Source organism: Crassostrea angulata, chromosome 8, assembly GCF_025612915.1.
Source record: "Crassostrea angulata isolate pt1a10 chromosome 8, ASM2561291v2, whole genome shotgun sequence".
Classification (NCBI taxonomy): Eukaryota; Metazoa; Mollusca; class Bivalvia; order Ostreida; family Ostreidae; genus Magallana; species Magallana angulata.
In genome coordinates, this window is record NC_069118.1 from 14,357,887 (window position 1) to 14,429,975 (window position 72,089).

At 34.4% G+C, this 72,089-nt stretch overlaps 3 protein-coding genes and 1 pseudogene across 3 annotated transcripts; 3 read left to right on the top strand and 1 right to left on the bottom strand.

Moving 5' to 3' along the window:
• The first annotated feature begins 21,544 nt into the window (after positions 1-21,544).
• LOC128160692 (putative ankyrin repeat protein RF_0381) lies at positions 21,545-23,069 on the top strand (annotated as a pseudogene).
• A 3,945-nt stretch (positions 23,070-27,014) lies between these two features.
• On the top strand, positions 27,015-32,033 carry LOC128160693 (uncharacterized). The gene is made up of 6 exons (XM_052824053.1): positions 27,015-27,036; positions 28,025-28,098; positions 28,301-28,484; positions 30,634-30,741; positions 31,727-31,780; positions 31,927-32,033. The coding sequence occupies exons 1-6, from the start codon at positions 27,015-27,017 to the stop codon at positions 32,031-32,033; spliced, it is 549 nt and encodes a 182-aa protein (XP_052680013.1).
• Positions 32,034-39,454: 7,421 nt separating this feature from the next.
• On the bottom strand, positions 39,455-41,903 carry LOC128160694 (uncharacterized). The gene is made up of 2 exons (XM_052824054.1): positions 41,454-41,903; positions 39,455-39,517 (listed from the first exon to the last, which is right to left on the bottom strand). Exons 1-2 carry the CDS (start codon positions 41,901-41,903, stop codon positions 39,455-39,457), a joined length of 513 nt encoding a protein of 170 aa, XP_052680014.1.
• Positions 41,904-47,248: 5,345 nt separating this feature from the next.
• On the top strand, positions 47,249-52,648 carry LOC128160695 (uncharacterized). Its single transcript, XM_052824055.1, has 2 exons — positions 47,249-47,698; positions 52,586-52,648. Exons 1-2 carry the CDS (start codon positions 47,249-47,251, stop codon positions 52,646-52,648), a joined length of 513 nt encoding a protein of 170 aa, XP_052680015.1.
• The last annotated feature ends 19,441 nt before the right edge of the window (positions 52,649-72,089 follow it).

Consider the following 72,089-nt stretch of genomic DNA (forward strand, 5'->3'; position numbering starts at 1 on the left):
ACAAGTCCGAAGGGCATCTATTTGAATTCAAAGAACCCCAGAGGTAAATGCGGTGCGCTGCTTGTGTTCCTCGAATATCTCAATCTGGTGATATCCAGATTTCATGTCTAGCACCGTGAAGTAGCGATTACCGAACAGTGAATCTAAAATCTCATCTATCCGTGGCAAAGCATAGTTATCTCTGATTGTACGAGAGTTCAACTGCCGGTAATCTACACACATTCGCAGGGACCCATCGTGTTTCCGGACCAATACAACTTTGGAGGAAAAGGGAGAATGAGATGTCCTAATTACTTCACTAGCAACTAGTTCCTTGACATGGGTCCTCACTTCCTCGATCATGGATGATGGTATCCGCCGGTATCTCTGCTTTAATGGTGTTGGGTCAGATAATTGGATATGATGCTGGACCTTATCTGTTGTTCCGATGTCGGTTGCCCCTGTGGACAAAATATCTTGGTACTTACCTATAAGACTTCTACGTCTGTCTGTCTCTTCATCTGTAAGTAGATCACCGATATTGATCCAAGATATTTTCTAGCTTGCTGGGTACTGAATCAGTAAATGGTAACTCTGCCAGACAAACTGGCTGCATCTCACAAATCAATGCTTTGGGAGGGACTGATACAGTCCTAGTAGTCACATTGGTTATCTCTACAGATAAAGATGATGCACCATCATAGTCATAATAATGTAGAGATGGTGTCACATCTAGATCGGGAGGAATGCAGGAGTTGGATGTAGACTGCAACATGGACAGAACTTTATGATAGGGAAGCTTCTTGTCCATGTATGCATCAAGCACAACTCTACTGTTTGGTGGAATCAAGATTCAAGTTGCTTCAGCTAGCTTTAGCACTGCTGAACGATTCCCATTCCTCTGTAACTGTCTCTCCCTTAATGTTAAACATCTGAAAGCCAAATAAAATGGAGCATGCACTTCAGCATCTTGTAGGAATCTAGATCCATATTCGTCTCTTAAAATGTCTAATAGTCGATTCAAAATGTTTGTGCCAATTAAAATTGGAACTCTTGTATTATAATCACTGTCTGGAACAATCAAAAAGAGGCAGTCTCGTAAAACATCAGTGGAAGGTAAACCACAAGTGGCAAAATTAACTGACACATATCCAAGATAGGGCAAAGCTTGGCCATCAGCACACTCTACTTCCAACTGTTCTCCTATAGGAGAGAGCTGAGTAGTGTGGGCCAAGTAGCAGTCATAAAATGACTTTGATATAGTGGACACAGAAGCACCAGTATCCAATAATGCTAAACATTCTGTGTCGGTAATTGCCACGAGAACCTCATTTGATGTTCCAACTAATTCTTGGTAAATGGGACTTTTGTACCTTTGGTCAGATCCTTGTCCCTGGGATTTGACTACCTGGCGTTTAAATGATCCAATCTGACTCGACAACCAAGAGCAATATGCCCCTCTTGTCCACATTTGTAGCAAATGACTGGATCTGATTAATGCTTCCATTGTGGATTCGTGGGTCTGGGAGCACTGGGACCAATAGGATGTGCAGGCATTCTGTAAGTATATCCTGGCTGTCCCCTGCTACTAGGATGTCCTCTACGTCCTCACTGGTAAGCTGGTCGTTGCCTGTTGCCTTGAAAAGGAGGTCTATAGTATTGCTGCTAGCTCTGAAGTTGATTGATCTGCGCCTGCAGTTCCTCGAACTTTTCATCGACCGATGTGTCAGTCTTGGAAACTGTACCTCCCTTAGCTAAGGCCTGCTTGGGTTTGTCTGCAGTGGTCTTTGCTGGGTATTCCATCTCTATCTTCCTCACCTCAACTCTAAATAAATCAAAGTCATGGATGGAATGGTACAAGTATCCACAAAGACCCTTAAGTTTTCGTCTCATTCCTTAGTAGAACATGGTTTTCAGCATCTTGTTGGTGTTACGAGGAAGTACTTTTCCCAACTTCACAGCAGTATTCAGAATTTCTTCCAAGCGGTAACTCCAAGCTGAACAAGATTCATCGTCCTTCTGTCTCGCAGTATAAAATTCAGCTAACACATCTTCCTTTTCCAAGACATTTCCATATATACTATCCATTTTATGGAGAACCTCATCAATGGGTGCACTTACTCCTAGTCTCATGATCACATTCGCTGCTTCACCTCTGACAGAACGGCGAATGGTCTTAAGTACTGTCTCTTCACTCTTAGATTCCTTCATCAGACAGGTTACTTCATATTCCCACAAATCATATGAGACATCAGATTTCCTGTCTCCTGAGAATATGGAAATCCGGTGTTGAGGTTTGAGGTATCCAGCTTCAGAGTCTGACTTCTGCTTTGTTCCAGTCTGTGGTTCAGGTTTTAGACCAGTACTGGAATTTGAAGCTGCCCAAGCTAAGACATTCTCTGGTCTTATCTTCATCTTCTTCAATGCATTCCATAATTGAGTCATGTCATCTGGAGTCATTTCCTCACCACCTGATTCCTGTTGCTTTGCTGTCCTTTCTCCGCTAGTCTCTTGTTTAGCCATCCCTGAAGGATTACCTGATTCACTATCTGATTCTTCACCTTTGATGTTCGGCATATTTGATAAACACAAAAAAAATAAGAGGTATACACCTAAAACAATTTATCAGGAGGGTAGTTCGTTTAGAACTAAATAAACACTGGGCTAAATAATTTAGGACTAAATAATTTAAGGGAAAGTCTATATTTCACCTATTGAATACACACCTATTAGGGATATTGTAATTCAAACAGGAGGGTAGCTCTTAAATAGAACTGTCAATACTGTTGGGCAACAAAAGAAGTTTGTTTTCTTTTCAAAAATGAAAATAGAAATGCACTTCCGGTCTATTATGCACTTCCGGATGCAATACACAAAAGGCTATGTGAATATTGTCAATATAAATAACCTTGTAAATAAATAAACTATGTATATCAATAATCAAGTACCTGTGGTGATGATGAATAAACAAAACACTCTTACCTGATAAACATTATTTGGTTTTCAAATAATCCTAAACTACATTAAATCAGAATCATAATTATTTATCTCTGAACAAAACACAAAAAATCAGCTGTTCATCTATGATATTTAGAGACTCTTGGACTTCAACGAATTTATTATAATGGACTGCGTCTGAAAAAGAATGCTATCTTTTACCTGTTTGATAATTCAAAGAACAAATGCAAACCAAAAACCTTGAATAACTATTGAAATAATTATAGGTAAACTAAATCGTAATTTTCGTTGCTTTCTTTAACTCGCTTCCGGTGTAAAACGGATAATACGGATATCGAGCTCGATCGGATTGCGCAATCACGGAAACGATCCCGAGCTAAAAAAAATATTGAACCGGATGCTAAATCTACAGCTAATGTAATTAAATAGCAAATTAACTATAACTTAAATTAAGTAAATTTTACAGGTAAAATAAAAAAAATTGTTACTGAACCTCTTTTTTTCTAGTAGAACACCTCACTGACTTTAAAATTAACTGATGTAAATCCTCCAAATAAGGACCAAACAACCAACTCTATTCGATCAATGCCAATATATAACTGATCACAATTTACTTCAATATAGTAACTGTAAACGTCGTGTCAATAAGTCAACGTTAATCAGTCAAAGAAATAGAAGTTATATCTCTATACTATACTCAGGTGAATTAGGCAATTATTAATAATGGGATATCTGGATCTTGGAATGGTGCTGCGCGATATGATACCTTACATACCAAGTTCTTGCACACACTTATGGAATAATTCTGAGTAAATTCAAAAAAAGTTGACAATTATGAATACCTCAACTGAATTATCTGTATGGAATTTCTAACTAATTAACTATGTTTACTTAACTAAATCCCCAAAATACTGCAGCTGAATAATACACCGATTGCAATCTATATAGTCAATAGAAATACCGGCACAATTATTTTAAACACAAACAATATAAATTGCTAACATTTTGCATGACATATGGAATGAAACTGGCCAAAAATAGAAAAATGTGGTACCATTCAAACACTCACCGATCGGTTGATCAGTACAGATTGTAGTCACGTGACGTATACAAACACAAATACACAATCACATCACAGATGAATGAACACACACAGAGACATTGAAAGCACAGATACAATGCATACAGAATATGAATTCACAGGTGATTCACAAAATCATCCATCAGGAGCCGTGTGTAACACTTAGATCATTTAACTGTCGCAACTTGATCGTTGTATTATACGTATATAAGGTCTACTGGTAATCGGGGAGGCAAGCTGTTCTGCGCGCGGAACACTTCCAGATGTGCATGGGTACATGTATGCGTGACACTATGAGCACTTCTACGTAGGGTTGTTCGAGTGGGAATATCTGTATCACAATAAGGGATGTCCCAACGTGGGCGCCAATGAAACAGTGCTGATTCTATACTTAATATATAACACTGTATAAAGTTCTGGACATCCCTTTATTATTGCGATTACAGATATAACTAGACACGATCTCGTTGCGAGCAACGAGGAGGTCTTCCGTCCGATTTTTAGAATACGGAAAAACCTTACTCTTGATCTTCGTCAACGAATTGTACCTGGAAATGGAGGCAGGATCTAAGAGTAATGGTTGAAAGACTATCTACCCCTTTGGTGTCCCTTATTTGAGGGATTAGCTCTTTTTCAATCATTTTAGTTAAACGGTATTTTTGTGTACCGCTTATAAGTGTTTAGAGATTCTGTACCGTTCTCGAAATATCTGGGAAAAATCGATATCGTTTTGATATCCGGTCCTAAAATTCCTTTTAGGGTCCAGATAACAAACAATATCTGGTTGTACATTGTAAAGCTCCTTAATTTAAGCATCTTTTGTTAAATACTGCTTTCCAGAATTTTCCTCTATTTTGAGATATTGAGGATCAAAGTGTTGGACTTCTTGCCCCTTAAAATCCCTAATTATGAAACTTAGGAGTAAATGATTGCCAGGTATAGGTAAATAACATTAGAATGAACATATTGCTTCTATAACGTATCACAAAATATTTCACTGTAAAAAGTTATCATTAAAAGACTTTAGGGCTCCCTCAGCCCCTTATTTAAAGATTTTCATGATTTCAAATGTCAATTTAGCCCCTTATTTGAAGGACCAGCCCCTTTGTCTTGGTGCCATAAGAATATCTTTGTCATTTCGAACACATTTTGTTCAACAAGTGTTTACAAATTTTGTACCGTTCTTGGGATATCTTGAGAGGGTCGTTTTAGGGGCCGACCCTGTAACTCCGTTTAAGGACCGCATAACAAAGAAATTATGGTTGCAGAGTGTTAAGCTCAATATTTTGAGCATCTTTTGTTCAATATTGCTTATCAAAATTTTCCTCCATTTTGAGATATTGAGCATCACAGTTTCTGACTTCTGGCCCCTTAAAATCCCTAATTACGTAACATAGGAGTAAATGATTGCCATGTGTAGGTGAATACCGTTAAAATGAACATAATTGCTTTTATAACGAATCATAACATATTTCAGAGTAAAAAGTTATCATTAAAAGACTTTAAAGCCCCTTCAGCCCCTTATTTGAAGGGTGAGCCCCTTTTTCTTGATGTAACTTGAAAGCTTTTGACTTTTTGAAGATTTTTTGTTCTACATATTATGACAAAATACTATCAAGGAAAGAGATATTGAAAGAAAACCACGAAAAATCACGACGCTTTTTTAACTGTAATTTTCGAGCTCGGGCGAGCTTCGGCGCTTTTGGTCACAGAAAAATATATATACCACATGTCAGTTCTACAACCTTTCGTCTACAATCCCTGAAAATTTGAACTCAATATCTTAAATCATTTAGGAGTCTACATCTGGACAAGCCGTCCCTCTGAAAATCGTTAAATTGTGAATAACTCAAAACCGGAAATTACGTCATCATTAAAAAAATTTCCAAGAAGGTTCAGATCATAATCTATCAGACCTAAAAGTTTCATGTAAATCGGTCGAGTAGTTTTAGAGAAATCGCGTACACAAAATTGGTTGGAAAAAAATAAAAATAACTAGATACGATCTCGTTACGAGTAACGAGGAGGTCTTCCGTTCAATTTTTTAAACAATACCATTAAAATATCATTGAAATTTCAGAATTTCCACTCAACCCCTCCCTTTCAGATAATTTATACGATTTTCGATAACCTTTAAAATGCTTAACAAAGAGTTGTGCTTTTTCATATACAGCGCATTAAAGATTTAAGATTTTAGTCCCCTAAAATCTCTAATTACGACATCCATGGCTGGGCAATGAGTTTTACAAACTGATGTTGTTACGATCAACAACTTTGCTTCTATAATGCATTACAAAATCTTGATCGTTTTTAAGTTATTTGTAATAGACCTTACGAGTGGCTTGGTCCCTAATTTAAGGGCCCAGCCCCTTTTTCATGATATCTGTGAAGAGGTCTTAAGAATACTAACATTTTTTATTCTTACACCCATCTAAAATTGTTGTTTATTTTTTAGATACAAATAATTGAATATTTTGGGGGCCAGCCCTTAAGATCCTTAATGGGGACAGACATTAGTGTGTTGATTAATTAAATCGCTAAGAATCATCAATCCAAACATTTTATCTTCTACAGTGCTTTACAAAATATGTCTCCTTTTTAGATATATTGCGTCAAAGTTTAAGTACTTTGGCCCCTAAAAATCCCTATTTACGTAATAAATGGGCGTGGCAATGATTTATGCGGATGGATATTGTTACGATCAACAACTTTGCTTCTTTAATGCATTACAAAATCTTGATCGTTTTCAAGTTATCTGTAATAGAGTTTACGACTGTCTTAATTTGAGGGGCCAGCCCCTTTTTCTTGAGTTTAATCCAAAGGTCTCAAAAATACTAACATTTTTTGTTCTTACACATATCTAAAATTGCTGATCATTTTTGAGATAAAATTAATTGAAAATTTTAGGGGCCAACCCTCTAGATCCTTAATGGGGACAGAAATTGGTGTTTTGATTAATGGAATCGACTAGAATCATCAATACAGACATTTTCTCTTTTACAATGCTTTACAAAAAATGTCTCCTTCTCTAGATATATTGCGTAAAAGTTTAAGTACTTTGGCCCCTAAAAATCCCTTATTACGTAATAAATGGACGTGGCAATATTTTTTTCTGATAGATATTGGTACGATCAACAACTTTGTTTCTATAATGCATTACAAAATCTTTATCGTTTTTAAGTTATCTGTAATAGAGTTTACGAGTGTCTTGGCCCCTAAAAAAAGGCCCAGCCCCTTGTTGTTGATTTCGTTGGAAAGAACTTTTGATTCTCTACCACTTTTGTTTTATATTTTTTAACAAATTATCAACTGATAAAAAGATACAGATCAAAACGTTTGAAAATTTTGAATGAAAATTCGTACCCAATTTTCGTGCCTAGGCGAGCTCGAAGAAATGGCGCCACTGGCAACATAATAGTGCACAACTTCAAACTATATGCTACCTATCCTAAAAGTTCCATAGTCATATCTCTGATAGTTTCTGAGATCAACTCTGCATAAAATAGGTCGTAAAAATGTACAAAATGGCAGATAAATCGGTACCGGAATTGACGACACAAAAAATGAAAAAAAATGTATTAAAATTAGATCACATCCAATAATCTGTGAAAAAATGATTGATATCGGTCAAACAATTTTCAAGAAATCGCGTGCACAAAATTTGGAAAAAAAAGAAACAGTGCGAAAACTATAAGGTCTTCCGCTGGAAACGGAAGATCTTAATAACTAGATCTCGTTACGAGTAGGTCTTCCTTCCTATTTTTTTTTTCATATGATACGATGAAATATCGATATTCTGTGCCAAATCTGCGATCTTGGTGTATTTAGATTTTATGTCTCGAGACCGGAAACGGACGAACAAAAGAGGTTTATGAAAATAAGAGCTGTTTTGTTTTTATACATTTGTTTAGTGTACACCACTGTTAATCATGGAAGATGAAACACAAAAGATAATCAGTTAAACTTGTTAAAAAAATGAATTGTTTGAACTCTTCTAGTGAGTAACGGAAGTGACGGTTGACAAAAGAAAACCCGTTAAACATATCTTCAATCGATTGTCTATCATTTATAAAAGTTCGTGGCTCAATCACTTACAGTGACTAAAATCTCGCTGGTATCAATTTTGTAAAAATGCTAGGTACCTACATGTAAGATATTTGATATAACTGACCAGAAATAGAATATCTTTGCTTATTTAACATATATAAGATCGTGTAATAATATACTGGTATTCAGTCCATGTAAAAAAAAAAATAGAGGAAAAATATTTTAAGTACTTCCGGTGACGACCGGAAGTGACGACAATTCAAAGAAAAATTGTAAACGGGGATACAGACTTAGGGCTATCATCCCACAAAGTTTGGTTGTTCAAGTCATCACCGTTTTTAAAATCTTGTGGAGTCATTGTTTTTGGTTTTTTTGTGTCTCTTGACAGGAAACGGACAAACGGAAATGCTCAGTGAAAATAAAAAGTATTTATATTACATTAGACACTTGTACTTTATTGTTTATCAATTTTACTAAAATTGTCAAAGAAAAACAGTGAAACTTTCAAAGAGCTTGATTTGTTTGAACCCTTCCAGTTAGAAACGGAAGTGACAGTTGACAAAAAGAAAACGATTAAACGCATTTTCTCTCGAATATCTATTATCTATATTAGTTTCGTGTAACGATCACTTGACTTTCTGAGATCTCGTGGGTAAAACATTTATCAAAAAAACGCTCTCATAGATATTTGAGATATCTCACCGGAAGTAGACTTTTTTGCTTCCATTTACATGTATCTGACTGATATCTATCTGATATTCATGTACTTATCTAATTTTTGCACATTTGATTAAACGGCCATGACAACTACGCCAAACAAACAAAAGTCTATTTAGTGTTGTATATACATCAGGGTTAATATCTGAATCATAATTGTCTGTTGTTTTGATTTTGGTATTAGCTAGAAACATGAAAAGCATATTTATTTGGGCAAAGGTCATGAAATAACTTGAATTTAAAAAGAAATACACGAGAACAAAATTAACATCGATTAGCCATGTACATTAAGTACAGCTATTTGTAAGAACCAGGCAGAAACATAGATGACTGATTCATGATAGTTAATTTGGTTGTAAAAATTGGTACAAACACATTGAAATACATCTATATAAATATTTTTTCTTAAGGTATTCAATGTATAATGGGGGATATTGAACAATTTTGAATCATTTTTTACTAGTTAAATATTTATTGCTAGATAACTATCAAAGTGAAATGAACCAAATTCACATGACAGACAACATATACGGAGCCGGTCATTTTGCACCTAAATATTTTCAAAGAGTTATCTCCCCTTGATGAAAAAAAAGGAAATTTTAACTTCGTCAAAATATCTGCGGTAAATGATTCATTTTATTTCATATTTTAATAAAGAGAAAGTTTATGCATGTATTAACTGAGATAGTTTTGCGAATTTTAAGTTACTTTTTACAATATCTTAAGAAAACATACTTTGCCCATCAAAATCAAAATTTTGAAAATTACTTTGGTGGAGTATTTTTATTTGATAATACCTTCAAAATGATATCATGATTAGGAATATCGGACCATTCATTTTAAATATAATTTGATTCTGTGCATTCATTTGGTTTAAAAAAAATGAACTCAAAGAAAACCATAGTTACTGATTCAGTCTACAGTCTCTATTGTATAGTGGTTACACATTTAAGGTTTGTTTCTAAAAATCCTACATTTTCCAGGTATATGAAAAACAGAATTTTGTTTGATTGATTATGCAGAATTTATATCAACTGAAAATTCGATGGGTTATTCAAACTTTGAATATATATTACGGTTAGAAATTATGCAATTTCATCAAAATATATCTCCCTTTGTCGCTCTTCAGTGTTGATTCAGAGTTGAAAAGGGTACAGTTATGCTCTTCCGTGTGTAGAATGTCATGGCAATGTAGTGACCTATAAGTCTGCGAGCTCAGCTACAGGCCAATACAGGGGCTCGGGAACCACGAGGGATCAATAAGCCAGTATCCGGTTGCAAACTCATTTATTGTTAGATCGTACCAAGTTGTTTCGTACCACACTCCTTCCCCTCATAATTTTTAAGAGATGTACAGTGCGTATTATATTTATGAAATAGTCAGCTGGGCAAGAAAAATCCAGCCACTTTGACTATATGCAAGTAAACATCATCAGAAGGGAATAAAAGTTCATTTGGAACACATCCTGGAAGAAAAAGCATAATTATACAAATATAAAAAAACCCATAAGAATTCTACTTGATGACATACTGAAAGAGCCTCCTCCAAAATTTCCACATATCCTGCTGGTTTTTGTCCTGGTATCTTCCTTCCTAACATTATATCTAAAGGTTGAGAGACTTCTCTCCCCAGCATCATTCTGTTTGGTGTGAATCCCGTTTGTCGATTGACAGTGGCACGGATTGCCCCAGCTATTTGTTGGAGGTGTAGGTCCCAATCTTTCTGCTGTGAGATGTTTTCCATATAACATCGGATGGCTTGGAGAACAAGACGATTGTATCTTTTGACCTGTCCATTCGAGCAGGGCCTGTACGGGGTGGTTCTCGTCTTTGTTATCTGGAGTAGTTTACACACTTCCAGAAATAAGCGGCTCTCGAAATTTCTACCCTGGTCAGAGTGAACCTGGAGAGGGCACCCCAATCAAGATAGAAAACCTTCCACAAATGATGTTGCTACTGTCTCCGCTTGTTGATCAGGCAGTGCATAACACTCTAACCACTTGGTGAATTGGTCGACTATCATTAAAATGTACTTGTTCCCTTTGCCGGACTCCACAAATGGACCCATCAGGCCAATATGCACTCTTTCTAAGGGTGCTCCAGCATGGTATTGGCCAAGGCTTGCTTTGGCATGAATATTGGCTTTCTTGTTGACATTACATACTGGGAACGTTCGGACATAAGACTCGCAATCTGAACTCATTCCAAACCAGATATACTTTGATTTCACCTTCTGTAGGGTTTTCTGCTGTCCCATATGGCCTGCTAATTTGTTGTCATGAGATCCTTCCAGAACACAGTTTTGTAGTGACTTTGGGACCACAAGCAATAGTCGGGACATAGGGCCATCTAACCACTCATAGAAAAGGATACCATTCAAAATTCGTAGTTGCGTTTCAATTCGTAGCAGTTCCAAAAGTATTTGACAGCTCTACTGGAAAGGGACAGGTCCAGTTCAGTTGGAACATAGTTTTCTGTCTTCCATTTCATTAGGGTCCTTGTGTTTAAATCTTGCATTTGTGCATCTCTGATTTCTTTATCTGGTAAGGCAGAAGCCCAGTTACATGCATCCTTGTCTATGGTGTTAGGTGTTTTCTTTGGTTTATCAGTTTCTTGAAGGGTCCTAACTGCTAGGGGGATTACATCATCAACATCCTCCTGGAAGCGTTCCCATTGAGCATGCATCCGTCGACAGTAACTGCAGCTCCCACAAAGTCTACTGACATCACAACCAGCATTGTAATAGTCACAGGACAGGTCATTTGTTGACATTCTGGAGAGGCCATCAACGTTTTGGTGTTTCTTTCCACTTCGGTGCTGGATGGTAACATCATATTGTGATAACTCTTCTAGCCAGCGAGCTAGTTGCCCCTCAATGTTTTTGAACCCAATTAACCATGTCAGACTATTGTGGTCTGTCCGCAAAATGAAAGGTCTGCCCAGTAGATAGTATCGGTAGTGACGAGTAAATGCTACAACAGCTAGCAACTCCCTCCTAGTAACGCAGTACTTCCGTTGAGTAAATGTAAAGGTCTTGCTGTTAAACTGATTAAGACTTCCTTACCACACTGAATTTGGGACAGTTCTGCTCCAATAGCCATGTCAGAAGCATCCGTGTCCAATATGAACACGCCATCATCAGTGGGATATCCCAGAACTGCAGGGTTAGTCATTGCCTATTAAAGGGAAATAAATGCTGTGTCCTTCTCTTTATTCCAGATAAACTTTGTCTTTGGCCCTGTGAGAGTGTACAGAGGTGCTGCTATCTCCGCAAAACTCTTTATATGCTCTATGGTAGTTAACATACCCAAGAAATGCTTCAAGGTCCTTCTTGCATTTGGGTGTAGGCCATTCTGCCATACATTTCACACTCTCGGTAGTGATGCTGACCCCTTTTTCTGTAACCAAGCGATCAAGGAACTGAAGCTCCTTCCTGAAGAGATGACATTTTTTTGGTTTTAGTTTGAGGTTATGGGTCCTAAATCTTTCAAATACCGCTCTTAGATTTATTAAATGTTCCTCAAAATTCTGACCCAAGACTATGACATCGTCTAGGTAAGCAAGGCATTCTTTCCAGTTAAGACCTTGTAAAACTAACTGTATCACCCGTTGAAAGGTTGCAGGGCTATTGCAGGTTCCAAATGGCATTCGTACAAATTCAAATAGGCCATACCTTGTGATGAATGCCAACTTGTGTCTATCATCAGGGTCTACCTCTATCTGATAATATCCCTATGCACTGTCAAGCGTGCTCATAAAGTGGTTTTTCCAAGAGTGTCTAGACATTCCTCCATGTTCGGGAGTGGGAAAGCATCTTTCTTGATGACTTTATTAACTCCCCTAAAATCAATACAATACCTAACAGTCCCATCTTTTTTCCGCACCAGGACCGGTGCTGACGACCACTCAGAAACTGATGGAACGATGATACCTTTGTCCAGCATCCTTTCAGATACTCCTCTTCCTCTGATTGGAATCCTAGTGGTGTGCGCCTCAATTTGGATTTCACCGAGTGGGCATTGCCGGTGTTTATCTTGTGTTGGATCTTTTGAACAGTTCAAAGTCAAAGTCTCCTTTAGAAAAAAATGTCTTGGAATTCCAGAAGAAGGTGTTGAACACTTTGACTTTGCTCGGAGGTTAGATCTCTTGTTGATCTATCTGCTAGGTCTATCAAGTGGATTTGTCTTGTTGTAGTCTTGTAGTTTTCCACCATTGGCGACTTGGTCTACCTCAGAAACAGTCCCAATCACTACATTTTTCTGAAGTTTAACTGGTCTTGTTGACAAGTTGCGCAAGAGGACTGGCACTTGATCGCTGTTATCAACTAAAGCATGTGGTGAAAGCAATCCCTTAACATTATGACATGGTTTGAAAACCAAGGTACCAGCTATGTATTGGTCCAAATGGCCAAGAACCTGCACTGATGAAAATGGTTCAACTCTCACTTTTTGACTTAATTTCACTTTAGCTATTTGAACTTGTTTACCTCCTGCATCTAGTAGAGTTGCATTCATCCGTTTGCCACCAAGGACTATCTGTATTTCATTAAGGTCAATGGTAGCGTTTTGTGCCGTTAGAAAATCCAGACCTAAGATGACAGGATCAGATATGTCAGATATGACAGCTATAAGAGCAGTCCAGGTGATGGGGTCTTCTTGTGTGTTCCCGATACAAATCTGAATATTTTTACAGTAGTTACACTCAATAAAGTAAGAATTTACTGCACCCTTCATGGTTACTTTTTCTCCACGAACTGATAACTGTTATCTGAGCTGCCGTGTCAACGATTGCTTGACCAGGTTTTCCGTTAATAGAGATCCCTAGCATCAAGTTGTATGGATGTGTTTGACTGTTGTCATACATTCGTATGTCGTAACTGGTTGGACTAGTCCTGGTTTCCCTCCTCGGTGATCTAGGGGATGGGGAACGGGACCTGTGTGGCCTTTGGCATTCTCTAGCAAAGTGACCTGGTTGTCCACAGTTGAAACACTGTGCTGCTTTAAGTGGTGAAGAGTTGGAAACAGAACTAGAAGTACTGTCTGTTTTCCGTGGTGGAGATTGTGACCTTGTGGAAAGTTGTTTATTCATTAGGGTGATGATTTTATCCACTTTAGCGTTGGTCGCCTCCAGCCCACTTTTGAGTTCAGCTATTTCTTCTGAAAGTTTGTCTACTCTGCTTTGGGGTCGTATTGGTCTAACTTCAAATTCATTCAACAAGCCCAAGTCACTATCGAGGTCATCCTCTTCAAAACGAACCTTCCTCACCTCCGGCTTCCTAGCGCCTAAGATTAATCTCTGATTATTGAGTGCAGCCTTAACCAATTGTAAGTGCTGCTCTTTTATTTTCGAGGAAAGTGTCAGTAGCTATCGTTTCTTTTACACAGTCTGGAGCCTGTGGGTAACCTTCACTTAATTCATCAACAGATTGGTCACCTTGCTTGATATCCTGGAGATTCCTCCCAACTGTGTGAGGGAGATCTCGCTGGCCAAATCTTGTTTTCATCTTTGCACAAAGTGATGAGAAACTGCTCTGTACTTGGGCTGAACATGTACAGTAATACTTTAATGCTTTGTCACGCAAAAATTAAACTAGGCGTTCCAGTCGTTGGTCATTGGTCCAGTTATATCTTGTCGCTATCATGTTGAACTGCACAATGTATGGATTCCATTCCGATTTTCCATCGAAGGTAGCCATCTTTGGTGGGGGAGGACCCATAGTTTGATCATGAAATTGGGTTTCTGTCCACTTTTCACTTTTTGTGAATTTCCATCTGTGGTTACCCTAGCAGCAGTGTTCCCACTGGGCGGGCCAGACAAAAGCCAGTCACAATTAGCAGTAGCACTGTCACTAGGTAACGAGGTGTTTTCCTTTTTAATGTCCATTTTAGGTTTCATTCATGGATTACCACCACCATAAACACCATTTGGAGCCAAATTACCGACAGCATTTACATTTATTTTCAGTAACTTTTCTTCATATGTTTTTCTCAGGTTTTCCTCAAACTGTGTCTGCATGAGTTCGTAGTGTTCTTGCGAAGCCTTCATTTGCTCCTTAAAATCGCTCGACATTTTTTCCATTCGGTCATCCCATTCCTTTTTAAGTGCCTGGAGTAAATGGGTGGTGTGTCTAGAGAAAATTTTTCTTCATCCAATAGAGTTCTTATGGTACAATAGGTGCCCTGTAGGAATTGGCGTAAGTCATCCTCTGTTATAAAGCCCTTTTCCTCCCGTACTTTAAGAATAGCTGTAGCTCTGTGCTGACCAATTCCTTCGAGTTCAATTAGGTCCTCATAAGACGCAGTATTCAAATTTATAGCAGGCATTATGCTATTGATTTTAAATCCTCCTTAGATACATGTATGTCCAAAATGTCTTCTGGTAAAACTCTGAAACAACTTCTGTTAATGTCCCCAGTCAACCTTCTGCTCCAGATCAAGGCCAATTCTGTACCTGGATGGATGCCGTCGTTAAAAACAGAAAATTTGTAAGAAATCCTTACACCGTTGTTCTTCTCTTGCAATTGTCTGTGTCCTGGCGTCTGCGTGTGATGTCCTTATTAAGTAGATTGTCCAATTTCTGAATTTATTGCACGAATATTTGCATTTAAAGCATCCACTTGCCTGCAAATTTCAATGTCTTGGTTTTTGAATAAGTCTGGATTGGAATGACCTTTGTGCCGATTATATGCCACAATTGAGTAGCACGGTATTTCAATGAATTTCACTTTGATATCTTGGAACTTGGATACAATTGTTATGGCTCTTCGGTATTCTGCCGTAATGGTATCTACGATGGTATTGTCCCAGCAGCAAACTTGAGTAATTTTTCCCCTCTTTTCTGGTAATGTCACAAGTCCCAAGCCAAATATAAATCAGTGCTGAACCAACGTCTCTGGATTCCAATCTATGTTCAAGTTGATCTATGGCCTTTTCAGTTTGCAGGCCACTTTGGCACCAAAACTCGATCAATCTCAGTGGGGTCTTATTTTTAAGAGCAAAACCTTTGCTGTCTGACAGCATTCCATTATCTCTTATAGTATAAATTCCCATGATGATGAAATTGAAATTAATTATTACTTAATCTAAATGAAATCCATCAAGAGGAAGTATAGTAACGTCCACCAATGACCGGTTCAGATACCAACGTACGGTATAATGCCTATCTTTGTACTTCGACCTACTGGTAGAATGAAATATTCTCTTAAGAGAGGTGAACAGACAAAACCATCCATGTCTTCATGTCTTTATATGTCCACTTCTCTGGATAATTCAATGTACATGTATCAGCGGTGCTCTCCTGGAACCATGCACTTCAATGTCGCGTAGCATCAAAAGGGGGGGGGGGGAGACTCAGTACCCCCTCCCACTTCTTCTCGCAGCAATTTACATTCATGTATACAACTTTTATAAAGGTGAATAAACATGAAATTACCACCCCAGCCACGTTTTGGTGAGCATGTAAAAAATTGAAGTGAATCTGTGAAAGGAAGGAAATGAATAGTGAAATTGAAGTTATGATTAAAGGTACACAGTACAGTCTCTCCCCCCCCCCTCCCCAACACACACACACACACACACACACACACACACACACACACACACACACACACACACACACGGATTAGGATTTTCATGATTTTGAGAAGTTATTTTCCTTTTATTTTGCTTGTCAAGATCTTTTGGATGAGGTCCCCACTTTCAAAAACGATGCTACGTGCCTGATTGGTACAATTAATCGCGCTCGTCAAATCTCCTTACTGTTTTTGTAGTATCACAGCATCCTTTAATTGCACAACTGTCTATTTACATTGACAATTTACATCAATAACCGAATAATCAGGTCAAAAAATGTTTATTTGAACCATTTGTTTATACTACTTACATAGCGCTATACCTGCTTTAATGGATAGATTACTCGTGTTACGAACGATAACTCCATGTTATGAAAATCCCGAATAATAATGAAAATTTGCTATAAAAAGCCGAGTAAAATTTACAGACGTATGCAACGCGTCTTTCCTGCTTGCCAAGATTTTTTTTTCAATAAAAAAACACAGAATTTTAAAGTAGCATGCATTTAGTCAATGATGAAAAAAAGGACACCTTAAATCACCCGCCCTCCTGTGTTGGGGAAAGTGGATAAAGCCAACACATGTTTTTTTTTTCGTTAATAAAATATTACTTTTTAAGTTTTATTTTACAGCTTCATCCTATTTCTTATTTTCTGGGAATTGCATTTATGTATATCGCATCATCTTGGGCATCAGCGAAATTTGAGACGATAAAACAGGTACGTGGCATATTTTCAAGCATGGTTTCATCTTCAAAAGTCTACAACTAAAAGAGGGTTGATAAAAATATTCACATAATTTTTGAAATACTTATGGTGGCATATCTCTGCCCCTTGTGTGCAAGTTTTTTTTCTATTAATTATGTCGACATGCAAGATAAAGATGTTTACATGCAAGATAGTTATGTCAACATGCAACATAACTATGTTGACATGCAAGAAAACTGCAATCAAATAAGAGTTATAAAAAATATCAAATGTCGCCAACATGTGACATCCAAGATGTTAGATACGCTACCTTTTGATGTCAACATGCAACTTATTTATGTTAACATGCAACTTCTTTATGTCGATATGCAACTTATTTATGTCGACATGCAGCCTAGTTATGTTAACATGCAGGATAAATATGTTGACATGCAACATATTCATGTCGACATGCAACTTTGTTTTGTTGACATACCACTTATAAGTTGCATGTCAACATATTTATCTCGCATGTTTACATAACTAAGTTGCATGTCAGCATATTTATCTTGCATGTTAACATAAATAAGTTGCATGTTAACATAAGTAAGTTGCATGTTAACATAAATAAGTTGCATGTCGACATGAAAAGGTAGCATCTAGCATCCTAAATGTCAAAGATGGGGGATATTTGAGATTTTTTGAGATTTTGTATAATTCTTATCTGATTGCAATTTTCTTGCATGTCAACATAGTTATGTTGCATGTTAACATATTTGTCTTGCATGCCAACATATTTATTTTGCAAGTCGACATATTTGATAGAAAAATAACTTGCACACAAAGGGCAGAGATATGCCACCATAAATACTAGATTACTGATATAGAAATTTTAATTTTATCGAGAAATTCGACAAATACAACTATAACTTGGATGTTAAACCGGTTGACCGGTGTCCAATGAACAAGATAGAATGGCAAGCTGCTGCAGCCAGAACCGGATGTAATGAAACTCATGTTTACCACTGTGCTCCGGACAAATTCTAGATATCGCTCATTGAGTTCTGCTACTACAAAACACTTAATCTTGTAGAAAAAGGTATTGATGAAAGGGTTTTTTCGTGGTGAATTACAGGTATTTTCCGATTTTGATAATACAATTATTGTACAAATAAAGTATACCATTAAAGTAGTCAGCAAGATTCCAGTTCTCCAAGAGCAATCTCTTTCCCAATACTAACTTTTCCTTTAATTGGTAAGCAGAAAATATTTAGTGTTCCGAATAGATATGTGTCGGTTCATCGAGCTGATGTACATTTTGCAAGGAATAAGTCTGTTTGTGGTGTCAGTTAAATACATTGAATTACTCTTTTATAGTAAAATATAGGCAGCAGTATAATATATATTCTTAAGAGTCCTTCCTGTTAACCATTGTCCAATAAACATGTTAGACTGACAGACAAGCTGCTGCAGCCAGAACTAATTAGTCCCAGACAACTTCTATTCATCACTCATTTAATTATACTTTAAAAAAGATCTAGGTGGATATACTGGTCCATACATGAACATGTATGAGGTTATTTCGTCATTTTTGTCCTGTCATGTATATGCATCAGAGCTCTGTGATGAAAATTCTACCGAATATTTTTTCCTCTAAATCTTAAAAATAACCCGATTGTGATTCACAGCCCTATAGAAACTGACAGGGCTGATGAATTAAGCTTGATATGAGTCAAGTCTGTAAATAATCTATTTTAATTCATTTTAAGTTAAACTTTTGTTTTTAAATATATTAGCTTGATATTGTTATATATAAATAAATCATACTTTCAACAACGAAAAAAACAAGTTACTTCTTTCATAAAACTATTTAATGTTGCGGATTCATTTATCTAGCGAGTGAGTGCGAAGGTCCATTTAGCTGAGTATACTCTTACAGCGATCGATTGCATAAAGGAGTTTTTTAACACTAAAACTATAGAACTATAAAACTAGAACCACTGTAGATGTGTTCATCATGAATTGTAATAAATTTCTGTAGTCTTAACTTATATTCGACCGCGAAAAAGCCTATAAACTTAGTTTGGATGTTTTATCCCACTAAAGAATGCAAAAGCGACATTTTTTAGTAACTTAAGTCCCTGAACATTTTTCTTGGATGAAATTTGGCATGTATGCTAAGGTGAAATTGACACTATATAAAAATCAAAATACACATAATATATACGATATATTTTCCTCGGGCATTGTTATATCGTCAAACTAATATACATGAAAAATTATTTGTATTTCAAGGAAACTGTTTAGAGCTCGGGGCGTATGGCGTTCTTAATCAGGTGAAATGCGAGAATTTTACAGGAGGAAGTCCTGTCAGTCCTTATTTAAGCGACGAAATATACATGTATGTTTATGATATTCATCATTGAAATTGAAATTAAAAAGGATATCTGAGAATTCAATTTGTTTTTTTTTAAGATTAAGACCTATCTGTATAATGCACCTAAAATTACCAAAAAATGTCAACACTATACAAGGAATTGCACTAATAATCATTTTATATTTCAATAGATCCAGTTTGTCTTAGTCTGGCACTACAGTGTTTTACATCCGACACACACTGCTTACATCAGAGGTAAGATTCAATAAGACAGAAATTAATTGGTCGCATAAAATTAATGCTAAATACATGTACGTGCTGTTTAAGAATATACATAAGTTTCTATGAAGAGATATTGTATGTAAATTATTTTTGTTCTTGTTTAAGGGATGAAAAATGTTGCTTAAACTATGAAAAATATTCCCAATTCTGCAATTACCTTTAGTGTCGATCACTTGTAAGATAAACAAATTTTACTTCACTGCATACATGTTTAATGAGATATTACCAGTATATATAGACTGATAATTATATATCATAAAAGAAATTATCACTTGTTACATTTTATCGTTAATATAGCTGTTTTTATTTTACAATGAAAAAGGTATGCGGATCTTCAGTTACAAAGAAATTCTACTACAGTGGATTGCCATCAATCTCAGGAAATCTTCTACGTCTTTCTGTCACTCTTTCTTGGTTTCTTCATGATAAATATTAAACATTTGGTTTAATTAGAGTAGTTTATCGCGATCGTGCATGCAAGAAAAGAAAATACAGAAGAAACCAGCGTGAGTAAATAAGTTTGAATGATAGTTTTATATCTTTTAATTCGTATTTTGTTAGTCGTAAAAGATGCTTTGTAGTAGCATCAAATGATACAGTATATATAATATCAACAAGTGATACAAAGTTGCATTAGTGGTCGGAATACTGACCATGTATAACAGTTTATCATTGAGAAGTACATAACTGTCGTTTAATAATACAATTTCAAAATAACATGTGTGTCACTAATAGTCATAATTCACATCCATTACTGATATGAATAAAATTGCAAATTATGGATTATCAATGATATAATTTTCGTTGCAATAGTGGATGAACCTTAACAACCATTTATGATACAATTATGTATGGAATAGTACACTGTTTTATTTTGAACATATACATTTTTGCTTGGCCCTCTGTCTATTTATCGGTATGTTAAAAAGAGTATTAAATAGGTTATTTAAAAATAGACAAATTAAATTAAGTTCATTGTCGACAATTTATGATGTTATTTTATATTGCACTAGCTCTTGATTTTATTTTAAACCAAGAATTTATTAACAGTGCATCAAAATAAATGTATATGCAGTCTTAGCTGCAGGTTTATAGCTACCGGTCTGAACAAAATTCGGATGGACGACCTTGGGAGCTACAGTGCCGCCCATTGAAAAAATTGACGTGTGTTTATTGTGCAGAAAAAACGTGCGCTAGTTTTGGACTGTTTACCTTATTTATACGCAAATTTTGTGAAAACAATTAGTACAATTAAGTAAATTATTTATGATAACTTTAATGACATCACTGCATTAGATTTGTGTTTTGTCAATTCGTACATGAATTTTATGGGGGTTTTTTTCGTTTCAGCATCCGACGAAGAATCACATAGGCATAAGATTTATTTGTTTATTAGATAAAACTGAATATCAAATGTCCTTATTAATTAAAGAGCTTAAAAACAATATTATTTCTTTTCTTATTTTTGACAGGTCTTATCAAATGCAAGCCATTTTTTAAAGATAAGGAAACACAAAAAGAAAGGAACGAGCCTGGTACATAGCAATCTTACGATATTAGATACATGTAGCTTTGTTTACATAGTAACGATCTCTTTTCTCTTTTTTTTTTTTGCTAATAATTTGACTTTTAACATTCAAATTTCGATGAAACATTTAAAATATACAAGACAACCATTTTATAGATGAAAATTTAGAATAATTTTTAATCTCAAATTGTGTCCAGGTCCCTTTTAGTATTGTAGAAAGAATGTCTGTGAGGTTTAGTATTGTAGAAAATGAGTGAGTTAAACGGTTAATGGTGAATCTATTATATTTCAACAGCAGAAGAGACCAAATTCAACTCAAATGGCCAGGAAATTCAAAGTAAGATAAAACACATTTCACTTAAACATCTATAGTTTTGTCGATTATATTTGAAAAAATAAAACCCACAGATTAAGAATAATTTTTTTACAGGTTTGATTCTTCAAGAACTTGAGTGCGGACAGCCGTTTGAAGATGTGCATTTATTACTACTGCTTCGAAGATATAGCAGGCAGGGGGCTTTTGAAAATTTTGATTATTTGTTGAAATCAAAATTTTTTCTAGGTAGGACCACACTTTATCAAAAATACAAGCAGATTATGACAAAAATGGACTTACATTACTGCACTATGCGACAGAAGTGGGGTCTACGGATATTTTTAAAACGCTTATAAAAACTTGTCTACAAATACCTCTTTATGATGCTGCACAGAGTGTTACAGTATTGCATGTTGCCTGCCAAAACAAAAGATATGATATGTGTGCATTTTTACTATCTGATGATAAATATAAGCATCTTCTGCCCAAAAAATCAAGCCATGGATGCAGTGCAGCCCATTTTACTGCTGTTGGTGGGAGCATCCAAATTTTGAAACTTCTTGAAAGTAAAAAGCTGGACATTACAACTGTGACCAATAATGGGTTAAATGTTATTGATATTGCCTGTATATATATTTAACCACACGGCTATGTGCACGGATCTTATCAAACGCAGTCAACAAAAACAACTGAGTATTTTATTAGATAAATCTGATGCTCGTGGCTGGACCATCGCCCATTTTGCAGCAATGGTAGGAAACAAAGATATTTTGAAGTCGTTAATGGGTCACGAAGTTATTCAGTCTAAGACACACAATAAGAATACAATTTTGCACATATTCTGTGAATATGGACATGATGCAGAACTCTGTTATGAAATTTTAGAGATGCATAATATTTTGCTACACGATGTAAATGCATTTGGATGGAATGCATTACACTTTGCTGCAAAGGGAGGTAACCTGAATGTATTCAAAGGGATAGAAAAAGCATTGGACCAAAACACAACTTTGGATAATCTTTGTAAAGAAACCGATGATGGGGAAACCGTTTTGCCTATATGTTGTATTCACAAATCCGTAAACATTTGCAAATACATCTGTGAAAAACCTTAAAGTTGAGGCAAAGCGCATTAATAAAAGGACAAAGAGAATGTGGACTGCTGCTCATTGTGTAGCGGTGGAAATAAAGCAGGCTGGGAGCGAAGAGGAACTTATTCGTATTCTCGTAGAGGCTGGAATTGATATAAAATCAGCAACTGACGATAGATGCACTGTACTTACAGTAGCATGTGAACATAGATTTCTTGTTAGATAACTATCAAGAGCTTCTTGACATTGAAACTTGGACTTTATAAAAAGTAGCTGAAGAAACAAAAGATGCGAAAATTGAATCAACAATTTTAAATGCAATTAAGAAACGGAAGCAACCGATAGCAAAAAATTAGTTTCCAATTTGTGAGTGCTAGTCTTTTTATGATAAGCTATGGCACATGTTCTATATTATAAAAAATGATTAAACCAGGACTGCGATGATCATCCATAATTTCATGATAAGGGTATAAAATGTCTACTAATTTTAAAATAATTTTTTTTTACTGTATTTTTGTTTAATTTGTTCAGATATGCATGTACGTATTGAGTTTTCTCATAATTTTCATATTGCGAATTATGGGGACCACCGACTTATCATTATTTATTTTATGAAACGGTACGCGAGATTGATTACATGTACGGATATACAATTAAAATTCTAATTTTTTTTCAATGGATAAATAATATATTAAATGCATGAATAAACACATGTATCTGTATCTATTATTGTAGATTCCTTACTTTATATGAGTTTGTCATTAGTCATCTACAAAACCATTTGGTCAAAAACCATTCGGATTGCGTACACAGGTACTCTGAAGATGATATAAAAAAGGTGCTTGCGTTTCTGATTGACAACATTTTTGTAGTTTTTGGAAATCAGGTCTTCCAACAATCTGTTGGAATTCCCATGAGTACCCGTTGCGCTCCTTTGTTAAAAATCTCTATCTCTATATTAATATGAAGTAGAATTTATTCAAAGACTTGTACTTGAAAAAAAGAATTCAATGTTGCCCTCTACTCGACATTTAGGTACATGTATATCGACGACGTATATCAATTAACAACTGTTACTTCCATTCTTACGTCGACTCGATTTATCCCAGTAAACTTGAAATAAAAGATACCACAGAGTCTGAGTCATCTGTTTCATTTTAGATATATTACCAGAAAAAGATATTAGTGGAAACATAACAACAGCACTTTATGATGACTTCAATATTTCTATCGCCAGCTTTCCGTAATTATGTAGCAATATTATACCTTCATCACCTGCAAATGGAGTTTTTGTCTCTCAGTTGATTTGATACGGAATGGTATGCTCTATGTATCAACAATTTCTTAAACGAGGCAGGCTACTGACAAACAAGTTAATATTATCAACTGTCTGGATTGAAGTCATCAATCGTAAGTTCGAAGGTCGATACAACGACCTTGTCAGCGAATTAAATCTTCCGCTATGTCAAATACTAACTGACATTTTTCATACTTATTGTTAGGCCATTATTAATTATCAAATTTTCTACGGATTTCTCGTTTTCCCGATAACGACAAAAAGCACAAAGCGAGTGTGACCGGTCAGCAAAAGATGCCCACTCCTCCATGGCACCTGATCCTACCTCTAATTTTTGTATAATAAACTCATAGGAAAATTAAAGAACTTTAATTCAAAAATGTTCGTTACGAAATATTCCCATTTATTGTTTTTTTTTGTGGAGGTATTTTCGATCAGCTGTGTAACAAATCAAATGAAATTTACGTAAACTATTTTCAAGACACAAATGGTATTATATGGACCCTGATAGAATTGTATTTACACACACGTTACGTTTGTTATTTATACTTTACTAGGAAAACACATTTGTTAACTTAAGCGCTTAACACTGAGTCTATTTATTGTCTTCTTCACAAATTTGATGCAGAATTAGCTTCTAAGTATTGTTAAAGGACACCGGAAGCTGCAAAAAAGAAATATGTTGCATGTTCAAACATTTCTGCAAACTAAATTTCAAAAGTGATAATTATCTTGCTTTAAGAGAAAACTGTTTGATTGAATACAGAAAATATCAAAAAGATTTTTTGGATTTATCAAATTATGAAATGTTCAAAATGATATTTAAAACCTCAAAAAATACATGGTATATATATATACATTTATGTACATCCAAATGCTTTGTTTTATTTAAAAACAAACTTACCAGGGCTTCAAGATGTTTTTAAACATTGATATGGCCAGATGATTCCTTCGTTTATTGTTTTATTAGACATAAAAAGTAACAAACTCGTGCTTTGTAAATAAGTATTTAAATGACAGAGAAGAAAATGGCGGTCATTTGGTAAATTATTGCATATACAGTAAGAACATGCATAGGTTTTAAGAATATTTGATCATTAAAAAGTATAACTAAAAGGAAGTTAAAGATATGACTAAAGCTGTCAAAAGTTCAATAATAAACTTTGAATACGTGGTTTTTTTTTACTTACACTCAGTGTCAATTATGAAACAACCACAAGCAGCATAAGTATTTTTGATGCTGCTGACTTACAAACTATGTTGTTTTTCCTAATTGAATGCAGACAAAATAAAGGATTATCTAAGTGATATTGTCAAGTTTTAATCTGTACATCCATTAATCTAGTATTTCAGTTACAGTCTGTAGCGACGGATACATAGTCGACCAATGTATATAAATATGTTTGTTAAATATTGCGTAAGACTTTCAAGACAAAAAGCTGAAAGTTTTATACCTTTATTTGTTATAGTTTTATATTTTTCTTACAATTACGCGTCGGAAACGGGGGAGGGGGGATAGCCCTCCCCCACTTTTTTTGCAAAGTTAGACCTAACCATTTGGCACATAGTATCATAGAGGGTTTAGCCCCCTCCTCCCCCCCCCCCGCGCACTTTTTCTCGCAGCAAACATGATTGTATTTACCTTGAAAAGATGGAAATATTGAGAAGTTCGTGCCATAGGTATATAACCCCCCCCCCCCTTGCACGGATTAGGAATTTCATGCTTTGGGAAAAAAAAATTTGGTAGGTTATTATTTTTAGAACTATAGGTTTATTAACCACCCCCCCCCCCCCCTCTTGATTAGGATTTTCATGATTTTCAATTTGCTTCCGAACACACTGTTACAAATACAATGTAAAAAGGAACGTTAACTCAACGGGCTTAACTAATTCGAGGTTAACCGGTCTTTCTTTCTAACATAATAATTGTCAGACCGCTACGTCACAACTAATATTCGCCTGATCTCGGAAGAATGGAAATAATAATTTTCGCGCCCATTTGTTTGCCTCTTTCGCCCTCGTTGTCAGCGGGTGAATTTAAGACCGAGCGAATTCAAAATTCTCAAACCATCTCTTTTAAATACAATTAAGTATGGACGAATTCAAGACGGAACGAAACCGCGTTTGCAAGTTTAGAAGGGCAAATGTTACATGGGGCGAAAATAACCCTGTATACAGCAGCCGAAGGGCCTGGCGACTTAAAAGGTTGTTTGCTACCTAGAATTATACTAATATATTGCGTTTCCAGTGAATTGCATAAAAACGGTTGGTGACCGAGATTCAGCATCATATGGACCTTCAGATACAAATATTGCATTCATTCGGCCTTGTGCAGTTTTTGTGTCTTCAGGTCTAACAAATCATATGTTACTCTTATACCCAGTCAAAAACTGTATGTTATATCACTCTTACCACAAGCCCTGTCTTGTATCTATTAAAAGGAGTCTTATACATTCACAATGATTTGAGCTGACATACAACGCATAATTAATGTTATAAAAAGTACGGTAACTTTGCAAGTAGTGTCTATAACTTAATATATCATCAAAGATTACATTGTGATTGTATAACAATGGTTTAAGGAAATAAATCAATACATAATTCTTTATTGCATTACTTCAGGCAAGCCTCTATTTGGGGTATATGAATTCCCTATATAGTTTAATATTTGTCAACTAAATGCATAAGTAAAACTGAAGCATAACTGATCTGTTATGAAGGGAACAAACGCATTTTTCTTTTTCAAAACTGACATTTATTCATCGAGTTTTAGTTACTCTTCATCTCAAATTACTATTGCATGACTTTATAGAAGTATTTACGTGTCTCATCTTGAAAACGAAAGTACATTACGTTGTCAGGAGAGGTTGGCTGATATCAAAACAATATGTACGTTACCAGTTAGCCAATTCAAACAGTGTATCGCCATGAAAACGATTTCTGGTATGTTCCTTTACACGGTTTTTTTTTGTGTAAAAAATACGAATTTTATATCTCCGCAGTTAAATATTTCCTTTGTATTTGGCAGCATACATGTGTCATATTTTATTTATATAAAAATCGATCTACTGCATTACAACACACAATGTCCATTTCTTTTATAAAAAGTAAGTATTTGTCTTTCTTATCATTTATAAGCAAAGAAAATAGATGGATATTAGATTTCTGCTCAATCTCAAATAAAAAATAATTGTTTTGGTTGTTGCTATTGACAATTAAATACATAAGAAAGAAAACAAGATGACGCGACGTATCGACCATTGAGGTCCCTTTAATATCAACCGTTGCTTAATATCAATTGAAAGAATATTGCAATGACTTTACACCACTGGGAATTTTGATTAATTATTTATCTTTGTGCAGAAAAGCAACATTTTTTACTAGAATGGCTTCCCACAAACTTTATCTACATGAATATTAACAAGTATATGTAATTGGTTAACCGTTTTTTATCCGAGAAAGTTTGTGCTCATGAATGCAACGATACTTATCGACTTTCTGATGTCTTTGACAACAAAACATCTTTTCCTCTTCTGAAATAGAAAAATTTAACAAGACTTCAAAGCTGACATGAAATTAAATACATTGTATATGCATTATTCCACTTTCATTTTCGTTAGTTTCTGATTGCTATTGTTATGCTCATCGCTACACACGCCGTATATAAGGCCAAAAACACTATACATGTTTCACAGCATTCTGGTATTTCATATACCTGAACGCATGCAAATTAAGGCAACAATATCTGAGATAATTTGGATACTTTGGAATTGTTAAGGAATACCTTCTTTTATTTTCTTTTAATCGTATTTTCTTTCTTTTTTAAACATTACTTCGAAGTAACTAGAAGGTTTTAATCGGTAAGAAACTGACAGTATAACTTTTTTGACACCAGAAGCAGTTAAGGAGCAATTGAAAATGATATGACGACTAAATACTTTGATAAATTTATGCCAGCTCTCATGTTACTCTGACGTTTAATGTCTTATATAAAACATAAATTCAGCATGAAATCATAACGGTTTTATAGAAATTAAAAACTAAAGAAATTGTGTATATGTTTTCATATCCTGATAACCTTTTTATATGATATAGGATTTATTTGCCTGAGGTGTGCTATTGTAATTTTATCTACATTTGGATCAACATTACTCGATAGACCACGAACGGTAACCAATATTGCATTCAAACATAATCAGCAAAACTTATATTTTTAATCACTTAACAGATAAATAAGGAATGATCATAATAAATATGACAAAATTAAACATTCAAAAAATGAAAATGCAAACAGTTATTTTTTTTTAAAAATATGATATATAAAACACAAATTAATGAATAACATAAAGAGAACAAATGTTCTATTTTAAGGAATACAACTACACTTTTTCTGTCCGGGTTGTTGCCAACTGCCCAATGAATATGTCAGACTGGCAGGCTGCTGCAAAGAGGACCGGATGTAATGATACTAATGTTTACCACTGTGTTCCAGATAAATTTCATTTCAAGCTCGTTGAGTTCTGTTACTACAAAACTCAAAATCTTGTAGGAGAAGGTATTGAATTTTGTTTAGCTTTTTTTTTTTTTGCTAAAAAAATTCTCACAAGCCAGTAAGTTTAGTTTTTATGAAAACAAACAGTTACTTAAAAATCAAGAATTGTAAAATTGTATATATCCCAAAACATTGCACTGGATAGTATAGGATGCTAAGCTGGATACAAGTAACTGGATTCACGTTAAGGAATCACGATTAGGAACCTAACTAAACCTAACCTATATATCCCATCTCGCATCCATCAACCAATCAACTTCTAGCTTGAGTTTATTCATTTTCTGGTATTGTTTATTTTTTAAAAATGGAAAAAAATTCATGAAAAAACTTCTTTTACGTATTTTGCAAATATGTGTCTTAATTTAGGAAAAAGAAATCATGTTTTGAGTATTGTGAGATGATTGTTACGGTTTGGGCGTGATTAAGTTTAATAAAACCAGCAGGGCTTTCTGATAGTTTTAATCACGCCACGATCGTAATTATTTCCCCCCTGTATTCAATAAGTAATTCCTTATTACATATAATTATAATATTTTCAGCAATTATAAGATATAATATTAAGTTATTGACATTTTTACATTTTTATTTCGTATAATCATGCAATACCGATTGTGACCCAACAGTGCGTCGTTTTCATCATTGATAAAATGTATTAACCTATACGTTACAAATTTGATTTGTGATGTTATTACAAAGACACTGGAAATGTTAATATACCAAAGATAAATTATTATGCGCAAACAGTCATTTAAATTGACTGTGAACAATTTTCGCATCGTCTATTATCGCGTCATAAAAGCCATTTCTTTATTTTCAATCTGAAAAGATAAAATGAAAATGATGGATAGAAAAGATATCGTAGAAGGATGCATGAAGAATTCTTTATATAGGGCGAATTTATTGATCAAAAACTAGTTTAGGTTTTAGTTCGGTTTTGCAAACTTTTCATTTATTTGCAAAACTGGTTTTGAACTAGTTCTAAACTAAAACTAGTTTTTGTATTTTTTGGCTTTAAACTGAAACAAGTTTCCAGGAAACCTAAAACCACCTTCGAGTGCGGTTTCGGGGGTTTCAAATCCTTTCAAGATGGCGGAGATGTGTTCGAAAGAGAGTAGTTGATACTCAAGTGTGGCATATGTGTCAAAGAATGAACTCAGCATATGGGTATCGTTCTAACGTTAAACATATATGTCTTAAAGGATCTATGATAATGTAATACAAATAGTACTGACCAAAATAATAATGTGGAAGAGAGCGATTCCATGAATACAAACACTGAGAATTACCCTTTGCAATTTACAACAGGCAAAGGAAAAACTTTCAAAATGGTTGATGAAAAAAAAATTCATTGAAATATCTGCTCATAACATTTTTTAGTACACATTGTAATGCATGTAATAAGTTCGCCTGTCTATTTCGTTGCTGGCCATTCAACTAGATTTGTCTGGTTTTTGAGCTAAGACCAAGTAATTAGTGGATATTTCACTTGAAGCCAGTGTCATTTTTAACTTGTTTCAAACGCCTTGAGTGAATCAGATGATCTCTATTGATATACGTGTAGAAAAATTAATATTAATATAGTTTTTCTTAGCAGCATTCACTTTTCCAAAATATTGATATGGTGTTAAAAGCAAATTTAGCAATGGGTTTGCAGAATAACCTAATATGTGGGTATTGCCAGAAAAAAAATGTCTGCACTGTTTAATAAAGACTTTCATGCAAATGCACATGAGTTCAAAAATTATCTTCTTTAAATTTCAAGAACAAATCCAGTAGGTATGCGAGTGCAATGATAGCCATTTTTCTAAACTAACTTTCCATTAAGTGGTAAACCGTCAAACCACCCAACTGGTTTCAAACAGATATGAAACTATTATCAAACCATAAACTTAAACTCGAACAAGTTTTTTATCAATAAATTCGCCCATAGTATGGTACATACACTTTCAAATAGTTGTTAAGTTGTGAACTTAATGAAAAGGAACGCTGCGTTATTCATTTTCTAATTTCTTATTTATTCTAGACATTTTTTTAATAAGAGAGACTTTGAACATTTGATTCAACCATATCAACCCTTTAGACCCGGGCTATTAGCATGGCGCTTATTCGTAAGAAAATAAATACGATTTTTGCTTTTGTTTTTCTTTTTAAGGAAACTGTCTAGAACTGGCCTCAAATGGAATTCTTAACCATGTCAAGTGTAATAACTTTACATGGGGTTGTCCAGAAAAACCGTATTTAAGTAATGAAATATATGTATGTAAGTATATCATTGTACACTTAATTGCTTGTGTCAAGCTTGATAAAGACAATTTCCGATGATTTAAATAATGAAGTTCGTATATGTTTGTTTAAAATTTATTTTTTAAATAACATAATAATTTTAATAATTGAAAGCTTTTATGTTTTTTAAATTTTGTTCTGTCAGATCCAGTTTGTCTTAATTTAGTGGCTGGGTGTTTCATATCAGATGGACAATGCTTACGTCAAAAGTAAGTTCTCACACACACTTTTGAAAGTATTCCATGATCTTTAATGTCCATTAGCGCTAAAATTTGTGATAACTTTTGAAATCAAATGAACATACGAGGGTTGTTCGGAAATTATTGAGACATTTACTCTTATTTCCTTGGGGGAAAAGATAAATCCTTGAAATTTCATCAAAACGTACACCAGGATAGGGTTTATCAATGTAAAAAATTTATTGTCCATAGCATGATAAGATCATGCCTGGTAAGCTGACCAAATTGCCATCGCCCAGTGACCCGGCGCAACCGCAAACTTACTGCAACGTCATTTTAACGCTTCTTATTGATCTTATGTTTTAAAAACCTAACAAACAAACGGAAATTAGAATAAATTCTTCATTTCTCATCTTTTGTTTACATTTCAAGATGTCAACATTCGATTTGTTTATCTACCGTTGTAAACAAAATATTAAACATTTTTTAAATATTACTTTCTTTAATTATTTGTTAAGGTTTCTTCAATGTTCATGCCAATTTTCACCATAATTCGTCACTTAGAAATGGAAATATCCGTGTTGTCTCAATAATTTCCGAACAACCCTCGTAAATGATCAAATCTGAGTGTTTTTTCGATTTCTTATTTCTATAACTAGCAATATATCTTTCATTTTTACAGGTTTGAGGAACAGCAGAGAAAACTTACTGCCACCGTAACAAACATGGAATTGCAATGTCCTTTCAATGTCTTCATTATCCTTTTTGTTGTTTCCTTATTAGCGCTGATCTTTTCTTTAGGGTTACATTTATGGAAACATAAACAGAAGAAGAGAGGTAGGTTAAACCCTTTCACTCTATCATTCCCTGAAGTTTATATTTTAATAAAACTGAAAGCAATTACAAATAACAGGAACTTCAACTAATTAAATGTCTTTATTCTCTAAGAGATGTCTTATAAAGATTTGAATTTATGTTTTTAGGAACAAAAATTTCCGGTGGCAAAGAAGGAGATCTAGAGGAACTTCGTAAGCCATACAAGTCTTTGAAAGTTAACGGTTTGGGTGTCATAAACGTTAACGTTCTATAAGCTTTTCAATTTACCGCAAAGAAGTGCCTTTGCAAATCGTTTAATCTTTTTAGGTCACCTCAGATGACCTCTTGCAATTGGTCTGTCGTCGTGCGGTGTGCGTTAACAATTTTACATTCTTAACTTCTTCTTGAAAACTCCAAGGCCAATTGCTACCAATTTTGGTGTGAAGCATCTCTATAGTAAGAGGAATCTAAATTGTGAAATGCATGGCTCTACAACCCCCGGGGCGACACAGGCGGGACCAAACTTATAAAAAAATCTTTTCTACTCCCACACATGTGGGGAAAATCTGAATGCGTGGTTATGATGGCTATTAAGCCCTCTAAAATCTTAGCAATCTTCTTCTCTATTTCCATATAAATTTTCAAAAATAATAGCATGTTTATGACCCAAATAGTCTTTTACCTAATTTTTGAAATTCATGAACCAAGGGACAGGGGTGTAGGCTTATATAGCCATATAGTGAAAAAGTATTTCATCTTGGAAAATCTTCTTTACTTCAACGCATTCGGGAAAAGATCTGAATGCATGCTTATGATGTCTACGAACTCCTCTACCCAAGATGTGAAATTCATGGCCCGTGAGTCAGGAGTTCGGGTCTTAGGGAGAGACAATCTGGCCATAAAGTATCAATGCATATGCTGCACATCTGTTAGAAAAACTGACTTCATAATTATGTTAAACAGGAAGTTCTCAACTAAATCTTTTAATTTCATGTCCCCCTGAAGTAAGGATTTAGACTCTAGGGCGGGGCTAAAACGGATGTATAGTGTTAATGCATATAATGTTTGAAATTATCTTCTCTACTCCTATACACCTGTAAGGGAAACTGAAAACTGAATTCAAAATTTTGCAGACCAGGAAGCGTAAGCTTTCCACCAAAATTATTAATTTCATGTCCCCAATGTAGGAGTTCTGACTCTAGGGCGGGAACAGAATATTCATATATTGGTAATGCATTTAATGTTTTCAAAAATCATCTTCTTTACTTTTGCTTGTACTGATTAAAATCTGACTGCATATAAAGAAGGAAAATAAAGCGATCAAAATTTGAAATTTCACGTCTCCCAATGTAGGGATCTGAATCTAGGGTTAGGCCAAAACATGAACATACTGTATAGGTAGTGGTTCTTAATGCAGGATGTTGCCAAAATAGTTATTTAGTGTTAATGTATTTAAAATGTTTAAAAAATGTCAATTGACATAGAATAAAAACTGACTGCATATTAAAAAAACAAGATGTCATCTTTAATACTATTTCATGTCACTTATATGTAAGTCAAGAGTTATGGCTTGGAGGGAGATGGGCTCATAGTTGTCTCAGGAATTTCAATGAAATACATGAGTTAATTCACATATTTAAAGAAGAGAAAGAATGATGGTGTCAAAGTTAAGATATTGTGAAAGCATTTGGAAAGAGTTCACAGACGAGGGTTGTAACAGTTAACGAAGTTATCTTCCCTTGCTTCTTCAACATGGAGTTATCTTCCTTTGCTTTTTCATATTTAGTAATTAATCATTGAATATAATGTAATCAAAAAGTTCTATGAACAAAAGTGCTATGCAAGTATTTTTATCATTGGAAACAAAAACAGTTTTTATTTTTTTAAATAAACAAATAAACTTGTTTATAGTTAATTAATAATTGGCTAACCAAAATCACTGATAAGCAGTACATGTAAAATGATTTTGGCATAAATGCCAGTGATGATAATTATGTCTTTGAAGGTTAATATTCAACAGCTAGAACAGAAGCGAGTAACACTTTATAGTTTTTGAAGCTGGATGTTTTTGTTTAAATGCCCACAGGGAGAGTTTCTGTCTGCTGCTGGGGATGGGGATGGAAGGATGTTTTAAATAAAAGCTATCTACATGTAGCTACCTTCTTTTAGTTTATCTATGAAAAAATGTACATATAAAACCTATTTAATAATTATAATATGGGAACTGTTTTTATCAGAGTCTTGCACCTTTTCTTTACCAGGTCATGTACCCTTTAAGTTTTTCGCTAAAAGTATGGGTTTCGTATTCCTTTCTAAAAGACTTCAGGCAGGGAGGTTGTCGTCATACACTATAATAATTTTTCTACTCTAGAATGAAACTTATTTAAATGCATTTATGAGACTCTTCGACTTGTCCGTGTATGGCCTGTGGTATTCAGGTGACCGTTAAGGCCTATTGTCTCTTGTTTGATTAAGGACGGTTTTACAATAGACTTCAACACACCTCCAAATGAAAACAAGAAACCTTCCAATGCAAAATAATTTATAAAGAAAAAAGATATAATTCTAAAAAAAAAAACAGAATAAAAAAATCAAATACTGTAACCTATCACTCAAAACCAAGCAAATTTTTACACAACTTTTACCCACCTAGAAAAAAAAGATATACAATAAAAAATATACCTGTACGAGTAAACAATTAACATCTTAATTAAACTCCTACAATATCAATTTCTAAAATCATGTCTAGAATTCGTCTCATTTCCAAATCTGTATTCCTGAACCCGAGTATGAAGAACGGACCTCTACAACAAAAGCATCATCATCATCATCATGGACATCTATATCATAGTTATCATCATCATGTGCCTGCGATAATCTAATATTAATTACCAAATTATCACCGTCATCATCAACATCTTGTATTACATGATCGCCATCGACATCATCATCGACACCATCTTCATCATCATCGTTGTCGTCAAGGACATCAATCATCTTAATTATCATCATCGGGTATATATATATATACATGTATATATAGTGATTCCTATAGTAATATAGCGATATTGAACAATTTCGAATCCTTTTAAGGATAGTTTAATAGATCAAAATTGAAAGGAACCAAATTCACATGACTAATGACAAATAAAACCAAGCTGTTTGCATCGTAAACCTTTTAGACCTTCAAAAAGTTATCTTCCTTGATGAAAAAAAGAGAGAAAATTTTGATTTTTCAAAATACATGTATCTGCGGTAAACGATTCATTTTATACCATATCTTAAAAAAATATCTCTCATAATTTGCAATGGTTATAATTTTTATCCATCAAGTTTTATGTTTTCTATTCCCGAGCCTTGGCGAAGGAAAAGAAAACTCAAAGAGTTGGATAAAAATCATTTACCATCGCAAATCATGAGGAATTCTTTTTATCACATGTTTTACGTCGTCTTTTGTTAAACCTTTATCTATTCTGTTAAAACTATTATTTAGAGCCACACATTTGCCGCAAAACGTCAACAACTTTACGCATGCAAAAAAGTTCCTTGAAGATTTAACAATGAAACGTTTGATTTTCTAATAATCTTATCAATTCATGAAAAAATGAATAAAACGGCATAATAAAATATTTTTGTACTTTTTCAATCTCCGTCAGTCAACCGCCTAAACCTACGTAATGTTAACTATGACATCACATTACGTAAGAATACACAGTGTGATAACAAAAACCTATTACATGAGTTACATCTAACGTATATTGAGATAAACATGTGATAAATACATATATTTATCAAAAAATTTGTATCATGTTTAATTAACTTTTTCCAGTATCTCAATAACACATGTGCTGCCCCTAAACTCCATTGTAAAATTTAATGTGGAATTAATTAGACAATAATCAAAATTTCAAAAAAATCTCTGTTGAATATTTTACTTTAATACCAAATGCTTTTCATATTTATGAATATCAGACCACATATTTATTTATAAGGTAAACAATGTGGTCCTTAAACATTACATAATCTCTTAAATTTCGAAAGAAATTATTGCTTTTTACTTATCATATATTCTTGCCACCATGTTTATTTGTAGAGTGATATAAGTTGTACTATATTTTTTTATTTATTATAATTGTAGTTCAAAAGAAAGAAGTTGGGGAATCTGGTAAATAGACCTTCTGTTTTTGTCATCTCAAACGTCTAAATTTGGCGATTTTGATCCACAGACATATCCTCTTTGAGTCTCTTTCAAAAATTTAGTTTACATTTTTTAAACCGTTATCTGTATCCATATAAATACAAACTTATCAAATGTAAGAATGATTTAACGGACTGAACAACATCAGATGAGCATCACTGAGTAACTCAACAGTTTTTCTTATAGATATATTTACACTGTTTCTTCCTTAACAACTGCTAGTTTGCATGCTTCATAAAAACGTCTGATAATGCACGTTTATTTTTACGAGATTGTTTCTCTCTCATTTATTTGAATAGTTTTTAAATATCAGAAAAATGTATTGAATAACCTCTGATGTATGTAAATGAAACACAATAGAGACTTTCAAAGATCTATTTATATTTTTAAGCAATAGAAATGTGTCACTTTACAGTTTTTTAAATTGTGTTATATTTCTAGATAACGACTCCTTAGGATGTGGACCACGTGAATCTACAATACCAAGTAAGACATAATTAATACAAATGGTTGTTAAAAGTGTGTAGACTAACGCCATAAAAAATGCTCGGTCAATTGTCAAAATCATAATGTGAGATGTTTAGAACATTTTTCTATGAGTTTGAAAAGATTAATGTAAAAACTAACTAAAATACATACCTGTATTTTAATATTACACGAATAAAGACTCCAGTGCAAACTCCCAATTCTGAAAACGCCTAGCAATGTTCCGTGTAATGTAGTAAAATGAGACAATTATCCCGTGTTCTTCATTAAACAGTTATGCCTTGAATCTAAAAAGCCAAATTAAATCGATTTACTCCGATTCATTACAAAATAAAAACACTTAATAAAAAATGCAATCGTCATTCTGAAATCTTTTATCTTCTTATTCGAATAATGAAAAAAAAAAAACAACAAAAGAATTCTTTCTTGAACAATTTTTTCTTTTGTTTTAAAATTGTTTACGACATCTGATAATTTACCTGTGAACACCTACGTCGTGAAAATGAAAAATTTAGCTGCAGAAAACGCATCGTTCCTCGACGTGAAATTAAGCATGTATGAAGAGTTTCTTCCATGCAATTGACCAATGCATATGAAAAAGCTGAAATAACGTTAATTTAATGTTTATCTATCCATCTGATTGCATTAAAGCAATGATGGGTTATCTTTAGATGTCGTCGGTTCTACAACACACAAAGGCTGTATAGAGAATTTGAATATGATATTTTGTCTGCACAAAATTGGTGTGTTATAGGATTTACGACATTTAAAAATAGGCATTCATTGCTTATCTTAATATTCGAACTGATGTTTATTTTTATGAAATATTTCTGTATCGTCGCTTTTAAGCCATTATGCACGAGTTTAGTCAGGGATATGAAACACACATGGAAAAGCCAAATGACTATATTTAGTATGGTCAAATATTTTCCCCCAATTTTAACCAATGTTCAAATAGTATCGTATGCAAATGAAATCTTCATTGTTCACTGTACAGAGAGTGCCTAAAAAGTGACCAAAAAAATACATGTTCACGATATGGGCATATTTGCCATCCCACCCCCCCGCCCCCCCTTGAAAAAATATACACAGCTTATTTCATAATTTAAGAAGACGGCATCATTAACATGATAACAATGCCTTTAATTCACTATTTAACCATGTTTGCCCTACCAAAGGGTCTGAACCCATAGCCCAAGGGTCATAAATTGTACAATTGAGGTATATGGTTCCATGGACATCGTAACCATTCATTTAGTTCATTTCTCATTTTTTTTATAAAAACTTATATTATAAGAAATAACCATCAGATCTACCCTAAAACTAAATATGATATTTTAAGCCATTAACATATATTTAGTAAAGCAAAATTCCATATATCCTAGTTTTATAATTTCAACTTGTCCTTATATCTTTATACAAAGCTATTCTATTTAAGGAAATAAATATATCCTCAAAGTTGTCACGCCCATCCAGCTCTCTTTAAAAAAGATGAAAGTAGAGGAAAAGATTTCTAAGATCAAGAACCTTTTCACTATATAGCCATATATGCCCTCATCCTAGGGCCTGAGCCGCCGACTAAGGGGTTATGGATTTCACAATTTGTGTATAGGGCTTCTTGGAATTTATAACCAATCAAAGATTTTTCCCCAAATGTGTTGCAGAAGAAGATTTTAAAAAATTGCCGTTTTTTGCATATTTGGCTAAGCCCAAAAGGCCCTGAGGGGTGAAAAGATCCTAGATTAATTTCACAATTTAGAATACTCTTATCCTAAAGATGCTTCAACCAAAATTGGCCTTGTAGTTTTAAAGAAGAAGTGAAACATGTTGAAGAGTTAACAGACGCACGGCGACGTTCGAAAACGGATAGCAAAAAACACAAAATGCAAATCGTATTATATTAGTATATAATTATTATATTTGCACAAATAAGGAAATTAAATTATCTGAGGTTATAGTATACCAACTTGAGGACTATCTAAATAATTTTACAGAAAGAGAAAGTACTGGTCAACCGATCGTGCACAAAATTTTAACTTTTATTTGATTTCATTTTCTTGTAAATACTACAGCTGTGTTTTTAGTATATTTTATTAACATTAACATTTTCCAGTGTATTTGTTTGTGATAACACGACGAAACAATTTTATAACGTGTACATCTTATCAATGACGTTTTCAATATTTAGTCGAACAGTTGCTCACTATTATATAACTACTAGTAATAAGGAATGATTTTTTGAATATTATGACATTATCAATACGGACGGGCGTGATCAAATCTATCATAAAGCCAGAAGGGCTTTATTAGATTTGATCACTTCCGACCGCATTTCATCCAATACGTCCGGGTGCGATCAAACTTATCATAAAGCCCGAAGTGCTTTAGGATAAGATGATTAGACTTGACCACCCTCGACTTTATTTGATCATTTCATTATACTCATAGAATCATTACTTAGTACATCAATAGCAATTGCCAATATATGGTATGGTAAAAATTAGGTATTAGATTTTGACAAAATATTTTAAGCAATTATCAAATAGTTGGTGGAATGGGGCTTCAAATTCATCTACATAAAACTACAAGAATTTTTAAATTTACAAGGTCAAATTAATTAATAGATTATCGTTTTTGATTATCATAATTACAAACTTAGCAATAGTAATAAATACAGGGAATTTACATATGCAATACAACTAACTTTATAATATCCGTATCATCCTAAAGGGCTGATACATGTACGTATTATTTGGGGCTGATATAGACCTAAAGGTCTGAAATCGATCAGTAGGGCTAATGCGGATCCGTATCGCACCCCTCCTGGAACTCCTCTGATTTATTCCGCCTAAGAATTAGGTAAAAATGCAATGATTTATACGTTACGAAAACACGTCTGACATGTTTTTACGTCCTAATTGTATTAAGGTATAGAAAACGTCTTGGATATGTTAGTACAAAGTATGTAATAAATGAAATAATACATACTATTTTCCATATTGCACCCTGTATCAGCCCTCGACCAACATCCTCCTTTGGGCCTTCGGCTCTGTGGCTAATATTGCTGCCTTGGGCTGTTACAGGATGCAATATGGAAAACAGTATGTATTTCTCTATATTTGAGCAATGGCCAAAATGTACGTCTGACGCAGCCTTCAATTATACACGAATTAAATATAATTATCCTGATTACAACAAGAATCGCGAAATAATGTGTAGCTTATGACAAATGATCCCGACACTAAAAATATTATATTTACATTCAGTGCACATTTCCCCTAATGTTTAAATTGAAAATATGCGACGTTCAATTTTCTTGTGAATACACTTAGCCTTTTCAGGGCACATGAACATATTTATAAACATCATCGTGGTTTTTAAATTTTTATTTATTATTGTTAGATTAAACGAAACGTTCAAACGTACATAAGCAATTTGATATATACTTATGAAAAAAATCGTTAAATCAAATCCATTTGTTGATAAAAAAAAATGTTCTCAACAAAGTTTCTTGCACTGTATTTTTAGTTGATGAAGCAAACTAAATTACATATTGAGGACTTGTTGCGGTATTATGTATAATTTTAGCCCCAAAATTAAAGTTTTAAAAAGAGATTAAAAGATAAGGTGGAATATTATGAAATCATTTTGAAAGTAAGTGCGTAAAAGGTTATAATGTAGATATGACGTCATGAAGATTGTCTTATTTTGATAAATATATATTCTGTAACTAAATATGGGTGTTTTCTGATGGTTTTTCGACAAGGAAACATCGAACGCAGGCTTGCTCAAGTACCATTTTCTAGTATGATGTGTATACTTATATGAACAAAAACATGTTAAAATCACACTTAAGCAGAACTGCGCTCTATTCTTCTGAATGCAAAATGCAAAGAAACAAGAGGCCCGTGGGCCACATAGCTCACCTGAGCAACAATAGGCATGATAAAATCAGCTTAACGGAGTCATAATACAAAATATCTGGACAATGTGGTATAAGACATGTAGATCCTATACCAAAAAATCTGTTTTCTCTTGGATATTCTTATATTTATAATCAAGTCCCTTTTTAAATAGGATGATTTTATAGACATATCACATTCAGCATTGCAGTTCTCAAAAAGACCCTTATTAATTGTTTATATAAAGAATATAAACTTACATTAAACTCTGAACCCCTTCTGAGGTCCAACAATCGTCCATGGGCCAAAGTTTTAACAATTTTTAAGAATCAGTATATAAATCAGTATAGAATCAATATATAAAAATGCTTGCAAATTAGTAAAAGCATATATAATATCATTTCAGTTTTTGTGAATAATAAAAATATTTTCCTTTGTAAAACTGAATCCCCAATATGGCCCAACACTACTTAAGATTGTGATTTTAACTAATTTGAATCTTCACTATCTGAAGTTGCTTTCACTAAAGTTACAGCTTTTCTAGGCAAATGTTTTTAAAAAAAAAAGATTTAAAGATATTTTTCTATATATTCCTATGTAAAATTTGTCCCCCCTCTTGTGACCCATCCTACCCCCGGGAATCATGATTTGAATAAACTGGAAATCTCATTATCTGACGATGCTTCCAAATAAGTTTCAGCTTTCCTGCCCAAATGATTCTTGAAGAGAAAGAGAAGATTTTGAAGACTTACTATATATATTCCTATGTAAAAAGTCGGCTCTCCACAGTTGTCCCATCCTACCCCAAGGATCATGATTTTCACAACTTTGAATCTACACTACCTGAGGATGCCTCGACACAAGTTTCAGATTTCCTGAGAAAATTGGTTTTGAGAAGATTTTTAAAGATTTACTCTATATATTCATAAGTAACAATGCAACCCCGCTGTGGCCTCACCATACCCTTTTGGTCATGATTTTCACAACTTTGAATCAACCTTACTTAATGATGCTTCCATATAAGTTTCAGCTTTCCTGGCCAAATGGCTTTTTAGAAGAAGATTTTTAAAGATTATCTCTTGTATTCTTACGGAAAAATTTGACCCACCTGCCCGTGCAGGAAGTGGTTAGGAGTCAACGGAACATCATCGTTACGGTTTGCCGAATGGTAAGTCAAGGGTCTTGAGTTGATCAAAGCTTCTGCTCCTGCAAATGATGTCATCAGCTTTTCATCTGTAACATTTGCTGAGCCGATCACTGCGTAGATAGCTCTCTTCGCTGTTTTGATCATGATTTCATGTACACCTCCGAAGTGAGGTGCAAGAGGCTGATTAAAGTGCCACTTGACTCCTAGGTTTGATGTATATTGTTGAATTTTTGTGTGGTCCAATAATCCAACTTGTTCCATAAGCTCGTTTTTGCCACCAACAAAATTCGTTCCATTGTCTGATATGACTTCTGTAGGTAGACCTCTTCGGCAAACCATCCGGTAAAATGCATTGAGGAACAAATCTGTATCAAGTCCGTAGGCAACTTCTAGATGCACTGTTCTTGTCATCACGCACGTGAAGAGACAAAGATATCTCTTATCTCGCCGTTTTCCGCGTCCCTGCTTCGTAATGAAAGGTCCCCCATAATCAACCGCTGTTCGGGAAAACGCGTGTAATGGCTGCTTTGTACGAACTGATGGAAGGGGACCCATCAGTTGTTCTGCTGGTCTGGCTTTGTTGCGGCAACATTTATTGCATTGTGGTTCCCACTTCCGTATTTCCTCTCGTGCAGATATTATCCAAAATCGTGAAAAGATCATAGATAGTGTGTGATTTGTTCCTGTCACATGTTTTCCTTTTTTGTGGTGATACTTAATAATAAGTGTAGTAACACGATTGTTTCTAGGGAGAATAACAGGGTATCGAACATCATAGAGTAAAAATTCTGCATATTTTAAACGTCCATCATACCGCAGGAGTCCGTCTTCATCAATTACAGGGTTCAGACTTTTTGATTTGGCCATTGTGAATCATCCAAGGTAAGAAAGTGCGGTTCACTCCACCAGACGCTGTCTTTCTGTAACTATGAAACCGTTACTCCTCTGGATATCATATCAGCAGGGTTGATTTCTGTTGGCACATGATGCCACTGCTTTGGATTTGAGGCCGACTGTATTTCCACTATACGATTTGCTACAAAGGGCTTAAAACTTCTACTGTTTTGCCTTGAACCAGCACCGCACACTCATGCTGTCCGTCCTAAATGTGCACTGGTCACCGTGCATCTCCAGAGCACTTGTCACTGATAGCGTTAGCCTTAATCCAAATACTGCACCCATCAATTCCAATGTAGGTATTTTGACTGCGGTAAGTGGAGCTACTTTGGATTTTGCCGTCACGAATCTGACTGATACACTTCGATTGTTATAGATACACCTCTGGTAAACTACAGCTCCATACGCGTCCTGGGAAGCATCAACAAAGGTATGAAGGTAAGTCGATATAATCTCACCATTAGATAGACGCAGACATCTCGGTACTTCAATAAGTGATAGCTCTGTTAATTTTTTAAACCATTTCTCAGCTTTCGATATAAGGTCTTCGGTCAACACATCATCCCAGTGAAGACCTGCGGTCCACATTTCTTGCAACAGAACTTTAGCTGTTATTGTGTCAGTCCTAGAAACCCCGAAGGGTCAAACAACATTGCGATTTTCCGTAAATAGCTCCGCTTTGTGTAAGCAAAATCATCCTCTGGTGGACTTGCTTTGAATGTGAAAATGTCATCTTTGGCCTTCCATAGCACACTAAGGGTTTTTACGGATGGTAAGCTGTTGTAATGCAGGTCAACTTCGGGAACAACATCTTCTGGTGGGATATGCTGCAGTACCCCCACTGAGTTTGATAGCCACTTCCTGGCATACATGCCGGCCTTTTCCCACAATGCTGATAGCTGCCTGTAGAGTTTTACTCCATCGTCATCGGTAGATACTGAATCCATACTATCGTCCATGTAGGGATTTAAAACAGTCTCTGCTGCCATGGGGTAAGTTTCTCTGTTAGTGCATGGGTCTGTGCTACAAACTGTGCTTGAAATGGCGACGAATTTATTCCATATACAACACTGCTAAATTCGTACACATCTGGTTTAACGTCACGCCAGAGAAATTGCTGATAAGGCCTGTGATGATATCTTCCTGTGGAACCTTAATCCTTAAGCACATTTCTGCAATGTCACATACTATTGCCAAACTGTTTCTTCTAAATCTAATTTACACATCAAATAGTTCATTTTGAAGTTTTGATCCGCAGTGAATCATGTCATTTAATGAGACACCACAATGCTTTGCTGATGCGTCGAAGACAATATGTGTCTTTGTTGTGCTCTTATCTGGTTGGATGACAGGAACACGTGGAAGAAACCATTTCCCGGACTTCTCTTCATCCTGGTTAATCTTGCATATGTATCCTTTCTCCAGACACTGTTCAAAAGTCTTTGAGTAAGAATCTCTCACTTCCGGGTTCTTCATCAATCGCTTTTCAGTCCTTCCAAGGAATAGTTACTTTATAATGATCATCAACAAACTTCAATGAATCTTTCACTTTTTCATACGCACTTTCCTCTGGACTGAATGACTGTTTCTTCTGTGGCTCACTGAAATTTTCCATCTCACAGAATTTACACAAAATCGTGTCTGTTTCATTATGACTTTACTGATTCTGGATAATGTAAGTTCTGTTGAAATGAGTTTGAACACATCTTACTGCTTCCAGGAATTTTCCCAACACAAGTCCATCCTAATGGAGTAAGTCTAGCCACTGGTTCATCTGTTCGACCTCTGATCTCTTGATAAGCATAATGAAGTTCACTGTGGTTCATTCCAATCAGCATATCCACCATATAATGTTTACTCACTCCTGGGAATTCAAGTCCTCTCAAATGGTCCCATTTGTGTTGATATTTTCTCCAGTTGATTACACACATATCACCGGTAACATTGTCAGCTGTTAGGGCTTCCACTTTAGTCTTTGTCCTCCCATCGACATTCTCTATTTGGAATTCTACTGACAATTATTTTTCTATAATCGCAATTGCTCCGTCTGTATACTATGACGTCATAAAGGTGTGACGTCATATACTTTTCAATGACGTTTTAGATTTAAACCACTATACAATACATGATGTGTAATAATTGCAGTTCCTCCGTATGGACTTACAGTGGGAAAGAACAATGCATATGCAAATATTAAGAAATGGAACAAAGACAATAAGAGTAAACGCACTGCTGGATGATGCCAGTACACGGACCTACATTAATGCAGATGTTATAGCAGAATTGGGTTAACATTGCAAACTACAGAGAATTACCGTCGGAGTTCTTAATGACAAAACTGAGTCGTTTTAAACTATGTCAGTAGAATTCCAAATAGAGAATGTCGATGGGAGGACAAAGACTAAAGTGGAAGCCCTAACAGCTGACAATGTTACCGGTGATATGTGTGTTATCAACTGGAGAAAATATCAACACAAATGGGACCATTTGAGAGGACTTGAATTCCCAGGAGTGAGTAAACATTATATGGTGGATATGCTGATTGGAATGAACCACAGTGAACTTCATTATGCTTATCAAGAGATCAGAGGTCGAACAGATAAACCAGTGGCTAGACTTACTCCATTAGGATGGACTTGTGTTGGGAAAATTCCTGGAAGCAGTAAGATGTGTTCAAACTCATTTCAACAGAACTTACTTTATCCAGAATCAGTAACGTCATAATGAAACAGACACGATTTTGTGTAAATTCTGTGAGATGGAAAATTTCAGTGAGCCACAGAAGAAACAGTCATTCAGTCCAGAGGAAAGTGCGTATGAAAAAGTGAAAGATTCATTGAAGTTTGTTGATGATCATTATAAAGTAACTATTCCTTGGAAGGACTGAAAAGCGATTGATGAAGAACCCGGAAGTGAGAGATTCTTACTCAAAGACTTTTGAACAGTGTCTGGAGAAAGGATACATATGCAAGATTAACCAGGATGAAGAGAAGTCCGGGAAATGGTTTCTTCGACGTTTTCCTGTCATCCGACCAGATAAGAGCACAACAAAGACACATTTTGTCTTCGACGCATCAGCAAAGCATTGTGGTGTCTCATTAAATGACATGATTCACTGCGGATCAAAACTTCAAAATGAACTATTTGATGTGTAAATTAGATTTAGAAGAAACAGTTTGGCAATAGTATGTGACATTGCAGAAATGTGCTTAAGGATTAAGGTTCCACAGGAAGATATCATCACATGCCTTATCAGCAATTTCTCTGGCGTGACGTTAAACCAGATGTGTACGAATTTAGCAGTGTTGTATATGGAATAAATTCGTCGCCATTTCAAGCACAGTTTGTAGCACAGACCCATGCACTAACAGAGAAACTTACCCCATGGCAGTAGACTGTTTTAAATCCCTACATGGACGATAGTATGGATTCAGTATCTACCGATGACGATGGAGTAAAATTCTACAGGCAGCTATCAGCATTGTGGGAAAAGGCCGGCATGTATGCCAGGAAGTGGCTATCAAACTCAGTGGGGGTACTGCAGCATATCCCACCAGAAGATGTTGTTCCCGAAGTTGACCTGCATTACAACAGCTTACCATCCGTAAAAACCCTTAGTGTGCTATGGAAGGCCAAAGATGACATCTTCACATTCAAAGCAAGTCCACCAGAGGATGATTTTGCTTACACAAAGCGGAGCTATTTACGGAAAATCGCAATGTTGTTTGACCCTTCGGGGTTTCTAGGACTGACACAATAACAGCTTAAGTTCTGTTGCAAGAAATGTGGACCGCAGGTCTTCACTGGGATGATGTGTTGACCGAAGACCTTATATCGAAAGCTGAGAAATGATTTTAAAAAAATTAACAGAGCTATCACTTATTGAAGTACCGAGATGTCTGCGTCTATCTAATGGTGAGATTATATCGACTTACCTTCATACCTTTGTTGATGCTTCCCAGGACGCGTATGGAGCTGTAGTTTACCAGAGGTGTATCTATGACAATGGAAGTGTATCAGTCAGATTCGTGACGGCAAAATCCAAAGTAGCTCCACTTACCGCAGTCAAAATACCTACATTGGAATTGATGGGTGCAGTATTTGGATTAAGGCTAACGCTATCAGTGACAAGTGCTCTGGAGATGCACGGTGACCAGTGCACATTTAGGACGGACAGCATGAGTGTGCTGTGCTGGTTCAAGGCAAAACAGTAGAAGTTTTAAACCATTTGTAGCAAATCGTATAGTGGAAATACAGTCGGCCTCAAATCCAAAGCAGTGGCATCATGTGCCAACAGAAATCAACCCTGCTGATATGATATCCAGAGGAGTGACGGTTTCATAGTTACAGAAAGACAGCGTCTGGTGGAGTGAACCGCACTTTCTTACCTTGGATGATTCACAATGGCCAAATCAAAAAGTCTGAACCCTGTAATTGATGAAGACGGACTCCTGCGGTATGATGGACGTTTAAAATATGCAGAATTTTTACTCTATGATGTTCGATACCCTGTTATTCTCCCTAGAAACAATCGTGTTACTACACTTATTATTAAGTATCACCACAAAAAAGGAAAGCATGTGACAGGAACAAATCACACACTATCTATGATCTTATCACGATTTTGGATAATATCTGCACGAGAGGAAATACGGAAGTGGGAACCACAATGCAATAAATGTTGCCGCAACAAAGCCAGACCAGCAGAACAACTGATGGGTCCCCTTCCATCAGTTCGTACAAAGCAGCCATTACACGCATTTTCCCGAACAGCGGTTGATTATGGGGGATCTTTCATTACGAAGCAGGGACGCGGAAAACGGCGAGATAAGAGATATCTTTGTCTCTTCACGTGCGTGATGACAAGAACAGTGCATCTAGAAGTTGCCTACGGACTTGATACAGATTTGTTCCTCAATGCATTTTACCGGATGGTTTGCCTAAGAGGTCTACCTACAGAAGTCATATCAGACAATGGAACGAATTTTGTTGGTGGCAAAAACGAGCTTATGGAACAAGTTGGATTATTGGACCACACAAAAATTCAACAATATACATCAAACCTAGGAGTCAAGTGGCACTTTAATCAGCCTCTTGCACCTCACTTCGGAGGTGTACATGAAATCATGATCAAAACAGCGAAGAGAGCTATCTACGCAGTGATCGGCTCAGCAGATGTTACAGATGAAAAGCTGATGACATCATTTGCAGGAGCAGAAGCTTTGATCAACTCAAGACCCTTGACTTACCATTCGGCAAACCGTAACGATGATGTTCCGTTGACTCCTAACCACTTCCTGCACGGGCAGGTGGGTCAAATTTTTCCGTAAGAATACAAGAGATAATCTTTAAAAATCTTCTTCTAAAAAGCCATTTGGCCAGGAAAGCTGAAACTTATATGGAAGCATCATTAAGTAAGGTTGATTCAAAGTTGTGAAAATCATGACCAAAAGGGTATGGTGAGGCCACAGCGGGGTTGCATTGTTACTTATGAATATATAGAGTAAATCTTTAAAAATCTTCTCAAAACCAATTTTCTCAGGAAAGCTGAAACTTGTGTCGAGGCATCCTCAGGTAGTGTAGATTCAAAGTTGTGAAAATCATGATCCTTGGGGTAGGATGGGACAACTGTGGAGAGCCGACTTTTTACATAGGAATATATATAGTAAGTCTTCAAAATCTTCTCTTTCTCTTCAAGAATCATTTGGGCAGGAAAGCTGAAACTTATTTGGAAGCATTGTCAGATAATGAGATTTCCAGTTTATTCAAATCATGATTCCCGGGGGTAGGATGGGTCACAAGAGGGGGGGACAAATTTTACATAGGAATATATAGAAAAATATCTTTAAATCTTTTTTTAAAAAAAACATTTGCCTAGAAAAGCTGTAACTTTAGTGAAAGCAACTTCAGATAGTAAAGATTCAAATTAGTTAAAATCACAATCTTAAGTAGTGTTGGGCCATATTGGGGATTCAGTTTTACAAAGAAAAACATTTTTATTATTCACAAAAACTGAAATGATATTATATATGCTTTTACTAATTTGCAAGAATTTTTATATATTGATTCTATACTGATTTATATACTGATTCTTAAAAATTGTTAAAACTTTGGCCCCTGGACGATTGTTGGACCTCAGAAGGGGTTCAGAGTTTAATGTAAGTTTATATTCTTTATATAAACAATTAAAGGACATATCGCATGTTTTACAATTTTCGGAATTTTTTAAATAAAATCATTCTATACTCATTATAAATCAAGTTTATTAACGTTTTCATAAAATATTTTGCCTAATTCGTGAGTTTGAACGCGATGAAATTCAAATGTCGCGATATGCATATTTTCTCTCTCGATCTACCCGCCATGATGTGTGACGTCATATGCGACCTCGAGCGAGAAGGTGCTGTTAGCCATCTAAGTAATTGGATTAGATTTAAACGACAATTAAACTAATTATCACCATTAAGGTCAGACGACACGTTCCTCGAGAATCTTTTTTGTATCTCCTCGTAATAAAGAGTTCCAATAAAAAATATTAATTTTATAATTACTTTAGAAATGATCAAAATTAACTTGAATTTGGTTATATGTGTACATGGTCGAGTGGTTAAAACCGTGGCCGCTCACTGCCAGAAGCGTATAGGTTCTAGAGGTCGTGAGTTCAAAGCCCCGCCCCGGCGGAGATATAGTTCTAATTTAGTGAATTTCTCTGCTGTAGATGTATTTATTTTTATATCAGCAATTCAAGTGTATTTTCAAGAAGATTATATAGGAAATTGCATACTCTAGTATTTTGCAGAAATGCCTGGTAAGGTACCCTAATTTTTTGCAAGAAAGCTTGTCAAAGTAGTAGTAAACCATTAACAAATTCCTGGAAAAAGTTATTTAAAATTGAGGAACGTGTCGTCTGACCTTAAATTGTCGATAACGGGGCATGATGGTGTTCTGTGCCTCCTGCGGGTGATTTAGCCACTGAAAATGGGGATTTGAACTGTTGTTTGTTTAAGTTTCCCTTACGAAAGTATGCAGAAATCTTGTGACAAATAGGGGTCTATCTGTCGACGAGAGGATTTATTAATAAACATTCAATTCATATATTATTAATTATATGGTACATTTTTGTAATTATAGTTTCATAAATAAATCTTATTCATTTCTCAAAAAGAAAAAATAATAGAAGTTTATGCACAGGGGCCTGTGTACAAAACGCAAGTTCATCGGAGAAAAATAACGAGAGGGGACGCCATTTTGGATACCGCCTCGCTTCATTAGCTGTTTTCTTTTTCTTATTGTTAAACTATACGTTCATGCATGCATCGGTTTTTAGTTATACATGATTTCTTCATTCATACATGTAGCTCACCTCTGCAGAAATCATAATTTTAGGACGGGAGGTTAGATTTCTATGATTTTTATTTTTTGTGGGAGAAGTCATGGATCGAGTTGTCGATATTGATTGTTTACGCGAGAATTAGACAAAGTTTGTTGATATACATTTATACGTACATGGATAAAAAAATACGGAGATGGGATCTTACAGAAATAAACAATAATTAAGGAAAACGTTCTTGCTTGCTTTTATAATCCAGTGTAATATAGAGTAAACAACCTTAGAAAGTTGTGATCAGTTACTGCCGAAGAAACAAACTTCTTGTGCACCACAGTTTTACAATAATGAACATTCTGAGTCATTAGGAACGCCAAAAACCAAGACTGTTGTAGATTTTAATAAATAAACACCTTTAACAGATTTATTTGAGCTACAATCCTTACAAAGTTGTGTTTACAATGTTTACACGTCGATAAATTTGATCGTTATTGCCGACTTCATCGTCGCTTCTTCGGCTATATTATCGTATTTTATCAGTACTGGTGGCTCAAACATGTACGACTGAATAATAAGATTCTTTTAATTTAGTCAGCATGTAAAAAAAATAACTTACATGGTGAATGAATGTCAAAATTTAAATAAGATAATGCTAATCCTACAATTTGTTTACAATCAGCTGTTCGAAGAAGGTCGCATGTGACGTCACTGTACCACGTGACACGCTATCTAATTAACGAGTTTTTAAACGATCATGGCTATAATTTAAATTGATATTATGGCTAATTACCGCTTTTATACCGTTAACAAACTATTAGGAGTAATTATTAGATACACAAGGAAGCCAAAAAATGTAAAATGTCGTATACTTTAGAAACATGCGAGTTGTCCTTTAATAAGGGTCTTTTTGAGAACTGCAATGCTGAATGTGATATGTCTATAAAATCATCCTATTTAAAAAGAGACTTGATTATAAATATAAGAATATCCAAGAGAAAACAGATTTTTTGGTATAGGATCTACATGTCTTATACCACATTGTCCAGATATTTTGTATTATGACTCCGTGAAGCTGATTTTATCATGCCTATTGTTGCTCAGGTGAGCTATGTGGCCCACGGGCCTCTTGTTTCTTTGCATTTTGCATTCAGAAGAATAGAGCGCAGTTCTGCTTAAGTGTGATTTTAACATGTTTTTGTTCATATAAGTATACACATCATACTAGAAAATGGTACTTGAGCAAGCCTGCGTTCGATGTTTCTTTGTCGAAAAACCATCAGAAAACACCCATATTTAGTTACAGAATATATATTTATCAAAATAAGACAATCTTCATGACGTCATATCTACATTATGACGTCACTGTGTGATAACCTTTTACGCACTTACTTTCAAAATGATTTCATAATCTTTCACCTTATCTTTTAATCTCTTTTTAAAACTTTAATTTTGGGGCTGAAATTATACATAATACCGCAACAACGCGGCTATGTTAAGGCTGCCCGATTAATTTCACAGCGATATGTAGAAAGTCACTTGTCTGTACTTCATAAGATATGACGTCATAGTTAACTTTGACGTCACGATCTGCATTCCTTTCGATCGTTATTAGGGAATGTATCGTAACGTAATAAGTGATATTCATTGTGCATTATAAAACCGCTTCATTCCTTTACATAGACACTGTTGTAAATACTAGTGACACTAAATTCAATATCACCGATATGGAGTATAAAAAAAACAACAGTTTTAAAGCTTCGTAATAGGTAAATAACTATTCATAAACTAATAGTTTGAGACTCCTCCTGCTACGTGTAATCTAATGAATGGTGATATGTATGTGCATATAAAAAACGGCTTGGCACAAGTGAAAGATAAAATCAATCTAAGTATATTTTACGTGAAATCGGGAGAGAAAATAAGTACCACTGTAAATCTTGCTGGGGGAAACCTACCGATTGACCCGATTTTGTGTAAATCGAGCCTAAAAGGTAAAAATGTGCCTAATTTCGATGGCGGTGCGAAATGTTTTGACAATATTTCAAATAAAGGAAATATTTATATGAACCCCCAGCAAGAACTGCAAAATACATTACCTATCGAAGGATTTCTCATAAAAATATTTTTGATTTAATGTCATTATTCACTTGTGCCGATGCGATTTTTATAGATTATTTACCGTGTTAGAATACACCCGTCACGTGCTTAAGAAAAATATATGACGTCACAAAAATATATCAAATATAGTGTTGGATGCCACTGTTAACTTATGTAATAAAAGTTTAAAGAAACTCACTCGGTTAAAGCATTTTTCGATAATTAAAATAGTATCATTTTTCGATATTTATTTAGCTTCGGACAGCCTTAACATAGCCGCGAAGTCCTCAATATGTAATTTAGTTTGCTTCATCAACTAAAAATACAGTGCGAGAAACTTTGTTGAGAACATTTTTTTTTTATTAACAAATGGATTTGATTTAACGATTTTTTTTCATAAGTATATATCAAATTGCTTATGTACGTTTGAACGTTTCGTTTAATCTAACAATAATAAATAAAAATTTAAAAACCACGATGATGTTTATAAATATGTTCATGTGCCCTGAAAAAGGCTAAGTGTATTCACAGGAAATTGAACGTCGCATATTTTCAATTTAAACATTAGGGGAAATGTGCACTGAATGTAAATATAATATTTTTAGTGTCGGGATCATTTGTCATAAGCTACACATTATTTCGCGATTCTTGTTGTAATCAGGATAATTATATTTAATTCGTGTATAATTGAAGGCTGCGTCAGACGTACATTTTGGCCATTGCTTAAATATAGAGAAATACATACTGTTTTCCATATTGCATCCTGTAACAGCCCAAGGCAGCAATATTAGCCACAGAGCCGAAGGCCCAAAGGATGATGTTGGTCGAGGGCTGATACAGGTTGCAATATGGAAAATAGTATGTATTATTTCATTTATTACATACTTTGTACTAACATATCCAAGACGTTTTTTATACCTTAATACAATGAAGAAGTAACAACATGTCAGACGTGTTTTCGTAACGTATAAATAGGAGGGGTGCGATACGGATCCGTATTAGCCCTACTGATCGATTTCAGACCTGCAGGTCTATATCAGCCCCAAAGAATACGTATCAGCCCTTTAGGATGATACGGATATTATAAAGTTAGTTGTATTGCATATGTAAATACCCTGTATTTATTACTATTGCTAAGTTTGTAACTATGATAATCAAAAATGAAAATCAATTAATTAATTTGACCTTGTAAATTTAAAAATTCTTGTAGTTTTATGTAGATGAATTTGAAGCCCCATTCCACCAACTATTTGATAATTGCTTAAAATATTTTGTCAAAATCTAATACCTAATTTTTACCATACCATATATTGGCAATTGCTATTGATGTACTAAGTAATGATTCTATGAGTATAATGAAATGATCAAATAAAGTCGAGGGTGGTAAAATCTAATCATCTTATCCTAAAGCACTTCGGGCTTTATGATAAGTTTGATCGCACCCGGACGTATTGGATGAAATGCGGTCGGGAGTGATCAAATCTAATAAAGCCCTTCTGGCTTTATGATAGATTTGATCACGCCCGTCCGTATTGATAATCTCATGATATTCAAAAAATCATTCCTTATTACTAGTAGTTATATAATAGTGAGCAACTGTTCGACTAAATATTGAAAACGTCATTGATAAGATGTACACGTTATAAAATTGTTTCGTCGTGTTATCACAAACAAATACACTGGAAAATGTTAATGTTAATAAAATATACTAAAAACACAGCTGTAGTATTTACAAGAAAATGAAATCAAATAAAAGAGTTAAAATTTTGTGCACGATCGGTTGACCAGTACTTTCTCTTTCTGTAAAATTATTTAGATAGTCCTCAAGTTGGTATACTATAACCTCAGATAATTTAATTTCCTTATTTGTGCAAATATAATAATTATATACTAATATAATACGATTTGCATTTTGTTTTTTTGGCTATCCGTCTTCGAACGTCGCCGTGCGTCTGTTAACACTTCAACATGTTTCACTTCTTCTTTAAAACTACAAGGCCAATTTTGGTTGAAGCATCTTTAGGATAAGAGTATTTTAAATTGTCAAATTAATCTAGGATCTTTTCACCCCTCAGGGCCTTTTGGGCTTAGCCAAATATGCAAAAAACGGCAATTTTTTAAAATCTTCTTCTGCAACACATTTGGGGAAAAATCTTTGATTGGTTATAAATTCCAAGAAGCCCTATACACAAATTGTGAAATCCATAACCCCTTAGTCGGCGGCTCAGGCCCTAGGATGAGGGCATATATGGCTATATAGTGAAAAGGTACTTGATCTTAGAAATCTTTTCCTCTACTTTCATCTTTTTTAAAGAGAGCTGGATGGGCGTGAAAACTTTGAGGATATATTTATTTCCTTAAATAGAATAGCTTTGTATAAAGATATAAGGACAAGTTGAAATTATAAAACTAGGATATATGGAATTTTGCTTTACTAAATATATGTTAATGGCTTAAAATATCATATTAAGTTTTAGGGTAGATCTGGTTATTTCTTATAATATAAGTTTTTATAAAAAAAATGAGAAATGAACTAAATGAATGGTTACGATGTCCATGGAACCATATACCTCAATTGTACAATTTATGACCCTTGGGCTATGGGTTCAGACCCTTTGGTAGGGCAAACATGGTTAAATAGTGAATTAAAGGCATTGTTATCATGTTAATGATGCCGTCTTCTTAAATTATGAAATAAGCTGTCTATATTTTTTCAAGGGGGGGGGGGGGGGGGAATGGCAAATATACCCATATCGTGAACATGTATTTTTTTGGTCACTTGAGAAACCATGGTAACCTACTATCGTAGTCCTGCGTGTCTCTCTTACCAAAAAATGCAATTTTCCCCTTGACGTAGTGTATAAATAATCCGAGATTCCTCGTACTCTTGGTCTCCCTGCCACTCCCCAATACACAGCCAATTGTGCCTCACGGGAAAAAGTTACACGTGAATTCCACGTGAAGTTTCATTCGCAATTCATGTGAAATTCGTGTGGAGTGAAATTCACGTAAAATTTTTATGTAAATTCCGCGTGAAATAACTTCACGGGAAATTCATGTGAAAGTTCACTTGATTTTCACATAATTTTAACGTAAAATTCAATTCCATTCACGTGAAATTCGTCTGAGTGCCCTTTCACATGAATTTCACGTGAAGTTTATGTGAAGTTTCACGTGAAATTCGTATGAGTGCTTTTTTCACATGCATTTCACGTGAAAATTTCACGTGTATTTAACGTCAAATTAATGTGAATTTCACGTGAGGCACAATTGCTTGTGTATATGAATTCACGTTTACAACCAAAAAATAATAAAAGCAGAAAACAGTCAGAATAGTCTCAAACTAAGAATAAGACTCCAAAATGAAGCTTAAAATGCAAAAATGACACCTTTGACAGGTCAATCTTAGGTGTATGTACTCAGTTGACCTTGAAGGCCTGTTAGTCTCCTGTTTACTGAAACTCAATTCTATAATTGTAGACATTTTCAGCAGAACACGTGATCAGCTTGAGAGTGAGCTATTTTTTGAAGACTATTATTTATCATCGCTGTTAAGAAGACATTGTCGGAATGGTGCTTTCACAGGTTTTGAATATTTGCTGCAGAAGAAAATTTTGCTAAAAAATGATAAAAGACTTTCAAGACTCTTGACATCTCGTGACAAAGATGGGCACACTTTACTTCATTGTGCAGCAGAGGGAGGCTCGAAAGATATTTTCAATGCAATAATTAATGCATCAAAATCATTGAAAATAACAGATTTAATCAATGTTGAAGATACAACGTACAGTGGTGAGACAGTATTGCACCTCGTCTGCAAAAACAAAAGATATGAAATGTGTGCATTTCTACTGTCAGATGACAACTATGAAAATCTTCTTTTGAAGAAAAAATCAAAGCAAGGGTGGAACGCCATACATTTCACTGCTATGAGTGGAAGTGAACAAATTTTTGATTTACTAGAAAGTAAGTATGGTGACGTCTATTCTGTGACAAAAAACGGATTAAATGCTCTAGATATTGCATGCATACATAACCACACTGAGTTTTGTAAGCGTCTCATTGATGAAAAGGGATGGACTCAACACTTGCAAAAAACAGATGCACATGGTTGGAATATTGCTCATTTTGCAGCCATGGTTGGTAACAAAGATTTGTTTAATCTTTTTAAGGATTTCATATTAAAAAAAACAAGGCGAAAGAAATCCGTTTTGCATATATGCTGCGAATACGGACATGAAGATCTTTGTGACGAAATTATAAAGACATGCAGCTCAATTTTACATGATGTAGATGATGAAGAATGGAATGCCTTACATTATGCAGCAAAGGGGGGAAATCTTAAGGTTTACAAATTAATTGAGAAATCCTTACCAGGATGTTTATGCGCTTTAACGTTTGATAAAAAAACTGTTTTGCATATAGCTTGCATAAACAGCAGTGTAGATATTTGTCAATAAATTTGCAGGGATGAAAAAGATAATACAAATCCATACAAAGGCATAATAAACAATCAAACCAAGTTCAAAGATTGGACAGCTGCTCATTATGTAGCCGTAGAAAAAGACCAGGATGGCACTGAAGAAAGGCTAATTCAAATATTAGTCAAAAGTGGTATAAATTTACAAGCTATTACAACCGATGGACTCACTGTGTTAGGGATTGCCTGTGAACACGGAAATAAAAATTTAATTAACTACTTGATTAATAAACACCCTGAACTCCTAGATGTTCAGCGTCAAAAATTACGTAAAGTAGCAGATGCATCAAATACTACGGATATTGTCTTTAATACAAGATCCAACGAGTAAAGTTAACAAACAAGTGGATGCAAGAACTGAAGTAGGTAACCTTTTATTCAACATGTCCCCTGAAATACTTTTGCATCAGTGGTCAGAATATGGAGCATTGTTAATTAAATCATTGACAAAATATACATTAAAGACATAAAATAAATTCTGATACTTGTCATCATTTGTCAAAATCTACATGCGGTGTAATGAAGAATAATGACCCCGTAGAATAATGACCGGGGGATATTTTTCTACGTAGAATTATGCCCCCCCCCTAGCTGAAGAATAATTGGATTTTTCTAAAGAAAAAAGACCCAGGGGTTATTTTTCTTCATGTTAAACATGAAGAAAAATGACCCCCATAAAAAAATGACCCCCCCCCCCCCCCTAAACATGAATAGAAATTGGTTACCCCGTATCCAAGAAATGATTTTGAAGTTATAAACACCGAACTTGTAAATAAATCGCTGTATATACACAGGATGAATGACCATCTTTAAGTCCTCCTTAAAGATAGCTTAAAGGTGTTTAAAGGTAGCTTAAAGATGATCTTTAAGCCACCTTTAAGCTACCTTTAAGCTATAAGTATTGCTTAAAGGTGGCTTAAAGAAAGCGTAAAGATGGCTTAAAGGCAGCTTAAAGACTATCTTTAAGCCACCTTTAAGCCACCTTTAAGGACAACTTATAGGTCCTTAATGTCCAAACTTCTTTAAGCCACCTTTAAGCCACCTTTAAGCTACCTTTAAGCCACCTTTAAGCCATTAAAAAAAATTTAATTCAATATTGTGCTTAATTTCCAACAAAATGTATTAACTTTATGAAAGAAAAGGTATTAAAACGGTTTTTGTTCTAGAAAGAAAAATGAAAAAAAAAACACAAAAAAAAACCGGCCACGGCGAGAACTGAACCCGGGACCCTTAGTTTACTAGCATCACCACACATCCTCTACGCCACGGCAACTTACATATGTATAACGTTTTTATATCCTATATATCAGTGGATATTGAATCACTGTATTGAATTTGTTTACTTGAAAAGATTTTGACAAACCATTCAGTTTGCAACAATCAATTATATCTAATTTATAAATTACATGCATGCATGTATTTAGAATGAAATACGGAACTTGGTCTTCAGTGAACAAAAATATATTATACCTAAATGGAAACCGTTAGGTTCACTATAGTTGCTAGGCTTCCTTAGTTAATAAATTTTAACCGAGTAGATATACGTTCATCTAATTTATAGCTATAAAAATGTAAGAAAGAAAATGAAATCATTTCTTTTATTAAATGCATTGATACTATTAGGGTATTTGTTCAATTTCCCGCAATTTCCCGGTTTTCATGATCGTGGCGCCGTTCCAATATGTACATGATTTTTAAACTATCAATTCTATAACAAACAAAATTACCAATTACCGGTGACGTATTTACTGCATGTGGCAATTGCAAATGACTTGTACATACAATTGTATGATGTGCCAGGCCGGGTATATTTGACATATTTACCCTTATACATATATTTAAATAATCAACCCCTATTTATGATCACCGGTACATTAATTAATTAGCCTCAAGATTTTACTCTTACATGCATGTATCGTTAATTTGTAGACGTAACATCTTTGAAACCCAGAGCTAGGAAATAATACTTTGAAAATGAATTACAAATGTAAACTAGAGCAGAGCTCGTGGCAAAGCCACGAGTAGGTCTTCCGTTGTTGCTGCGAGTTGAAAATATATGTGATGCGGTGTCAAACGATTATAATTACTAAACTTTCAGTTCTGCTTTTGTTATAAAAACGTGTTGTGATTGAAAGCCTGCATATAAAACGTGTATTGAAAAAGAAAATAAGAAAATGTTTTAGGAAAACTATTTGTCGCACACAGTTTATGTAATCGTAACAAACATTATTTAAAAAATGAGATATTTAATGGCGAGTTAAATTTTCAGAGGGTAGCAAGCATTGTTGTAAACAGTATGTACTCATGGGTCATGTCAGGAATTGTGTGTTTTTTTTAAACCGAACCCGTTTACAAAACACGTAACCTTTTCTCTAAAATAATTTCTTTATTTAAATATTTCTAAATTTTTAAAAACAATGTACAATTTAGAATTGTTGCGTGCTGACAAATTTACAGACCCTGAAACGTACTACTATACCAAAAAAGCGTGCGACTTACGTGCAAGAAACGTTTCGTGTTAACCGTTTAGCGTTTCGTGTGAATCGTGAAGCGTTTCGTGTAAACCGTTTAGCGTTTCGGACAAAGCGTGCAGAGTTTCGGACAAAGCGTGTAAATCGTTTCGACCAAAGCGTGCGAGAACCATGTGAAACGTTCATCAGATTTCATTCGGAACTCTCTGACAATTTGTTTCAAAATGGCGCCCGTGTTTTACATTACATGTACTGTTTGTAATTGGCAAAACTCTTTTGTAGGTATTTACATGAAAAAAAATCTAGAGGAAATGATATACTTATCTTTTTACAAAATTGAATTTATTTTTTAACAAACAAAAAAAAGGTATATGTATTAAAAGACGACTAGTTACAGAGTACATGTATATATAACGTTTTTATACGATGTTTCAGTACTGGTCCAGTCGTTTTACCGGTAACGAATATTTGCCAGTATCGAATAATTTTTAGAAAAATTACTAGTGGAAGACGAAGTTGAGGTTTTAAAAAATTCTAGCTAGGTAATTATAAAACAAAAATAAATATTCTATCAGTGCGTGAAGTTGTTTGCCACTTTGTATTTTGGAGAGGATTTATATAGGCTTTGCCTGTTGCCTAATCCATTTGATTACTCAATAAAATATGTTTAAATTAAGTTGTTTGCCATTTGCACGATTATTTACCGAATTGTTTACAAATTAAAAATGTGACCCAGATATGAGCTGCCGGAAGATCAAAGCAGAAAAAACGAAAGTGTGAAAACAATTAAACCTAACTATGAAAATAAGTTTGTTATTGATCCCTATTTAGTGGATAATTAGTAAATATAATTCATTTAAAAAGATAATGCATCATATCAAATAATAATGGAGCTTTGAATGAAATTACGACTTCAAATAGAACCACGTGTAGTTTTCCTAGTTTCGGTTCATTGCGACAGAAGTATTATTTGGCTGCATATATTGATAGATATACGGGAAAAACAAAGGAAAATGGCACCTACTTATCATCAATTACTATTATAAAGTGTTTTTTATGAAAATTCAATATTATAAAGTAACGCAAATGAAAACTGTTCAAGTCCAGTTTTAATTTGACGGGAAAACGGTATGATAAAAATAACGATCATATTATTTGTTTAAAAGACATATTCCCACAATTGTTTTTCCTTGTTCATTTATAAGTCCATTAACATGTACCTCTAGTATATTTTTGAAATTAATTCGCCTCAAAATATTCGGTCAGAAGTGATAAAGGGCGCTTTTAATTCGATACTGGGAAACGAATTCGAAACTAGGAAAATGGAGGGGGTGTTGAAATTACTTCCTTTATATTTTCGGAAGTTTGATACTACAGTTTAGAAGGACAAAGAAACTCGATTTAAACATAAAATAAAAACATTTGGAATTCCGATAATAATAGTTGCATGCACGACGAAACCGCATACTGATTCGTTACCGGTAAAATGACTGTACAATATTAAAATTCGCTATACATAAAAAATATTAAAAACAATTAGCAAAACATGATTTCCGTTGGAACAAGCCTTAATCAACTTTAACTTACACGAGCATGTTTTGATAAGCTTGTATTTTTTTTTTTATATTTATTTACATCGATAACTCTTACTAAGACCATTCGGCTTTGTATAAGCGGCACACATAACCTCGGACATCGGGTGAGACCTGCACCTGGCTGAACCTGTCAATCAAACTCTGTGTATTTGTTTTCATTGGATGGTCAAGCGTCTCTTTTTTTGTCAATAGCCAATGGAAACATTAATGACTTCAAGGTAATCGGAATCAGTATTTGTTGAAGCACACAATTTAAATGATAGAAAATTTATTAATTATTTGAACAAAATTAAATTTAAACATAGAAAGAAAACATACTGATCATTTCTATGAATTGCGGGAAGTAAGTTCTTTGGAATCCTGATTATAGATATTTTTACAAGTAATTATTTTAATTATTTAAACCACTGTTAACGGAAAACAAGAGGTCTTAGAAGTAATTAACGCACAGGGATTTGCCTACAATGTACACAGTCATGCAATTAATTATTATGGGAATCTTTACGTATGGTACTTAATTCAAATAGATCATGATAATCTATACACTGTACGCCGTTATACATGTACATGTAAGGAGCGTCGGTAATATATACGAAGATTGAGTCAGAAATTTAAATCATTTTTATTTCTTTTTCTTCACAATACAATGTTAAATTACTTTGGAAAAAAATCCGATATAGTAATTACAACTTTCTTTTTTGTTTTAATCATTTGAATTTTTTTCTGAGGTACATGAATATGTACAGAACATATTTATTTACGCGAATGATACGACATAGGAAAAATTATCGGATGTTTGTATAACATTGTTTTCTAACGAATGTGACTAATTTAATTTTAAATATTTTTCCACAGTTTCAATGTAAATAACATCAGATTTATTTACTGTTTGTATTTTTACATCGTATTCTCTGAAACCAATAAAAATACTAATGTTAGAAGAAATATCAAATCCCGCCGAATACTGAAAACCCGATTTCAGTTTGTAATCATACGGATTTTATTTTTGCTATTGACTATTGAGTTACGGTAACATTTTTTCTGGATGATTTTTTTTTTTATTTATTATTTTATGTAGTAAAAGCACCATTCCAATTGTTACTCAATTAACATAACAATTGATGACCCAGGGCTATATATGTTCTGAACTGTGTGCGCTGAAGCGACACAAGATTCTCGGTCGCACGTGGCGATTAAATTAACACAGACTGACCGAATAAACAAACGGGTGGGAAAATGAAACAAAATGTTACACATAAGAAGAAGCCACCAAAAATGATTTTCGACAGATCTTGATGTCGTTTCGCCAATCAAAAAAACAAAAATACAGCGCGAGCTCCTGTCAGCGGGGCGGGAGGAGGAGGGGGGAGGGGGGGGGGGCAGCAATGAGTTCGCTTCCACAATGAAACGAACATGTAGAAAAACTACAGAAGTGGTTAATATGTGACAGATAGAATCTAATCTAAAGTTGTTTAAAACTCATGTGAATATTCTTTTTAAATAATCATCGAATGCCTCAACTCAGGACATTCTTTTATCGTGCTAGCACCTACCGCAAACATGTAACATGGAACTTTGATTATAATTTGATTTGATTTTTAAACTACCTTGTACGCTATCGTATACATCAATGCTTAATCAACTGTACAAGTAAAATAAATCTATCTTTTCACCTTAAACCAATGTAATAGTTGAAATCATAATAAAATATAGTTGTGTCCGTGCAAAATATGAAACATGAACGCGTGATAAGGTACATGCAGAAGATCACGAACCGACCGCGGATCACTTGTCCACTCGCGCCGGATCTCCTCAGCCATGTGCGATGGGTGATCATCATCTAATTGTTTAATATTTAGGGGTTGTTGTTGTTGTTGATTTAAAGCATTATTAGTACAGTTTATAAAATATTTTACATTAACAAACCAACCATTAATTTATGTCTGACGATGCTTCCGATTTGGAGTAATATCGTTCATTAATATTCATCTACACTCAAATTTAATTAAATAAATACAAAATGGACAAACTTTGGTAACATAAAATTAAAACAGTTCTTGTATTTACGGCTATATTAACTCAAACACGTTCATGTGCATGGAAGTGTGCGTCTCGGTGTGCGAAATTTGTGTATTAAATAACCGCTATGTAGTGCAGCCGTGGCTGAGATCCTCGGCCGTGGGCGAACGATAGATTACGTAAAGGTACAACGCACAGACTCGCACAGCTCAGAACCCAGGAAGCTTTGAAAAGATTGCAGTATAATGACCTTACTCTATCAAATAGAAGTTCTTTATTTTAAACTTAAAACCCACAATTGATCTATGTTTATTATTGCTTTAGATTGAAAATGACATTCCTTTATTAATTAACTGAACGATTTCTTAATTGACACCCAATCGTTTAATCCATTAAAAAAATATGTGTAATCAAAACGAAAACAATTCTTGAGTTTGCGGATAAATAAACTCATTTATGAGAGACGCAACTCTTGTGTATTAGATAACCGCTGACCGCTAGGTAGTCCAGCCGCGACAATGGTGACCGATTTTCTCGGCCGCGGGCGAGGGAGAGCTTACGTAATGGCACACACACACAGCTCTGATTCAAGGTAGATTTTAAATGCATGGAGTTAATAACTAAAATGTAATGCATAGATTTTTTTTAATTCCATATTTTGTGGTTTACTAGAAAAGAAAAACAATGATTTGTTTTCCAAATCCCGTTTTTAAGGATTGTGCATTATAAGAACTTAACAACAATGACTTAAACTCCTAAAATAAAGCACGTATTCTAAAAAAAAAAGAATTCTTATGAATTAATGCCGTTTGTATAAACCAGCATACTTTCGGCGGTAACTTTATGCCAGTTGTATGCGCAAAGACTTTCGTTAACTTGTCAAATGAAAACATGTACATGTTAACATGTAAAGCTTTTAACACTCATATTACACAAATCTCATACAAAATAACATTGTAACGACCTTTATGAGATCCCAACAAACAACTTTTCCAGCGACAGCCATATCGAAATCCTAACCGTTTTTGAGTTATAAAGCAAACACTTTTAGGGACCATTGGCCCTTAATTTAAGGGGCCAGCCCTTTTTTATAAGTGTCAAATGAAAGCCCTTGATATTTTGCACAACTTTTATTCTACATGTCATAGCAAAATATTTTTCGTTTAAAAGATATAAAGGAAAACATGTCTAAATTTTTGCACTTTTTTTAATCCTGTTTTTTGACCCCCTACCCTCTCCTAAATAAAAAAGCGTAATCTTAAAACAAAAACAGATGTGCACAACTACAATGTGTCTGTTATTCAAATTCGTTGGATTCCCATTCCCTGCTATCATAGTCTCGGAGCCTTTGTCTGGAAACAAAAGGCCCTAAAAAAATTTAAAAGGGGAATAACTTTTTAACGGAAAGGGAATTCAAAATTTTATGAATTGCTTAAGATAGTGTTTTGTAAAGTACATTGGCCCTGAAAATTTGAGCAAAAACCGTTCAGAAATGAGCAAGATATGAAGCCTCAAAGTTCGCGTCTAGGAAACAAAAAAAAAAGAAAAATATGAAAAATCTTAACCCGCACAATAATAGAAAGGTCTTCCGTTGGAAACGGAAGACCTTAATTAACTTTTATTCACTAGACTTATCGTATACTCGTACATACTAAGATTCAACGCCTTTAGAAACCCTGACGTGCACCTGGGCACACGACACACCTGTTGTGTATATCTTGTATATTCTGTGTTAGTTCCAGGGGTTTTCTTAAGTTGGACAAACAATAGACTTTAATTAGATATACACAAACATGCACCTGGGCACACGACACAACTGCTGTGTATATCTTGTATATTCTGTGTTAGTTCCAGGGGTTTTCTTAAGTTGGACAAACAATAGACTCTAATTAGATATACACAAACGAACAAACCTATGTCTAGACAAACAAAGCAGTAATATCCTGCCCGATATAACAAAGGCAGTTGAGAGTCTTTTCATCTTTAACACGTATCTAGCAGATCTAGAGTTAGAAATAATGAAAATTGAAAAAAAAATTACAAACCTTAAACCGATTAACAAATTAAATCATGCATTTTTGGTTCATTATCTTTATTTTGTTTAATAACCGGATGAACTTAGAGAGAGAGAAAGAGAGAGAGAGAGAGATTGATTGAGATTTTTTTCACCGATTAATTTATAATAGGAAACAAACATACTTTAATTAGTTTTATGCACATTTTAAGATACAGAGACTGCGCTCATACCTACAATAATTTTGAAACCCCCAAAAAATTATAAAGAATTTTATAACGGCAATCTGTGTCCATCAGAGCGGTGCTGATGATAGCGATCTGTGTTTAATGGAGCGACGATTAAAACCGCCTGGAACACCCCCCCCCTTCCTTGGAAATTATATTATCACTCGGATGACCCCCTCCCATCTCTATAAAAGAGCTTTTGCATTTAATATATGTTTTTATTGTTCAGCTTGATCAATATTGACTTAAAGGCCACTTAAAGACAGTGTAAAGGCAGTGTAAAGAGAGCGTAAATGCCACTTAAAGATGCTTAAAGGTGGCTTAAAGGTAGCTTAAAGAAGTTTGGACATTAAGGACCTATAAGCACTTGCTTAAAGGTGACTTAAAGGCGGCTTAAAGGTTGTATAGCCTTTAAGCTCCTTTAAGTCACCTTTAAGCCACCTTTAAGGACTTGCTTAAAGATGGTTTTTCGCCCTGTGATAGTTTTTTATATCCGTAGCAAGCACACACAAAACACTCTGACATTGCCACAAATTAATTGTTAACAGTTACGTTACTTCTCTCGTAGACATACGGCGGGAAATGACGCAAATAAAGGAAAATTCATACACAATGAGGATATTGTGTGATAATTAACGAACAATAATCATGAAAGAATAATTGTTGTAATGATATAAGCAATATTCTTTGGTGAATGAATTGTCAATCGAAGAATGATACATGTATATATCTTTATGGAAAAAGACTAAGGGGCAGGTAACGTAGGAATATGAATACTTCTTATTTACATTTCTTGGGGAAAGTGATTTTTAAAAAAAACATTCTGCGTTAGTTTTGTTTTTTTCTCCGTAATACATGAACATCAATATTCTAAACATTTGTTGTAATGTTGTTTTGTGATCATGAATAGACTTTATTCTTTTGGAGCAAATTTGTGAAGACTACCTGACTATAGTAAATCTAAATAGATTATAAACACTGATCGATTATAATAAGAAAAGATTGTTTCTAAAAGCGTTGATGAGAGGCTAGGGCCCATGTTAGGGGTTTATATCCCGCTTGATTTTGATCACACGATCTTTATTGTATCCAAAGTTACCAATGCTCATACAAACTATTGATGCATTAATCATCTTGATATTAACTAAACTAAAGTATGCCGAGGATATAGTAAAATACATTTCCTGTACGAGTACTCTCAGTACTTTGACGATTTTCCTTATTGGCCGTTAACCTCTACTGACGTAATGGCTGCTGTCAGTGCCTACTAGCTTCAGCTTGGTTATAATGCCTAACAGTGGAGTAAACTTTTCATAATTTTGGTTCCATCATTAATTCTGGGTGATGAACTTGCATACCCAGCAGTTTGTAATAGTGGAAATCCTCAATGCAAGTATAATTAATGAACAAAATGAAAAATATAGATGATGCGACGGCGAAGCGCGAAGATGCGAAGACGAAAGTGCTAAGTTGCGATGGCGAAGAAGTGATACTATTATTGCTTCTTCGTCTTTGCAACTTCGCACTTTCGCCTTCGAAACTTCGTGCTTTCGCCTTTTTAGCTCACCGAGACGAAGTCAATGAGAGCATATATGCTATACCCCCGGCGTCGGCGTCCGGAGCTGGTTAAAGTTTTAGTTGCAGCTCCTGTATCTAAGCTATTACTTGTCCTCTCTTCACCAAAATTACTTGAATGATGCATCTAGACCTACTGAATCTGATTCCTAACTTTCAGATGCTGGAGGAGGTTTAGGTTTTTGGAGCAGGCTAAAGTTTTTTGTTGCAGGTGCCCTTTAATAGCAATACTGTAAAACGAGAAAATTTGGCGCATACGTATTTTAGCGCAAACGCAAGTGCTAGTACATTGGCGCAATTATATTTTAGCGCACGTCACCTTTCTTTAAAAAAGAATACAAAAAATGTTGTTGTTTGATAAACGATCACGCCCAAATTTAGTTCTGCGTTCACTCAAGCACGTGAACACAACGAATTTGATTTCTATCTCGCATGCACGGTAAACTGTCGTCGAGAACAATACACTTACTTTTGTGGAAATCGTCAGTAGATAGATATGAAAACTTCATTTATTGGGGAGGATGAGTAATTTTTGTTTGTAAACAAGTTTGAGTTATCGGACATTGAAATTAACGTGTCGACTTGGATAACACTAGAAGAGTCCCGAAACTAAAGGTGAAATCGAATGCTACAGTTACCATGAGTTTCGATCACCATGAGCAAATCTTTTTACAGTAATTTTACATTAAAATAACACAAAAAGAGGCATCGTCTTGTTATCTTTATATCCAATAATCAGAGATCAAAGAAATTATGATCAATCATGTATTGTCAGCGTTAACGATCGCCACGCTTAATCACATTTTCACCTCGAAGCGCTAAATAGAAGTGGCATGGGGAGAAGCCCAATTTTCAAGGTGCTAATGAGAGATAATACAAAGCAATTAAAATTGAATTAATTAATCCATGTTTAGGCACTTATACCCGACAACCCATACCGTTTACCCGTGTAATTGTTTAAACAAACAGAATCGACGGCATCTGATATTACGTATACGAACACTTCTATATAGCATTAAAAATAGACTGACATTATTGTTTTGCAACTTGAAGAAATTTACTACATATTGAAAATCGTTGGCGCATTATTAATTTTAGCGCTCAGAGGCAGTTGCGCCAAAGGCGCTAAAATTTGTAGTGCGCCATATTTTCTCGTTTTACAGTATCTAAGTTACGGCTGGTCCGTACTTCACCAAACTTGCATGGATGGTGTGTCTTATGATACTGATGCACCAGACAGGCTTGAGTGCTGAATCTGAGCTATAGGTTTCGGATCATGGAGGAGGTTAAGGTTTTTGGAGCTGGTTAAAGTGTTTGTTGCAGGTGCCCTCTAATGATTATATCTTAGTTACTACTGGTCCTAACTTCATTAAACTTGTATGCATGGTGCGTCTTATGATACTGATGCACCTGACAGGCTTGAATGCTGAATCAGAGCCATAGGTTTATGATTCTTGATGAGGTTTAATTTTTTTGGAACATGTTACATGTTTTATAGATGAAAGCTTGCATAGTTGATTTATATTATAAATGAAACGTAGAGGTTGCTTTAGATGCAGAGCCTGATCTCCATTATCAAGGATGCTAGAGAAATCTCCTACCTCACTCAAACCTGCTTGATAGAAAGAAGAGGTTGTTGTTAAATGATATAACACGATTCCTATGATAAAGTATTGTATGATATGAAACACTATTGTTTAATAGGATACAATATAATATCATATGTTATATTGTTAAATGTTATATGATACGATAAAATATTGTATCATTTTTTTATATTTTATGAAATGATATTGTATCGTGATATTGTTATGTATAGTATTGATTTTTATGATAAAATATTATAAAATATCGTATCATACGATATTGTATAATATGATATTGGTTTATATGATATATTATCATACACATGAAATTGTGTTTTATGATATTTTAACATATATTATTGTATCATATGATACAATGTGTATAATATGATTGTATTATATAATATTTTACTTTATCCCATGATATTTTATCATTTGATATGATACAATGTTGTATCAAATTATATTGTATTATATAATACAATATCATATTATGTATCAAATATGATACAGTATCATACAATACAATATCATACTATAATATTTACATTTACTTTCTTTCCCTCTATTAAACTGCATTGGTTGATTTGAGTGATATTTACGCACAACACAGAAGACCCAATCACCAAATCTGGTGCGTATGAATACATTTAGTATTCCTTAAGTATTTCTCGAAGAACAGGAACTGACTCTTCTCGCGACTCAGAACCGGATAACGACCTGTTATTATACTTACGCTGATAAATATTTCATTGATGTAAATATATTTTGACTGTTAAATGAATTCAATTGATTAATTTCTTAGTTTACCAAGAACAAATTCATTAAATTACAGAAAGAACAATAAAATTGTGTTATTAGAATTTAAAACGCTGTGCACTATTTTTGTCAGCATATTTCGGCTGTTCCAGTGGCCATTCCGTTAATTTCGCATAACTCGTTGAATAAGACGGAGCTTTTTAAAAACAAATCATATTTGCAGGAAGGAAATACATGTTTAAAAAACGTAAATATAAGCATTTAATCATTATTTTTTGAAAGATGAGGTCTTTTAACTGCAACAATGTGTGCAAAAATTTTTTCAAACGCGCTATACAATTTGTATGCACACACCGTTGCCGTTATGAGACCACATCTTTCAAAATATAATGAATCAATGCTTAATTATACAATATAATATCATATGTTTCAATGTTATTATGTATTATTGCAATATGATATTGTTTCAGATAATACTATATTGTATTATGTTTTATGATATTCTATTATTTGATCAAATACAATTATAATTTAAAACACAATTCAATGTCATACCATACGTTACAATATCATATCTCACAATCTTTTACGGTATTTTATGGTTTTATATGATATATATTATAAGTATGATAGGATGCAATTTTAATTTTATATTATTGTATTGATTAACATATGAACATATGATTATCATACAATTTTTTAACAGATGATATACGATATTGTGTCAAAACAGAATCCATGAATATCCAAGATCATAAAGGATGGTTTTCATATAATATGATAAAGGTGGTCTCAAAAAGGTGATGCCTCATAAAGGTGATGCCTCGTCTCGGTGAGCTTTGTAATCTGTGATGACCTATGTTTTATAATTGCAGAGCTCTCCATCGTTTAAAAGGTTCCGAGGCACATTTTGGAATTTTTTTTTATAAAATTAAATTATCCAGGGGGATAGGGTCCGGACTCCCTCTCCCGTTTTACTGCGTAAAATTATTAATATTGAATTTTCCGGGGGGCGGACTCCTTCTCCCCCTCTAGATCCATGCATGAGCAAGGAGTGTCGCATAATGAAATTAGAATGTTACTGTGTTTGGTCCACGGTAAACAGACAGCTGGTAAGTGACAGGAGTCTGCAAGTGCATCTGTACACATTATGGCGGACATAACATTTTGTGTGGAGTAGATAATGATTAGGCATAGCCAGCACTGGTAAACATATATGTTACATGTACACATTAAAATATTTATAAACATTCATAGTAAGCGCGATGGCCTAGCGCATGCGTACCAATAATAGCATGGATTAACCGGAAAACCTTGTCGAGTACGGTGCCTGTATTAAATTCTATGTAATCGACCGAGACTTGCTGAATGCAATCAAAAAAAGGCGAAGGCGAAAGTGCGAAGATGCGAAAGCCAGAGTGCAAAGTTGGGAAGAAGCTCCTTCGCCTTCGCACCTTCGCACTTTAGGCATCACGTCTTCGCGCTTCGTCGTCGCATCTTCGCACTTTTGCTCCTTCACCTTCGCACTATCGCCCTTGCAACTTAGGTCGAAGTTGCCCTATCGGAACACCATAGATATGTGTGAATGTAATTGTTAAGATGACAACCATACCCAGATGCAATACCTCAATATCTTGTTATAACGGAAGGATTTTTATTTTCTAAGATATACCCCTTCTTTCACTTAAAGTTTATTTGAATATGAATTATAATTTCTGTTACTTTCTATAAACTGCAGCAGTAAAAATTACAAAAGTGTAAAGACTATTTCACAAATAATAAAAAAATATACTGAAAAACTTTAATCTAAAAGGGGGTCATTATTCTACAGGGGTCACTTTTCTTCATGTGGAGTGTGCTCATTTGTATGAAAATGACACTTGTTCTTCAGGCAAAGGGGTCATTATTCTACATAGAAAAATGACCCCCGGTCAATATTCTACGGGGGTCATTATTCTTCATTACACCGGCAAAAATATAGATTTAAAAAATCCAGACTTGTGTGTATAAAGTAGTAATCCGAAAATGTTGTATCTGCACATGTATGGTTTATTAATTGTATTTAGTTTCATCGGAAATAAGTTTAATTGAAGATTAGTAGAAGCATTATTCCAGTGCGAATGGCATGAATTTATTAAACCATTATACCGTTTTATAATAAATCAAATCACGTTTTCCATACACACACACACAATAAATTTTCATTGAAAATACACTTCGCCTTCTTTAGATTAAGGTTATGCATTCCTTACTATTTAGGGAATCAACAGAATGTTACAAAATATCATTTTCATTAAATATACATTAACACAAAGCTAATCAATGATATCACATTTAAAATATTCCCTTAAAAAAATACATGTACTTGGTACTGTTGGATGTACGCTAAGCAAGGCAGCACTTTCTGTAGTAGAATAATGCGGATAACGTGTAAATTATATCCTCGATTAATTTATATTAATTCAATTTATCTTTTTTTATTTCATTTTCAGGATATATTGCTACAAACTTAAATTCATACCTTTAGATGTCCGTGCAAACTGATCGATAAGGCTAACATAAATTGCTATATATATATATATATATATATATATATATATATATATATATATATATATATATATATATATATATATATAATCCAAAATAATATATATATATATAGATAGATAAAAATTAAATAAGAAAACACGAAAAACGTTCAATATAGCTTAAGCGCTTTCATTTTAAAATCTTCAGAAGCTATATATATATATATATATATATATATATATATATATATATATATATATATATATATATATATATATATATATATATACTGTCAAATGGTTTCAAATTTTGTTTTTCACTTCCTTATGCTGCCCTGGGAATTAACTGTGAAGCACAAAATCTTAAATCCGCTAAAAAGGCTCCTTAAGTGGTCGAGAAAAAGTTACTAAAAGAAGTCACCATGGGTAAAATGGCTGGTCAATTTGAAACTATTCCATTCCACATCCTTCGCGTTTCACCAGTAGTCATTTTCACCAAGAAAGAATGCGATATTCGTTTAATACACCATCTATCCAATCCAGAATTTGACTCAGTTAATTATTTTTTTTGACACAGACATTTGCACAGCTATATAGATGGAGTCATTCTGGTGAATCAGTTATTAGGACAGGTACATTTGTAGCCAAAACTGACATCAACAGTGCGTTTTGAATACTACCTATTTATCCAAGCGACTTTGACATGCTAGGTATTAAGTACTGTAACAAATACTACTTCGACATATCTCTGGCTTTTTGTTCTAATCTTTCCTATGCCCAATTTAAGGTGTAATATCCCTCTGCTATTAATTTCACCATATATTTTTGAAAATATTTCATATTGATTTTCATCAAAGTCAATATCAATAGATTCAGATGAAACAAAGTTGAAGTAATGAAGCGCTGCTAGATTTTTCAAAAATTGATAATATGTCAAATCATGATATGAAGAAAACTAGACATAGTGGTTAAAAAAGGCAAAATTTTACTATCGCAGCATGAAATTAAAAATATTAAAT

Bases quoted from the DNA above. Each gene is read 5' to 3' on its own strand.
- LOC128160693 (XM_052824053.1), top strand. From the start codon at position 27,015: ATGTCCATTTCTTTTATAAAAA. The intron at 28,485-30,633 runs GTATTGAATTTT...TTTCTTTTTAAG, and splicing joins TCAAAATCTTGTAGGAGAAG to GAAACTGTCTAGAACTGGCC. The intron at 30,742-31,726 runs GTAAGTATATCA...TTTCCTTATTAG, and splicing joins AAGTAATGAAATATATGTAT to CGCTGATCTTTTCTTTAGGG.
- LOC128160694 (XM_052824054.1), bottom strand. From the start codon at position 41,903: ATGACAAGAACAGTGCATCTAGAAGTTGCCTACGGACTTGATACAGAT. The intron at 39,518-41,453 runs GTGGGTCAAATT...ATCCTGTAACAG, and splicing joins ACCACTTCCTGCACGGGCAG to CCCAAGGCAGCAATATTAGC.
- LOC128160695 (XM_052824055.1), top strand. From the start codon at position 47,249: ATGACAAGAACAGTGCATCTAGAAGTTGCCTACGGACTTGATACAGAT. The intron at 47,699-52,585 runs GTGGGTCAAATT...ATCCTGTAACAG, and splicing joins ACCACTTCCTGCACGGGCAG to CCCAAGGCAGCAATATTAGC.